Genomic DNA, 71317 nt, shown 5'->3' with positions numbered 1-71317 from the left:
TTCTTCGGGCTTGCCTCTAGCCTGTTCTTGTAACATCTATGTTTTTGTTTATCAATAAAATTGAGGTCTAAGCCTACATGGTCTCCCTCCTCGTAAGTTTTTCTTAAAAAACATTTCCCTACATAAAAAGATGGGAAGAGAATTTATTATATGTTATACAACTTTGGAAAAAATGCAATGATAATTTATAATATACCAATTAATCATTTTCTAAGATTAGATTGTTTTTTTCTTGATAAAAAGAACATTATAACTATAAGTTATGTAATTCAAGTCTATGAAGGGATGAAGAGAGGGATATAGTTAGTTAAAAATACTCTTCAATGTTCTAAAAATAGGGTCAATTATAAGTGCTCACATTTGGAAAGTCTTAAATTATTTTGCATGAGATGTTTCTCTCCCTATCTAACTTTCCATTTCACACTATTACCATTGACCCATCAAACTATTTTTATAATTAAATAGCTACTGTTTAAAGACAAAGGCATAAATGTCTTAATCAATAAAACTATACATAATAAGTTTAATAACAACAAACAATAATAATAAAAGCAAGTAAATTGATAAATAAAAATAATTAAGTGCATCTCTGGTTACCTAAATATTTAATCCCAAGTTATTACATGATATTTTTTTTAATTAGAATATTACTCAGATCATTAGTTCATCGACATGTACCCGCATAGATGTACATTTTGAAACTTTCAATTATAAAAATTGAATTCTTATGTTTTTATAAATAATAAAGGATTTCTTATAGATCTGACTAAGTAAGTTTTTTAAATTAGGTCCGTAGTTTGGAATTTTACTTTTTCAATAATAGAAAAAAAAAACCCAACACATTGGATATAAAAAAGTAAGAATATATTTGATATACCTTCTTACACTACCAATATACAATATTGATATATACTTGATACATTTCCTACACTAAAAAGTATCATACATGCAAAATAGAAAAGTAAATATCATACTCAAATTTGTCACCCATCTCAATTTTTCGATGTTAAAATTGGATCCATAAGCTTATAATGGTTATAGAAATTATTAGTTGAATTATTATATAAAAAAATAGAATATGATAATAATAATAATAATTTAGGATTGTATTTTGCAATTTAGCGTAGAAATGAAGAAAAAGGGGAGGTTTTTTATTGCAGTGGACCTGAAAAAAGTGATTTCTATGTTGAATGAGTGAGAAGTCCGATGTCCACCTATGCCTTCCCCTTCCCCTTCACCCTTTCCTACGCCTACACTCATCTTTATTCCCAACCGTCCGATCCTTACAAATTTCTTCTGAGGTTGTGGCCCCTACTCACATGCCTTCCTCCAATCCGGAGTGTTTTTTTTTTTTTTTTTTTTTTTTTTTTCTTTTCTTTTTATTTTACACTGCGGAGTCCTCTCCTCTCAGTCTGCTGCTCTTCCAAAATTGTCCTTTTCATATTTGATCTTTTTCTTTAATTAGTTTAAATTATTACCATAATATAAGATCATCTCTCAAAACCCAAATGCTAATATTAATATAATAATTATAATAATTAATAATTAAGAGAAAAGGGAAAAGAGCGTTTACAGAACATTCCATTGCGTTTTGGATTCCATATTTTTCTAACAGTTTTAACGGCAAAAAACGGTTCGAGTGAATCGAGAAAACCCAAACCGTGAACGCAAAAAGTGGCAAAAATTTAAAAGGGAAACAGAGTAGACAAAACCCTTAAAATCAGTGACTAAATTAGTGGATTAAAAGACAGAGAAATTCACATTCACAATAACAAACAAACAAACAACCCCATTTCCACTCTTTTACTGTCATTAGTCAAATTTTCCATTTCCCCAAATTTTTTGCTTCATTGGGAGTCGTGGCTTTTTCTTCTTCCTTTCTTCAGATTCAATTTCAAAGTATTATATGGCAGAGAAGCAAGTGCAGCAGCTTCATCATTTAAGCCAGAATAACAAAAAAGAAAAAGAAAAAAGAAACACTAACTACTAAGTTATATATATATATATATATATATATGTGAATTTAAAGTTGAGTAAGAAGGGAAGAAGTTAAGGCTAGAAAGACTTGTTCATCGCAAGGAATAGTGAGGCCTCTGTCATGATCGAACCCAAATTCTTCAGCGGCTTGTTGGAGCAAGATTTGGAAGGGAGGATGGTCGAGAAATTTGATGGGGACAATGTGTCTTGTTCGGTGTTGACCAACGTAGACAACAAAATGGCCTTTGGGGACGTCGAAAGGGAGACCAGGTTGGTCGTAATGGGTCTTATTTCTGCCTAAGCTGGAGCAGCGTTTCAGTAGGTGTTTCAGCACCGCCGTTTGTGGGCTTTTGGTTGTCTTTGTGATCGCCATTTTGGGTTTAGGCAAAAAGAAAAAAGAAAAAGAAAAAGGAAAGAAAGAAAGAAAGAAAGAGAGAAAGAAAGTGGAAAGTGAGGAAAGTGAGGAGCGAGAGAAGTGAGAAAGGAGGAGTGGGTGTATTTATGGTGATAAAAGAACAGAGAGAAACAGGGTTTTTGAGTGTTTGGGTTGGGTTAAGTTTAGGGTCAATATTAATATTAACAACAGACCATTTGGTGTTTTTTTTTTTCCTTTGGGAGAAGTGAATTAATTACTTGTTTTGAGCCCAAAATGACCCTTTACCCTTTTCATATTTTTCTACTCTTCTTTATCCCACAACTTGGCCCCTCCTTCCTTCCTTCTCCTCCCTCTTGTTTCTTTCCCTTTTCTCTTTTGTTTATTCCTAATTAATGTAGACCCTCCCCCTGTTTCATAATCAAAATGGTTGTAATCATAATAACATTTTATCGATGGTTTCTATTATCATATTAGAATTATGTGTCTAATCGCATCAATAATGGTAATATTAATAATAACAATAAACATTAATATCATAAGAGTAACAATATCTATAAAAGTAATAGTAATCATAACAATAGCGACTAATAGGTTTACTTAAATTTTCAACACAATCAAATTACGTCTTTTGATTACATAATTTAATGTTGAGCCCATATCTCATTACAATTACAAAACAACACAATTAAATTACGTTTTTTATTACATAATTTAACGTAGAGCTCATATCTCATTATGATTACGGAATACAAGTAAACAACAACAAATGAACCCTAATGGAACATACCTTTCATATTTCCTTTTGACTTATTACGGTAAATGGACATTAATGATAGATAACAAATATTAACCAGTAACAATGACATTTTCTTATATTTGAAAATATTTTTGATTTATTTACTTATATTTAAAAAGTAACTTTTAGAAGGTTAAAGAATAAAATTTCTAATAAATTTATGAAGATTCAGTATAAGGTGTATGTTTAATCATTAATTATGCCTTAAAGCAAAGTTTTTTTCTTTTTGTGGGGGTAAATAATTTAACTACATCAGTTTCTATTGGACTTAAATCTCGTGACCCCTATATAAACTTTTTAAAAATACAATGACTTAATTAGACAGAATTTTAAACTTTCCAAAACTATAATTTAACTTATTCTCAATATATATATATATATATATATATTTTGGCTGATTTAATTCTAGAGATTCTTAAAAAACCATATTTTATTACATTGCTTTAATATCTTTGGCCTGCCTCCTAATTGAATTACGACCATTCAAATTCTTACCTTTTCGCCTAATATCAATAGCCAAAATCGTCATCCACAAAGAGAAAAAGTCAACAAATTTCTTATTTGATTTAGAAAATTCGTTAGTGTTTGAATGCATTAAATATGTAATATTAAAATTTATATTTGACATAATTAATTATATATAATCATCTACAATATAACCCTCTTAATGTTTAGAGAAATCCACTATATAATTCTCTAATCTTAAATCTAAACATTATTATTATTTATTACATAATATTTTCTCTAATAAAATTGTTTTTATCATGGGTAATGAATCATATAAATATATATTGATCGTTTATTGTTTACTTTTTGTATAAAAACTATATTATTTATTTGTTGGAAGAAAATATAGAGTGGGTTTTGCTTTGACTTTATTTCCTCTATAAAAAAGACACTATTGAAGTCAAAGGATGACTGTACTCAGAAGTAGTGCTTGTACTTCCCAATACCAATGAATCTAAAAACAAAACACAAATATATATTACAATCTTTGTGAACTCTCAATCACAAATATCCTATATATTATTCTTTAATTATCTCATCTCATTTTTCCACCATCTGTGGCCAAAAAAACCATATCTTCTTCTTCTTCTTCTTTTTTCATACAATATTAAAAAAAAAAAAAAGACTATTATTGTTTCGTTATTATGGAATTAGATATGATTGTGATAACAGTGTTGTAGTGTTTATTATTGTTATTATTGGTATATGTTTAAGCTGTACAATTAATACGATACGGAAAAAAAAAAAAAAAAAAACTTAAATACATTATTGATTAATATAAATTAGGTTATATGCATATGTTTTTGGTTATAATTAAAATGAGGCCTCATGAATGCCATCCATTTGTTTGGTGTGAAATATTATTGAAATCTCATTCATAAGGCTTCTTCCTATAGTACCCTCCCTGTCCTCTCTTCCATTTCAACTCTACAACAACATTCAAACACTCAAACTACAACTCAAATCAACTCTCATTGAACTAAATCTAAAACTTAAATAATCATCTTCAACTTTTTTTTTAATTAAAAATTTAGATAAGAGTTGTAGTGTTTTGTTAAGAAATATGATGATATGAAATCAACAAGTAAAAAAAAAAAAAAAAAAAGTGTAACGATATATATGATTTTTCATTAAACAGAAACGTGTTAACTATGTCAAAAAATAGAGGGAGAAATAATATTGAACTTTATATAGTGTTAGTTTTTATGCTTATATGACTATAGAATTATTTGTTATGTTTTTTTTTTTTTAATTAAGGGGTGACTTGGAAGATTAAGAATCCTTATCTTATATGTGGCTATTGAATAAGCTTGGATTTTAGGAGAGAATTATTACAATTAAATTATTGAAATGTCAAAATTAAAGCATATGGTTTTTTGTTTTGTGCATGAATTAGAAAATGAGTCTCTTAAACAGCCTACATGAAATGAAGAATTTGTCTTCTCTTGTTTTAGAAAAACTTAAAACAAAACCATTCAATATTGGAAAAACCTAAGAGTTTAACAATTTGATGACACAACTGATTAATTAAATAGATGTCACCTCTCATGTCTATTTCCTACCTATAATTCCAAATTATTCAAAACTCATAATTTTCCCTACCATTAAATTATCAATTTTTTCTTATTCATGTGTTATTTTTTGTAAAACAAATCATTTGAAATCTCTCCATTTAACAAAGTAATAAAGTAAATTATAATATACTCAAAGATTTTTTCTTTTCTTGTGACATAGTTGAATTCATAATCTTAAATTTTAAGAATTAAGTCTATAAACATTTATTACACATTACTCTATAAGATTTCTTAATGGAACAAGAAATGTAGTTTTTTTCTTTTAAAATTAGTTAAAAATCAAATTCCTACTTATTCAAGAATCATTCAGATCATTATAAAAAATTGAGAGAAAATAAATTCATTTTAAAATGAAAAATTATAGTTCAAACATGAAATGGTTGTCAAATAGAATTTAAATCTCAAAAGTTACTTGTTATCCATTCTTTTTCGTTTCTCTAAATTCCTTGATCTAGATCGTGAAATCCACAAACTTAATTTTCTATTCTTTATAATCAAATAATGCCTAAATAGTTGTTTTTATGTTGATGTTTTTTCCACTACCAAAAGTGGATAGTTTCATAATGTTTGTTATAATATCAAAATCTTTTTGTACACCTGTTGGTCTAAATTGATCTAATGAATAATAATCAAGGCAATATACATTTCAAGATGTAACTATTTTTTTGCAACTACCATAGTCACATAGAAAACAAAATAAAAGATCCCATAAAAAGTAATAAAATTTTATCATCCATTTAATAATTAGATGAGATGTTCGACAAATAGATTTAAATTATAATGCAATTTGCTAAGGTTATTTTTTTAATAAAAATAGTTGACTTGGAATTAGAAAAAAGAAGATAAATGAATCCAAATTAGACGGTGGAAATGAGAAAGAAAGCGATATAATGTCAAAGAAAAAGAGATGTTACCTAAAAGTATCCATTGAAAACAAAGTATACAAATAAATTTTCATTAATAAAAAAAACGTCAAATTATTAATCAAAATATTAAAAAAAGAACTTGTAAACAGTAATAGATTTATGTAAATCTTTACGTATGATAGATTTGTATATTACTATTCTATCATAGATACACTTGACAAACTTGTATCGACATTTATCGATGACAAACTCAACTTCTATTAACGTCTATTAATAATAGATTTAAATAGTTTTTAAGGTAGAGAATTTATTTTATTTTGTTGATAATTGAATCCATTTTTTCTGTATTTAAAAAGTCGTATTTATTTTTATTTTAAAAGAAAAGAAAGGTGTTGGATCCTTCTTCTACTACTACTACTACTCCACGTTGTGTGAACCAAATTGGTTTGGCCATTTGAAGGGAACATAAAAACAGAGCAACTATGTATATGCTCCAATTATCTCACCGAAAGCCAATCACTTCCGTACCTATTTTCTATGTTTATAAACATAACAAAGTGTGACACCAATTCAATTCTCTTTGCTTTTCACATGAAATTTCACGTTACCTTTTCCCCAAAACATCTTCGACATATCATTCTCAACAATCTCATATTTTTCTTTATACAAAAGTAAGGACAACTATCTTCTAAATTTAAAAATACAATGTCCATAAATGGAGTAATGAGTTTTTTTTTTTTTTTAATTTTAGTTAGTATAACCCCACAAGGGAAAAAGGTCAGATTGTTTGTGCTGTGCATATCACACTACCTTTGTTGCTGCACTGTTGTACTTTCCGGATTGTACCTAATCCTAGTAATGCATATACCAGAAAATTGGTGCTTTTTGGTTTTGCTTAGTTTCTTTATTCAGAAAACAGGCTAAAACAGTGGCATGGATTCGCCTAATCTCTCTCTCAATTTTATGTTGTAAATTTGTTTTGGGTATATTATCAAGGGGATATGTAGTACTTTTTTCTTTGTCTGTTTTCAGAGCTTGGATTATTGACTTCAACACAGCTTGGCTAACAAAAAAAACAATCACTTTTGTTTAGTTCAAACTACAATCTAAAGATATCTACTGTTGGTTAAGTTCACTGGTTCCAAGTATTGGTGAACAGTTCTGAGCTTAATATCTATCTCATCTGTCCACTGGCCCATCACCCATCAGCTGACCCATTACTTGGAAGCAAACTTTCCAATCAAAATATGTAATGTAATCCCAGATTGTGTCCAGTCCAATACTAAGTTAAGCTTTAGGAGAATTGCACTGGGTGGCAACTCTAGTTAATGGAAATCGCAAATGTAGTTTGGGTTCTTTTGATTTTCTAGAAATACAAAAATCCTCACCCACTCCCTCCTTTCTCACTTGTTTCTCCCAATGTCACGTTATAGTTTCGATCTTTAAGTCGTCCGATCGATCGGTCAATCCACTCTCTTCTAAATGCTCGCCTTTGCGTTCAACTGCTCATTTCATGTTCTTTCATTCATCTTGATTTCCTATTCTCTCCCTCTCCCTCTCCTCTCTATGTAGCATCCCCTCTTCCCAACATAAAAGTATCTCTTATTAAAGAAAGACTTATTTATTTAATTTCAAAATCGCCACAAGTCAAATGCTCTTCAGTACTTAAAATAAGTGGTCATTTTCAACTATATATCAATGGCTATCAACAAGTATATTAATTTATAGATATAAAATTATGAAAAATTTAAATTAATAGTATTTGATTGTATCAGGTACACAAACTTACCAACTAAATTTCATTTTTGGTCATATTTACTAAATCTGTATTGGATTTACTTGCCATTTAATTTGACACTTCGCTATAACCATCATCAACTGCATATATAAATAAATAAATAAATAAAAGAGGATTCAAAATATAAGAATATCATTTCACAAGTAAAGAAAAGCTACAAATAATTCACTTTCACAAGCATATCTCTAAGACATTTGAACAAAAATAGAATCTAAAAAGCATAAAAAGCGAGAATACATATAAGATTATACACAATTGAAGTTGGCATTCTGCTCAAATCAATCCTCGGCAGCTTCCTCAATCAACTCGCATAGATTTACTACAACTCATTCCTTCTCAAATGACCACAAAATATCCTCCCTAAACTGACAATGCAGCCTGCTGTGGCGACGCCTCTTCCGCCTGCAAGCTCTCGTAATAATTGACCAACACTTTCCATCCACCAGGGCACATGAAACCGTCGGGAGGATTCTCACCTGTCCTTGCGTAAGTTCGCATCTAATACAAACCACATATAAAACTCAGTTACTATTGTCACAACAGGATTGAAATGGCATCCTGTCCAAACTCAACTTAGCTCTTACCTTTGTTCCAGAGATGAAGAGGAAATCTTTAGCACGAGAAGGGTCGAAGAACGCCATCTTCTTCGCCACAGTATCATATGCTGCTACCTGCGGTCAACTGGATGTTAAAATGAAGAAGGCGGAAAGTAGGGAAAGGAGAAGGAAAGGTCGTTGAGATACTGACCTTGAAGGGTAATATGTTTAGCTTCTCAAGGCCAGGGGCCATACTTAAGACCTTCTTGCCATGGTCTGGATCATATAAATCTCTCTTCTCTGTTGGGTGACCCATTCCAGCAGGATCTCGACCAACAATGTAAAAATTTGCACCTGCATTGATCCTTGCTTTAGCATGCCATTGTACTTCGGTTGGGCCAGCGTAATGCATGGGTGACGGGAAAATTGAGACGATGGTCGTTTCAGGGTCAAGGACTCCATCTTCTAAAACCTACAGACATAGAAAGTCTCTCTTAAATCACAGAAACTAAGTAAACAGCCCAGAAAATTGAGCACTCATATTAACTGAAGAGTAGAGATGAATCATGTCATTCAACTAACATTCTATTGACTTCCTTGCTCGAGAAAATAAAATCTTTCATTTCAAGTTATTGAATGCTGGAAAAGTTAGACAATTGTACATTTTCACTTCTAAAGAGTAAAGAGTATGAAGATGGGTATGTTTTTGAATGATAAAGAAAATAACTATTTAGAATGATGATAATGAAAAACAAACCTTGCTATGTTGCTCCATTCGAACATCCAATGGCACATCATCTGCTTTTGTAAAACCTCCCAAAGGATGAAGCAATAGAATTGGATTCTTGTAGCCCATATCTAGAAGTCGCTTTCGTGTATCATTCATTAACAAAGCATGACCATTATGTACAGGATTTCTCAATTGAAAGGCAAAAACAGCATCGGCCTGACGCCTATCGAACTCTTGCCGAAGTTGTTTTGGAGACAGCCTATAATGATCAAGTCCATCATTGTATTTGATGGGGTTTATTACTTCAAGATCTCCACCAAGAAGCCAGTTCCCAGCATTTGTAATGACCACATCAACATACGGTAACCCAGGTGCAGTTGTGCCCCAAGTTCTAGCTATCCTCTCTTCCTTATTATGCTTGAATATCTCAATGCTGCAGAATTATTCAAAATGAGGATGGAAAATCACATAATTTGGTTTCAGTTTGACTACATATTTCTGTAAATATTGGCCTCACTGTTCACAAAAAGAAAGTTTCTAGAAGATGTCCAACATTAGTTGTTTGCTTTTGTAAACCCAGAAATCTAAGATCATCACCATTGTCACCTTTGTTTGAATTTCAAATAAACATGTTATAAACGAGATTGTAGAGCATTATTAAAATATTGTTCTCCAACATAAAATATGATATGATCAACACAGTTGTTTCAAGCAAGTGGAATATTATAATTATTATAATTGAAACGGAGCATCTCTCAGGATTTAAATAATTTAACTTATGTCATATCATAAGTTAAATTCTAGGTGGCCAAACATAGGGTGGAAAAGAAAACAAACTCATATTTCATAAATCAATACTTTAAACAAAAATCCAAAAAAGCCCGTCTCCATATCTCCACATATAGAGGCTAAAAGATCGAATGAAATTAAATTAACCAACCCTTCTTCAGAAAAAAACTAACCTGCGAAGAATACCAACCAAATCTCCATTGGGACCAAGCAACCCCACATTAGACGAGGACCCAATTTGGTCCTTAACATCGTCGCCAATGGCAAGAACAATAGGAAGCGACATGTTTACCAAAGACCCATCTTTAATTTTGATGCAATTGAAATGCAAACTCTGCAAATACTCATCTTCTCTCATAAACCCCCTCAACGGGCTCGCCCATCCTTCACTGATGACATGGACCCATTCTAGATCAATTTGGGTCAATTTAACCTTCGGCAATGGCTCGGCCTCCAAAATCCTCGAGGCCCTTTCACTCTCAGGCACAACCAAGTCGACGATAACCCCACCATCGGGGTCGATCAACGAGCTCTTGATAGAGGAGCGAAGGGAACGAGGTGAATGGCCCTGCATTGTGGATTTAAACAAAACTAAAGGGTGAGAAACGTAAATGTGTTTAGATTGAATTTTGGAGTTGTAAATGGGAATGGATGTTGTTCTTTTTGTAGTTTGAAGGTTGTTGATGGTGAATTGAGGAGAAATGGCGATGTGGAGTTTAGTGAATAGAGACATATTGGGTTGAGAAAGGAAAATGGGGAAATGGGTTTTGGTATTGCCAAAATAGGAATATGGAGGTCCGATGAAAATGGAGAAATGGGTTAGATGTATCTGTAAAAATGGAGAAGATGAACATGCTTGTAAGGGAACCAAGAAATTGTGTAGTCTTTAGAGATCCACACGTTTGTTTGTGGCCTTTTGTGCTTAGAGAAGGGGAAGATGCGTTTGGTTGCGGCTAATCGGATCTCTCTCTCTCGCTTCGTTTGAGACTAAAAACACTTTTGTGGCTGTGGTTGTCAATGTGATGATGGGCTGAAACCCTTATGATTCTCCTCTGAAAGCTATGTGCACAGAGTGAGACAATAAATACCCTCCCTAGGTCGACAGACATCATGAATTTGAATCACCCATATCTTAACTAACCATATCTTAACTAAAAATCTTATAATTTATATTAATTGAATTATGCATATTGGTTTGGATTATCAAATATAAAGTTGTGGTCTAATAAAACTATGAAAGTCTATGCACGAGTTACAAAATGAGAAGTCGTAGCCTAAAGTCTTGAATTGGTATAGTCGAATTGCTCCAGAAAAGGGTAATAATTGAATCGAGCAAGAGCAAACTTGCGAAATCTTGACAACTAAACCTATCTTGCACATTATTGTACATGTCTAAGTAGATGTCAAACTTGGGATTCTAGATATAGTATCACTCTATCATCTCAAAGGATAAATAATGTCATTGTGTATTTAGTTTAACAAAACTCTACACATACCAATTTAGACAATAGAGGGTACTTGACTTAACTCTACATTAATGCAAGTTCTTTTACCAATTAGTTTGAACCAATAGTTAGAAAGAAGAAGTGATTTTACAAAATATGTATGCCTATGCACTCTCGATTTTATTTCGACTAATTCATTTATAGTCTTTACCAACAATATAAATGTATGAATGCTGAAATTTGTGAGTAAATCGAGGATGACGACGACAACTATTATAAATAAAAAGAAAAAAGCATATTGTTCATCCAAAATAAATCCCCACCATTGACTGTGGTTCGAGCATAAGTAGAAAATATCTAAACTTTTTTTTAATGGTTTATAGATGTTTGAATGTAGATGCTTTATGTCTCTATCATGTTATATAATGTTAAGATTCTGACTTGATTAGACATTAAGTGGATTAAGTTGTTATGTTAATTCTCATAATGTTTAAATAATAAAACATGTAATGTGTATATGTGTTGTGTGCTCATCTTTTGAGCTATATTTAAATGATAATGATTTTAGTGTTTTGTTTGGAATCTAATTGAGGGTTGCTTCTCATTTATCTTCTTCCTGTGAGGGCACAAGATGCTGCCTTTGATCAATTTAACTTTATGCTTACTCTTACATAGTTTAATTATATTCTAAGAGAGAAGAGAATTGTAATTATTTGGTGAAACTACAATGTAGTACCAAACCATTTAATTTAAATTATATTACATGCTCTACTCAAAATAAATATTTTTAAAAATTTAAAACCATTTGAAAAACATTGTAAAATGTGTAATTATATATTTAGTTGCACTGCATTAATTAATTTTTAGTAGGGTTATCATGGGCGAAACTTGCATGCAACCGTGGTTGTCTTAAAGCCTCTTTTCGGCTTTTAACTCTTGACCCACACATTTGATCAAATGACACACATGATCAAGTTTTTTGCACGGGATAATTGTAGCTACCTAATTTTGTTTGACTTTATTTAAAATTAATTTATTTGTTAGATTATTTTTTACGTTTGGTTAAATTAACTAAACCATTTAATTAGGATAACTAAGGTAGGTGAAGAAATCCCAGTGGTATCCTGAAATTGATTTTGTCAATAAAGGTTCCACGCCATTTTGATGTGTAAGCCAAGGATGATACTATTTCAAATTCAAAAAAAATCTCACCATTTTGAATTTTTAGTCATTTGAAGAAATAATTTTGGCTATAAATAATCCCTTATTCTTCATTTATGAGACACATCACAACATAGAGAAAAGACCACAAAAAAAAAAAAAAAAAATTTACAACTTCACATACTCTCTTCTTCGTCTAAATCCCTAGCCTCCATAGCTCCTACTTTTCTTAACCTTCATATGTTCTTTAAAAAAAGCCAACTACAACATTCATTTTATCTTCTCTTCTAGCAATCCTTAAATCTTCATCTTTCTCCCTACAATACCAAGAATCTAACAAAAAAAAAATCTAACTTAGTTGGAGGTGTATGATAGGGCTTTGATCCCAATGATCCAAACCTCAAACAACGAGTTAAGTATGTTGGAATTCCAACATTTCTTTTTTTTCCTTTCCTTCTTTTTATTTGGTTTATTTTCCTTCAAAGTTGTTTATTTTTGCTTATTCTTATTATTTCCATTATTTTATCTTTCTTCAACTTTGAAAAAAAAAAAAAAGACTAGTGGATTAAGCTCTCTACTTTTCTTTTCTCTTATAATTATTTATTTATTATCTTGTGAGTTTCTGTTTTATAGTTTTATTTATTTATTATATATTTTTTTTATATCTTGTTGTTGTTATTTATTTATTTATTATTATGTCTTTTCTTTGCTAATTTATTCTTAAGTTTTATTCTCTATATATTTTATCTTTACTTTATATATATAATTACCATTTTTGTTATTTAATTATTTTTTTATAACATTGATTGTTGCTTCATTAGTATTTTCTCATCTTGATTATTGTTTCTTTAATACTTTTCTCATTTTTTATTATTGTTTCTTTAATATGTTCTTGTCTTTTATATATTATTTAATATTTTTTCCATTCTTTTATGGTCAATTTAATATTCTATTACTAATAATAGTTTAAATTTATTAACATTTTAATTATTTTTCTTTAAAAACATCCAACGATGAAATCTATGAAATTTGAGAGTCCGATTTCTTAGAATTCTTGAGGTGAAGAAATCGATTCTTTAGAAGTCCGAATTCGATTCCAATATGTTTTTATTAAAATCTTAATATGTTATTTTATTTTTGCATAATTTATTATGGTGCTTCTTTACTCTTGTTTCTACTTATCTAGTTTTTCTATTAAGTCTCATTTTAGTTTCCTATTTAAAATTTTCAACTCTTTCTAATTAAAATTTTTAATTTTTTAAAATTCTTCTAATTTAAAATTCTCCAATTTTTAAAATCTTTCACAAAACTTATTTTTAAAACCATTTAATTTTTTTAATTAAGGTTAAAACTTTTTATGTTTTCTCAAACGTTCAAAATCTAATCTATGATTTTACAAGGTTTCCTAATCAATATTTTCTAATAACTTATACCGTTTTTCCTAAACGAAATCCTACGACAGAATTTAGGAAATTTGGGAGTCCGATTTCCTAAAATTATTGAGGTGAGGGATCATATCTTTGGAAGTCCAAGATTTAATCCCAAGAAAAAATGATTTTAATTAATGTTTTTTTTAAAAAAATCTCTTTATTAGAAGGATATTTCTATGAAGGATTTTGAGAAATTTCTTGAGGTGAGAATATTTTCTTCAATATAGTCTAAATGATGGAATGCTCTCCACTTATTTTATGAGATTATTGTTTCAAATATTGGAGTAATGAGGGGTAAAATAAAATATTAGTTTTAAAATAAATTAAAGAATATTTTCAATTCAAGATTTGAAATTTGGCCACTGTTTTCTAAACGGGTGTTGTGAGGTGCTAACACTTTTCTCATGCACAAATCACTCCCAAACTCAACTATAGTTTTTGCAGATTATTTTTTAATAATTTTATTTAAAAAGTGTTTACTATATTTCGATGTTCAATAACACCGTAAAAAGGATTGGTGGCGGCTCCTATTTTGTTTTAAAACTAAACCATTTTGAGAACATCAGCCGCTCCGCGTCGTCTCGAGCACGTGGCGACAGCTTGGCGACTCTACTGGGGACATGAGGCTCTACCTCGAGAGTTTGGCCATTTTCTCCTTTATCTTGAATTATTCTATTCTTTAATTTTTTTAAAAAAATTTATTGTGCGTAGTTATTGTGTATTTTATTATTGCACACACAATCTCAAGCCTGCTACCCAGGCTTTACCTCATAGGATTAGAATTGAGGACAAAGTAGTGTTGACCTTCAAGGAGTTTATGCTCTTGTGTAGGCACATGAAAAATTCCCATTCATATTAGTCTTTGTCATGTACGACTTTTGACCAATTTGAGGGTTTTGTTGTATAGGAGTTTAGAGGGAAACTTAACTTTGTTTGGAGTCTTCTATTTTAACATTATTTAAAAACTACTATTTTTCTTCACACACTATCACAAGCCTCCTACCCGGACTTTACCTCATAAGATTGGAATTGAGGACGGAGTAGTGTTGACCTTCGAGAAGCTTATGGTTCTGTGCAAGCTCACGAAAAATTCTCATTCGATTTGATCAATTCGTTATGTATGACTTTGATCAATTTGAAAACTTTATCGTTTAAGGCCTTTAGAATTAATCTCACTTTTAAAACTCTTATGCAATATTCTAGTGTATTACAACACGTTTATTTCAACATGCATTTACACATGTATTTATTTTTAATTTCACTTATTATTTATTTATGTTGGTTCAAATATCACAATTGCATAAAAAAATATTTAGTAAAAGCTAACCAATTTTGATTTTTCTTAATCAATTAACATCTTAGTAATTTTGTTGAAGTTTTATAAAGTTTTTTCTTATATTTCAAAAAATTGTATTTTTAAGAGAACTCAACGACTTTCAAAGAATGAGCAACCTTTTTATAAAAAAGCTTTTAAAAAACACATTTACCCAACTATTGTTTTTTTCTAAAAAGAATATATATTCAGTAATAATTAGTATCATCTAATGATTTTTTGTAATATATTAACTATTTAAATCTAGACAAAAAAATTATATCATAAATAAATAACATTAGCTTTAAAAATTAAAATTTTGAAGAATAAAAATTAAAATTTTGAGAATGATTCTTCGAAATGCTAAAAAGTATGATCAAGTATAAAATGGATTTGGTGAAAAAAAACCTATTATATGACCTTTGTTTTTGTTTCTTCAATTTATTTTTATGAAATAACATGCATATTATTTTCTTTTAAAGCTTGAATACTTTGAAAGTTATTTTAAAAGAGGAAAATATTTCAAAGTAAACAAAAAAATAATCAAGGAAAATAATAAAAAAAAGGTTTAACTTTTTCTTTTTCAATTTTGACATTTTACTTGATAGCCATCAAACAAATTTGACTAATTAATCAAAAGAGAGAAGCTTGTTCGAGTTGAAGAAATACACAGGTTAATATGGATATGCGCTCGCTCTTGTTCGAATTGAAACCTTTGGCTTAGTTTCGATCAACTTGAATAGCGTGATTTCTCTTTTGACTTGGAAATACATCAATCCTTTCGACCAATTCAAGGTTATTAGGCCTTTCATTCCCTATCAAAATCAAGAACGGCTAGAATCGAAACTGGCTCAACAGCTGCAATCGCGTAGTAGGAATCATTTCTTAACAAGATTTCTAGACCAAGTCTTTCCTTGGCATTTTAGTAGATTAATGATCTCATGGTGTGTGTCTTTCTGAGTTCAAGTATCATTAACTCTTCTTATTTCTTTCTCGAAAAAAAATCACTTTTTGTCTTTCTTTTTATTCTCTATATCAGTTAGGAAATAATAGGCTCGACATAGAGGATCAGAAGAAAGAAAGGATGGGACGCAAGGATGCATGGTACTTCTTGACCCTGTCTCCGAGGGGCAGTTGAAGGAGCGACTCAGAATGCTTATGATAGTTTTGTGGGTAGTTTTCTTATTCTGATTTCGCGTGCAAATATCTTGTTATATCTTGTTCTGATTTTGCGTGCAAATATCTGTAATTATCTAGGGTTTAAGACAGAATTTGGATTTACTGCTATGATACTTATCATTATGAACGATGAAATCGACTACAATTCCACTGGTTTCGGTACTATGGGCGAATGATTCTCAAGTCCAATGGTGACAAGGGATTAATGTTGGTATTAACAAGAATAAGGAATATCTTCAAAGCTCCTGTGGACTGAGGTGCCACCAAGCAGACAGGTACTTTTGGATCTTATCAGCATCTTGTTACTTGGTTTCTTGTTTTGTAGGTGATTTAAGCCATCGGGAGGAGACTAGTACTTCTCAAGTATGATGCTTTCTCCTTGATTTCGCAATATGCCTCCATCTAAAATGTTATTATTCTTAAAGTTTTAGTTTATGTCAAAAAGTTTCTATTTCTGATCAGTTTTGTGCCCAACGAAGTTTCATTATGCTTACGCTATAAAAGAATTTTGTATGTGTTGTGTTGGATGGTGAATGTTTTGTATTAAGTTGACTGGTGGTGTGTATATGAATGTGTTGTGTCGTGTTGTGTATGTGATGTAACTTGATAAAGTTGTGATTTGTAAAACTAGTTGTAACTTGGAATGTATGTTGCAAAAGCTCGGTTTTGTAGCATGAATTTGCTTAGCCTGTGCAGATCATAATGGGAAAAAGAATAAACACCATACCAAACAGTCTGTGGATTGAATGCCCCCATAGAGTTGTGTAGCCATGATTTTAGACCAACGTTGCCTTCTTAATGTATTGAACATTTTTCTTTCTACACACCATTTCCTTTTTAATGTATTGAACATTTGTATGTGTTGTGTTGTTGAAGTGAATGTGTTGTGTATGTGCTGTGTATGTGAATGTGTTGCAGTTAATTAAATGAATTGAATGTAAACCTTTCTTGTATTCTTATCTTGATGCGTAGAATCATGCTCTAAAATTTCATTTTGTTTTCTTACTAGGTTTTGCAAGAATCTATTGGAGCAATGAAACCATATTTGCGGCAATTAATTGATTTATAGACCTTTTTATAGGTTTGGTAGCAAAATTTTGGTTCAAATGTACTTATTTAAATAGTTTGTTGGTATCAAAATATGTATGTTCATTCTATCATTGTACAAACCCTTTACTGTACAAACCCTTTACCAATAATTGTACAGATATTACAAAGTGTATGTTAACATATATATATTAAAGTGTTCACGGTTTGTTTCCATATGAGTGTGTTGTATAGTACTTTGTACTTAAATTGGTCTGTATAATGGCAAGGTGGCAAGAAAACAGGGATTGAAAAAAATAGGGCAAGAAAAACAGGGACTGAAAAAAAATTATGACATTTGAATTTAAAAAAAAAACTATCATGGAAAAGTTATTCTTGACAGTCAATTAAAGTCATGGTAGATGAAATGGTGACAGTTAATCGTTGTCATAAAATATAAATAATGACATTTATTATCTATCATAAAATATAAATAATAACAGTTATTATCTGTCATAAAATATAAATAATGACAGTTATTATCTGTCATCAATAAGAGATTCGTGACATTTATTTTCTGTCATGAAAAACAAAAAACGCCTATCATGACAGTTTTTTCAAATTGTCATAATATACTTTCTATGACTGCAAATAACTGTCACGAAATTTAAGTATGACAGCATTTAACTGTCATCGTATGCCCTTTTTCTAGTAGTGTATATTACTTATTTATAATTTAGTGCATATTATAAGCTCAATTTTTAAATTAAAATATGTATTATAAAACATTATATATCATAGGATATTATAAAATAATTATTATACAATAAATTTAACATAAAACTGTCCATAAATTGATCAGAGATAGTTTATATTACTAGCGAATAACTATGTGATTGATTATTATAAAACATGACTTTAAAGAATCTTTAAATTAAAATTTAATTTTTGAATGTCTTGCCAAACATATTTGGAGCTTTTATGAAATCCTTGCTTATAAAATTTTATTTTTTATCAAACAAACCATTGGTCTAAGAGGATGAAGTGGGCCAAATGGAATGGCCATATTTGACCCAAACCCAAAGGGTCTGGCCCTTCAACTCAAAGTCGAGTCCTTCGTATCATGCATGCAGTAAATGATAAGACCGAATATGAGCTATGAAAGGCAAGCTGACTTTAGTGTTGTCTTAAAGAGAAATGAGACTTCTTGATTTAAACATCAGAGTGAGAATACCTTATACTACACTGGTATACAATTCTTACTCATTAACTTAAGAATACCTTACATTATGCTGGTGTACAATTCTTGCTAATTAACTTATTCCTCCAAAGATCAGATTTTACCAATAACATGTATAGTTTGATTTAGTGTAGGAAAATGACAAGATGGTAATCATATATAGTTTCACATTCACGTCGTCTTGATTATAATCGAAAAAAGTTGGCAAAAATTTAATTATAGGCTTTTCAACGAGACTTTTGCTGCATAATATTACATTATTTTTGTTAATGCCTAATCATGAAATTATATTATAAGGTTGTTAGGAGAGATTTGGACTATGTTGGCTTTAAGGGTGTTTGTTCCTATTACGCAATCTCTAAACAAACTATCCATATATACCATAGTCTAACGACCATATTATATATATATATATATAACATCAAGAGACGGGTTGGATCATGGTATATAATGTGACGAATGGTGGAAGTTTATTATAATATATATTTCTAAAAGAGAAATGAAAAGTAAATTATAAACGAATCTTCACCAAGACTTTTTTCTTAATTTCTAAGAAAAGTGTAAGAGATTCAACCTTTCATTTTGATTATTAAATGATTATATTTATATTATGTCGGTTTAACAGTAATAATTACTTTGATGATGATGATAATAATAATACTTTTTGATACATTTTATTCAATAAAAAAAAATAAAAGGACAAGAGAAGATCCAGATAAATGGTGCTTGATTGTTTTGAGTTAATTTCCATATCAGATTGGTGTTTGAGTTAAATCATTTGATCAACCGAATGTTTGACTATGGTAAATTATATTTATTTGATCATGTATGCACTGCAATATAGTCTCCCTTACTGTGAGTTTAAAAATTGATTGAAAGACTCAACAAAGAGAATTCAATATTGATTGAAGAAGGAAATGACTTTATGATGGTTTTTGAAGTTTAAAACTCAAAACAGCTTGTACTAGCTAGGTTAGTTAAATCATCAATCACTGGAAAACTTGTATATATTTAATATTATTTCCAATTTGAATAAAATGAAAGGATAAATCAAAATAATGCTGATTCCATGGGGAGGATAGGAAGTGTTGATGCCTAAATTTTGATCATGGAGAATACCCACATTCTTCGATCTTGGATGTAACAAGAACCACGATGATTCAATAATAAACCTTCCAAAAAAAGTTCAAAAATTCCCTGGAACAACAAGAGTAAATTTGTAATTGGAGAATAACATATCCCATAAATAGAAAAGTATGATTGGAAAGATCAATATATACCGTTACAAAATCACCAATTAAGCAATAAAAAAGTGTAAAGATTCACATACAGATATACATGATTCACTAACAATGTGTTAGTTATGTTCATGGGTAGAGGGAGAACAAATATTGTTAAAGAATACGATATACAACGTTAGAGAGTTAATTTATATATGCGCACTTCTCTAAACTCTATGGTCAAAATCCTACATAACGACATTAGCAAAACCTCCATACTAGATTGTTGTGCCACATAAAAAATTCAAGGAATTCCAACAAATCTCTACCTTGACTTGAATTGTCTTCCAAAAGTAATTGATGTATCAAATTGCACCAAAACAAATGTCAAATGCAACATAATGCAAACATTGTTCAGACGTACACAGACTTCTCCTTCATGCCTCAAAAGTGTCCCATAAGGGACCACTAATAATTCAAAATATTTAACAAGTCCAAACAATGTCGGAACTTGCCCTATGGAAAAAACGATTTTGTGAACATTTCAGCATGGTTATAAACAATACCAATTTTTTCTTCTTCTTAAATCTCTGTTCACTTCTATTAAGAAGTGATATCTCACAATCCTTGACTAGGCATATTGCATTCAAACTATCATAGTATACAACAGCTTGGTCATGATGTAAGCCAAGGTCTCCAACTAGCCCTTTCAGCCATATTCCCTCTTATCAAGGTCATGTACTCTTAGAAGTAGACAAAGAAACTATAGGTTATAAGGTTGTCTTCCAACGAACAACAGAACCACCCAAAGTGAATACATATCCAGTCGTAGACATCTTGCTGTCAACGTCTCTAGCATAGTCAAAATCAAAATATCCAATCACCAAACATTTTGTGCCAATCCCATAAACTAGACCAACATCAGATGTACTTCTAAGATAACGAAAAAAAATTTCTTAACTTGCCAATGCTCCTTCCTAGATTGGCCCATGAGTCTGGTAATTAACAAAAACTAATAACGAGACTTTTATACTTGATTGTTCATAGTGTTACTTAACGAATTCAAGATATTTCAATGATAACGTGGTACTGATGCTTAAGTCAGAAACTATGATTATATAGTAAGTAGGAAATTTAAATGTTAAAACAAGATGCATTTATAGTGGAATTCTGACCTAGCTATGATGTCCCTATCAAGGGTATTGACCTCGTTCTTAGTTGAGGAAATAAAGGACATATAGCAGCAGCTAATTGTACAGTAATTGTCCATCTCATATATATATATTAAACGAAATGGGGTTTGAAGAATGGATTAAAATAAAAGAAAATTTAAGGGGGCATTATTAGGGAGAGTGATGGGAGAGTGGTTATTAAAAAAGTTTTAAAATGAAGATGGAGCGGGACCGGGAAAGGAGTGGAGTGACGTCGTTTTGTGACTAAGCTTCTAAGGCTGACAATTTCAACGTGAATTTCGTTGTGGATAAATATCAATTCTCCACGAGAGGGAAGAGAGAAATTTTGTAAAGAGATGTGATATGTCGGAATCGCTTTTTTCTTTTCTTTTCTTTTCTTTTCTTTTCTTTTCTTTGTTTCTTTTTTAATTTGTTAATATTAATATTATTGTTTTGAATTTGTTATTGGAGTATAAATTCAATTGGGATTCGTCACACCACCCTAATTTGGACAGCCTCACAAATGGAAACTCATCAACTCTTTCAAACCAAAACCAACTCTAGATTTAAACGAATTTGTGTTTTCTGTGGTAGCAGCCCCGGCAAGAACCCATCCTATCAACTCGCTGCTCTTCAACTAGCTCAACAACTCGTATGTTGTTTATCCAATCTCACTTTAACCTCTTATAGTTTACCATAAATTTATTTTTATATCGAATTCTTTTTGTTCGCATTTTTTATTGGGTTTAGACTTAATTACTAGTTATTTTGTTTTGATGGGAAATACTTTTAACTGTTCCGGTTAACAAGTTATGAAGTTGTTAATTTTTCCTTTATTTTATTTTCGTTAAGAAGATATATAGAAATAGTTATAATTTTGGTTGGCACTTAACTATTGCTCCTACATTTTTTTTTTAAAAAAAAATGTTAATTGAAGATAAAGTAGTGCAGGTGGAAAGAAACATTGACTTGGTTTATGGAGGAGGGAGCATCGGCCTCATGGGTTTAGTCTCTCAAGCCGTGCATGATGGTGGTTGCCACGTATTAGGGTAACTCTTTCTCTCTTACATGCATTTTCAAGTTGAATTCATTTTCTTTTTCAACACATTATTGGTCAATCATAACCTACCAACTTTGGCAATTTTTAACAGTATATATATACTTGAATTTCTTTTCTTTTCTTTTCTTTTTTTTTTAAATTTGCAGTGTGATTCCGAAAACGCTGATGTTAAGAGAGGTAAATCATAATTAATGTTTTTCAATGATATATATATATAGTTATTAATGGGATATGAGAATGAAAATCATAAATATGTAAAGAGTTTAGGTTAAATATAATGTATTATTACTTGGAACAAGTACACAGCTCACCGGAGAAACGGTGGGAGAAGTGCGACCTGTATCCGGCATGCACCAACGTAAAGCTGAGATGGCCAAACAAGCTGACGCATTTATTGCCTTACCAGGTCTCACTCTCAATCTCCTTATTATGATATAGTATAGTAATACTCCATTTAATAATTAAATCATACATGTATATATATATATATATATATATATATATATATATATATATATATATATATATATGAGATTAATTTTGCAGGTGGGTATGGCACTCTAGAGGAGCTACTTGAAGTAATCACTTGGGCTCAACTTGGAATCCATCATAAACCCGTAAATATTATATCTCTCTCACTCACACACTTTTCTCTTCTTCTGTTTTTTTTCCCCTCTAAAATTAGTATTAATTGCACCCAATTGAGCCTCTATTTCATGCCTTTTCTTTGATTATTATTATTAAATTATTAAATCCTTATATATGTATTTATATAAAATAGATCTTTCCACAAAAGTGAGTCAAGAAAGCATATATAAAAACACAGAAACGTGAGTCAGTGTGTGTGCGTGTGTGTTGTTTTTTTATCTTTTCCTAATAATAATGGCCACTTCATCAGTAGGCCAAACCATTATCCATACACACCAAAAGTAAAGTTTATTGTTGCCTTTAATTTCATCATTGCATCTCAGAACAACATTCACTAATTATTACTTTCCCTTTTAGTAATGAAAACTTTTACGCTTCATATTCAAATTATATTTAGGTCTACGAATGAAATAATGCGACTAAAAAATGAGTCGTAAACTTTCGAAGTTTATAATGTAAAAAGTTAATAAGATATAAAATTGATAAGTTTTTGTTTAGTTAGTTGCTTACGAACTTCTAAAACACATATTTGAAAATAATAAACTATCCAATTAATTATCATATATATATATATATATATATAGTTTTTGGTTTTAGATTTCTTCTAAATTTGGTTGGTACTAAACCATAAAAGGAGTATATATAATTTATAATATATTACATATTATAGATTTTAATTTTTTTAAAATAAAATAAATACTGAATTTATAACACAGAAGTAATATATTGCACTAACAGTTTTAGTTTTTAAAAATATAATTTTACATTTTAAATATAATTTTAAAAACCTAAAAATATTATTTCAAAATTTACACGGTTTAGAAAACATAATTAAAAAAAGTTAAACGAAATTTAGGTTACTATTATATTATTTATTACTATCTTAAAGTCGATGGTTTAATTATTTGTCCAAATAATTGTTGAATTAAAAGGACGATTAGTTGTTAGTGATATGTGATGGTGCATTTGTAGGTTGGGCTGTTGAACGTTGACGGCTATTACAACGCCCTTCTCTCTTTTATAGACAAAGCAGTGGCTGAAGGTTTTATAACACCAGCTGCTCGTAACATTATTGTTTCTGCCCAAACTGCCCAAGAACTCATCTTCAAGCTTGAGGTATGCACTTTTCTATTTAACCCTAGTCAACCAATCATTTGGTTACACGTTGGAACGATTTATTCCCTGTCCCCACACATAAAGTCAAAATCATAATGGAGCAAAAGTTTGACTTTTAATGAAGGATTACAAGCCCAAGCACTGCGGAGTTGAAGGCTGGTGATATGATGTATGGGAGATGGAGATGGAGATGAAGAAACAACACAAATGGGTTTCAAATTTAAAAATTCAGATATTAATTGCCCGTTGAGTTAGTTTCATTATTGTTTTGGACTAGCATAAGAAAATAATAATAATAAAAAAAAAATAGACAATAACTTTTATGTCTGTTTTTTGGTGTTCTGAGCTTGGTGACATCATAGTTTTGTTTGTTGTTGGCTGTGTTGATCATATCAAGCGTCTTCATATAACTTGTAAATTAAATATGTCTGCTTAGATATAATAAATATGTGGCGGAACTGATTCTTATTACATTGATTGGAATCAGTTATCCTTCTTCAATGCTCCTATTGAATTTTTTTGATATATCATGAATATGCTTAACTATTGTGTTATGGGTAATTTTAGTGAAGAAGTATTGCTTTTATAAATGGGGTGGGCTTTTAAAATGAAAAAGTATTGCTTTTGAACAAAAGTACTAATTTTTTTAAAAGTGTGGTCTCAATGCACCTTTTGACAAGGGAATCTAGAAGCTATCATAATCTAATTAAAACGAAACACGGTGGGTTGCACTATGTCCAAAATTGGAGTGGACAGAAAGATTTTCCAAGTCCATCCAAAAAAAATTGTATCTTTTCAGCCTACAACTACAAAATTATTAGCCCTCCCAAGGTTTTATGGTTGTGGATAAAGAACGCATAAAAACAGAACAAGTGTGAAGCTTATGTTTTTGTTTAATTTACCTTTTTCTTTTGTGCTTCTAAGAGCCCAAGTCGGCATTGACATCTGTAAAGTTGAAGGTTCTTTACTGAAGTTGGCAAACTGAGACATCAAACATACCCTCTAATTTCTGTGCAATGTCACAGCTTCTTCCTTTTTATTAACGTGGAACAGAAGCATCGACTTTTTCTCAATTGGCCAATGGACCTTTCAAACCAACTCATCTTGTCATCAACAAGAAACTGAATAAACATGGCAACAACATATTACAACATATATATCACTCAAATAAAAGAATTACATACCATAATTGTTCAAACAATGGCTCACTTCAGATAATACATGGTTAATTTAATTTCACTGTGTGGCGGATGGGGTTTTTGTTAGAGGATTGATTGGCGAACGCTCACTCATTTGGAAGTAAACTCATCATAGCACTAATATTCTCTCGTACAAATATGGGGTAGGCCTACAAGATATAATACAATCACAAATTTGGATAATATGATATGGTTATAGGTGTGTATGGGTTGCATTAGGTGAAGGACTGGACTGCTGAGGAGGTGGTAACTAAACTCGATAGCAGGCCAACGACAAGAGCACTGTTATATGTGCTTGGTTCCCCTTGCATTGAATTGTTTCGTGAGTCTATATAGGTGTCGTTGAGGAAAGGACCGCCAACAAGAGCTCCATAAGCTATATTTGGGTTGGGTTCAGTGGAGTCGAGCCACTTGAAGCCATCTTTACACTTGGTTTTGGCATCAGCTGGGATTGATGCACCTCTGTGGTGAACATATTGTGGGAATTTGTCACCATATCCCACGAGATAGCTCATTTTCAAAGGATTGTTGCCCAACACATAATCAGCCTGGAAAGAGAAGCGTTCAACATAAAATCATTAGCACTTTCTCAAGAGAAAAGTATATATTGTAGAGCTAGACAAACTGTTTGCTAACCTGAGATTTGGCAAATTTTCGTAGGTCTGCTGGTGTGTAGGAGTCTCCATTGCAAGAAAATTTTGCAGTTCTGGAGGTAAGCATGTAATCGCTGTAAAGAGAAGCTAAGAATGCTGAAGACACAGGATGCTGCAGAGAATTCCATTCGCTGACCCATATGAGACCATCTGTCCCAAAAACATCGTTAAATAAGTTAAAGAAGTTCTAAACGACAATGCAATCTTCCTGATCGTAGAGATAACAAGAAATTCCATCTTATGTAGCTTCTGAATAGTTGAAATAAAGGTTAAAATGCAATTTTGGTCCATGTACCATCAATAAATCTTCAATGTAGTAGTCCTCCAAAGATATCCTTTTTTGTTTAAATAAAAAATGGTCAAGAACAAAAATTTTCATACAATAGATGACAATAAATCTTTTTGGAAAAAATAAACAAACTAACGGTAGGGACTAATTTTAAGAATTATTGAGAGTTAGTACATGGACTAAAATTAGATATTTGAAACTATAGTGACCAAAATGATATTTCAACCTTGAATAAACTACTTACTGTCTGTTCTGCTGCTTGTTGCTGTTGGAGACTCTGGGATTAGACCACACATGACAGCTTCAGCTGTTTTCTTGTAAACTTGAACCGACTTTGAAGCGCTTTCGGAGCCAAAGAAGTTCAAACGAGACAGTAAAACCTGCAAAGGCATTGCAGAGTTAGTGACAAGGTTAAGATGTCAATGTTGATTTGTTTATCATTTAAAATAGAAGGATTTGAAATCATTTAATCTGTAATAAGTTTGTAAAAAATTCACTTGTTTATCATTAAAAATAGGAGTCAGAAATCAAAAGTGGTTTACAACCTTTCTCTTGTGTAAAAGATTTCCCATACTAGAGTGCTTGGATTTCTAAAGATTTCAAAGCTAATCCCAGATGTAACCACATAAAATTTTAACTTCCCTTTCATGAGTTTATGATTATAGAATGCTTTCTTTATTTCATCTCAATTTTACTTTCGAAAAACATTTTATTCCATTAAGAATTAGATCATTTCTAGCTTTAAGGTAATTTTCTTGTCTTGATTCCAGAAAGAGTTACAAGGGGAAAGAAATGTTCTATTGTATATGAGATGAGTGGTATCGAGATTATATGTTTAATGCAGGAAAATGAAGTAATGCTATGTATAATCCTACAGGATATGAGTTTAGATTGAAATATTGATCCAAAGTCTAGCTCTCGTAGCATGAATTGGTTCAATCAAGACTTCAGACATTCTTATTCCCCTTTGTTACAACTCCTCACTTAGCTTCTAGATTCAATGGGAACTGATGTTCATGTAGGCTGTAGACCGTATAGAGCTACACAATGGCTTAAGGGAAAACATAACAAATGGAAAGAATGTTGAAGTAAAATGTTCTTGTTCAGCTAAAACTTCAGCTATTCTCATCGTTATATTCTTTAGCAACAGCTGACATTGATAAAATTCTACATTTTACCACATAGATAGGAATCTATCACCAAGTTAAAAGTGATACGTACTTGAGTTGCTGCATGCTTGTCATCCCAACTAAACCAGGTAGGACTTCCCCATTTTGCATACAGTTTACCATTGCTTCCAGCTACATAATCAAGATAGGTTTCATCCTGGGTTGCATGGTACAGCCAGCTAGCAGCCCATAGAAGCTCATCTCCATATCCCGATGAATTGTAGTAGGTCTGGACTTCAGGAATATTAATACTGTATATACCTCGATTCTCATCAGCAAAGGAAAACAATTCTTCAGCATGTTTAAGAAGCTTGCTTGAATAGGAGGGATCAGATTTCTTGTATACAAGAGATGCTGAAGCCATAGCTGCAGCAGTTTCTGCTGCTACATCTGTTCCTGGAACAGAGGCATTGATCTGTATGAGCGGCCTCTTCTCTGCCATGGTTTCAGGCCTATCCCAACAGGCATGATCTACTTCAGGATCTCCAACCTGCAAAGTATCACCAAAAGATTATATGAGACCTTTCTGCATAACTTACAAAACAGTTGGGACCAATTTGAATCTACAAAGAAAGGCAGTAATACCTTACTATCTGTGATATAGAATAAACCAATAGGGGTTGTTCGGCCCACCAATTTCTTAAGTAGTTGTAAACAACTTGACTTCTATAGTAAACACTATTAAACTCACATTTGTCGAGTAATTTCATTTTCTTTTATATTTTTTGCATTTATCAAGGAATTCAATCCTTTTCTCTGTCTCTACTTTCCACATTTACCAAGTAACTTCATCTTACTTTTTCAATCTACTTCTCATAACTAATTGAGAAACTCATTCTTACACTCTAAATACAAACTTACTAACTGCAACATGTTAACTCCACTCGATGGGTCAAATGTCCCCATAAAAGTGAGAGATCCAGGCTAAATGGTCTAAGCATGAGCATCCCAGAAAATAAATGTAAGCTTTTCCAGTAGTTACTCAGTATATAGCTTTAGTTTTGAAGGATTACATAACCGACATACAAAAAAAACTTCTTTTTGATTGTAGACTGACCGGTTCGACAATTCATGTTATACAGAGATGCAAGAACACAAGAACAATACTATGAGTAACGGTTACCTGAATGTACAGCACATTTTCTGAAGGATGCGCATTGATAAGATAGTCGGTAATCCACTTCAAAGAATCTTTAGCAGGATCCAATTGACCAACTGCATCCATCTGATCTCCATACTCAAGAATAGACCAAGATAAGACTGTCGCAGTAAAAGCCATTGGAAAACCAAATTTCATATGATCCCCAGCATCATACATTCCCTTAGACAGATCCAAGTTCGCTTCACTTCCATCTTTCAACCCCGAATCCCCTCTCCAAGATATTTTATTATCTACCAACTTCCCAGCTGCAAATAGACACATCTGTACATAAATTCATACAACTAACAAACAAGACATTGCATAAAAACATGTCGTAGAAACAGAAGATATTAAAATGAGAAATAAGATGGAAAAGATTACATTTCTGCACATCGAAAAACCTCAAGGCCATCTTGAGAGCATCAGAATATTTCTTCTGAATTGCACCAGGAGGTCCTGGAACTGGAGCAGGGTCATCATCAGAGTGACTCGACTTCTTCTTGACTGCAAATACTATAGCACCAGCAATCAAACCAAGAATCACCAAAACAAGAAACCATCCACAACACCCTCTAGACCTCGATTTCTCCCCCATTTTGCGCAATGTGAATCTCTATTATTGCGTAAATGCAATGCTGGGAATAAGGAAAGAACCAAGATCTAGCTCAAACTCTATACATTGCGAGAATGGGGAGCATTACAATATAGGGCTGGGCTCTACAATAGGGTAGGTGGAAATCTGGAAGTAATAGAAAAAAGGGTGTCAAATCAAGATCTGTTTCCTAAAGAGAAGTGTGATTAAGGAAATGATTGGTTGAGATTGGAAATTAATGGAACAAACCCTAATTAAAGAAATGGGGGAAGTTGGATTTGGGCCAGACGCCAAAGGGGGAAGAAAGGACTTTTGATTTATATGTATATATTTTTGGTTTGGAAGAAAAGAACTTGGCACCGACAAATTTGATTTCATTTGTGGCAATATCAAATTTCACGATGTAATATTATTTTATTTTTATATTACTATTCCTTAGTTTCTATATATATATATATATATATATATATATATATATATAGTTTTTAGTCTTTTTCATTACGACGAATGTGGGGGGAAGTGGATGGACGGTCAGATTACGGAGAGTGATTTCACGCTCCGTCGGTTATTCATTACCTAATTAAATGGTTCTCCCACGTTTAACCCCAAAATTGTTGTCTATGGCCAATTGGTGTCCCCTCCCCCCACCCCATTTATGATCGTCTTTTTATTACTTGGTTTTTTTGTTGTTCCCATCCCACTCTAATAAATGTGGAGTGTGAGAATTTGAAATTTTGGTTTTCAAATAAACATTACATTTCACTCATTATCATTGAGGTTAAGCTTTTAATATCAATTTTAATCTATTTTTCTTTATATTTATATTTTAAAGATACCGTCAAATTTTTAACACGTCCTCCTTATAATGATTGCATACTTTTTTTAACTGAGTATTCAATTTGACTTTAAGACTTATCACATTATTAAGGAGAAATTTCAACTATCACACGTTGTCACAATATTAAAAGTTATAAAATTGTCAAAAAAAAATTTAACTAATTGCAAGTTGGCTCATGTCCCATATTAAATTGAAGATAATAATTTAGTGCCTCATCCTATGTCGTTTTCACGACCGTTATATTGAATTAGTAAACGAGTTAGTTTGCTCTAATTTGGTGAAAATATTTTCGGGAATCCAATATTTAAAATAGTTCAACATTCATACATCTATTGAGTCATTGTCACTCACTCTAAAAAATTATAAGCTACAAGCTTCGGTCAAAAGCTAGTGAAATTTTAAACAATTGAAGACTTAGAAGCTTCAAAATTGGAAGACTTCAACAAACTTATCGTCTCTCCTCAACTTACAAATTGAATATTTAATCTCATTAAACTCGAGAAAAAACTCACAAAGCCAAACAACTATCCAAATCCATCAACAAGTCAAATGTCAATCTTCCAAGGAGATCAATAAACTAAAATTTATGTATTTAAAGAAAAGATTTAGAGAATAAGATTAGAGAATAAAACCCTTATACTCTAAATCAACACATTTTGGTTTATTTTTACCAATTAAATGTTGTTGTCCTACGATATTCGATTTGACTAGACACCATTTAGATTATTATGAATTTTACACAAATTTAATAAAACTAAAGGACTCTCTTTTAACGTGGAATTCTTATCATATTCAAACTCGTCGATAATTAACACCATTAATTTTGGTTTGTACGCAAATTTTAAAATTTTAATTAATTGTCCTAATGATATCTGATTACTTTAGTGTGAAATTGACATAGTTGGATTAAACTATTTGGTTACTTCAGTATTGGACGGTGTAACCTAAGGAATGCATGTATGATGTGTTTGTTGTTTGCAATAATTATCTCACATCTAGTGGATATCATTGGGGCAAATTGCATAGTTTCTTGTAAGTTCCTAATAAGTATATTCTCATATAAATAAATCGTCACACTTTCTCAAATAAATCCATGATGGAGTATCTTTGTCTATCAATTACAATGTTACCAAAATTTAAGGTGGGGTCCCATTAGTATCTAATGTTTGTTGATGGTTAACAATTCAAATTATTCTTTCAAAATATTGTTCAATGTTAATTGGTTGCAAGCAAGAAAGTTAATTTAATAGACCTGCATATTATAAACTCTAATGATTCAACTCAATTAACAAGATAAACATTATAAAATCATAGTTATATTCTTATGCACCGAATAACATGTTGCCCTTCATGAATATAATCAGTAAGTTGATCCTTTGAAAAGTTATTCGTAATAGTAACTAGGTCAACTGTCTGGGTTACCTTTGCAATTACCTCTGTATCCTTTGGTACTATTGTTTCTCTTGTCAATAGTTTGTTTTTACGATTAAAATTGAGTTACATATAATTAGTGCCGTAAAATATTAATCTTTTCAATTAACGAAGTTATTAAGAGAGATCGGTTTTTTCATGGTATAGTCTTATACAACTCTTTGTATAAGATACCTCACTCACATGTTTTCATATGAATGAATTTGATTACATTGTTTGTAATCAAGTAAGTCGTATGTATTTATGATGATTGATAAGGTATCTAACTTTATTTATATAACATAAACCTTTTAGATTATCACGTGAAGATGATTCAAATGTCAACTACATACATTTCAACTCTCATGCAAACAATTTTAGATTTTGCTTGGACATAATTATGTAAATTTAAGATACATAATACAACAAAAGAATATTTTATTAATAATTTATTTTTACTTACAAACCACGAGTTTAACGCATAAAACTCAATACTATCAATATCACCAATAGCCTACCATAGTATTTCTCTAGCTACTAGTGTCAATCCAAATAAGTATTGTATTTGATTTACTTAATTTTTCTACTAGAATTGGATTTCAAAAAATTAAAAGAAACAAAGTTTGATAGATTTTGTTTGCTAAAATTAGCATTTAGCATCTTTCTTGATAAATGGTTTAAACATCTTTCTCAGTCTATCTCGGACAAGATATACCACCGGATTTCTCTAAAATATTAAAATTTTACGAGTTATCTTTTGGATTTATTATAGTTAAGTTCAAGATTACAGTAGAAATTCTATTTACAAACTTTATATAAAATTTGGCAATATTATAATATAAAATCTGACCATTTCCTTAGGATTTCCCGCTCGCCCCCGCATTGCCGTCGCAGCCCCATTTTCCGGTATGTTCCCGTGCTAATTTCAGCATTTAGTTATTCAAGTCAGTGATGGTTCATTAATAACTGCAATCGATTGCATTATTATCTGTGTTTTTTTCTGTATTCGAAGAGATTCGATTTCATCTGCTACTCAACGAATGTAAGCCATGAAGAACAAGCAATCTTCATTCTGCTTTTTTAATTGTTCATGCTTTTATCGGATTGTGTTCAGACAGAGGCCATTTTGCTTTATTCCATGATGGTTATACCGATTCTTTCACCTAAGCTGCGCAGGAAAGGCCCAAAGCCAATCCCAGGGAACAGTGAAGCTTCATAGGGTCTTTCTGTCCAGGTGCAGGTAGTCCGCATCTTCCCAATCATGTCTATTTCACCGAGCCTCTCTCCGAGACAGTACCCAGATCTTTTCGCCTTTCGTCGAAACTTATCCGAGAAGGAATTTCGCTACCTTAGGACCGTTATAGTACGGCCGCGCTTTTAATTTGCTTTTATCGAAGCATTCGTGATTCTAAAAACACCGAACAGTAGAACCATTTGTTACGAACTGGATGGCTGTTTAGGGCTAAATTCTACGCCAATTTCGCTCTTGTCAGCATTAGTTCCATGGCGTTACTTTGCACTTGCGCTTCGTATCTATAATCATTCACCGTCTGTTGGGAATCCCACACTTGAAAAATCAAAGACTCGTGATAGATGACTGCTCCATTCATTGTTAATTGGTTTTGAGATGCAACCCATATTTCTAATGGCTTATTGGAACTCAAGAACGTTTTGAAGCTCAAAACGAACTTAATCAAGCTATTAGAGTTACTTACTTTTATTGTAATTTTCTGTTACTTATAGTTCTTTCATTATTTTACTGAACTCTTGTAAAAGCTTCTACAGATACTGAGCTAAGTTTATTCAAGATTCTCCTCTCAATTTCTTGTAAACCAAGCAAATCTACAATTGACTAAAAATTTTCTTAACCCCCACTAGACTGTCCTCTCTTCTTCATACTTAATATTTTTCACTTCCCTCGGCCACCCTTGAACGACCTTTTCTGACTACCTTTGATTTTCTTGTCGTTGGCATTTCTTTGTTTTCGTCACAAGATAAAATTTAACAGCTATTGATCTTGCTTGAACACTATCTTCTTTCTAACTTGTTTTCCTATATTTTCTGCCATGGAGCCTACTTTTAGTTTTTATTTTTTTTCTCTTGTCGTTTTATTAGTTTTATTAGTTCTTGGCTGTTGTTTGTTCTTGTTTCTTGGTCTTGCTAGTATTTGAGGAATAATGTTTGAAAATTTGTTTTGCTTGGAATTTGGATACTACTTTCTCGTACTTGTTGGGCAGATGTGTTTAGTACATTGTCGTCCCCTGAATTTCTAGTTTGGTCATTATATTGCCGATTGACTGCCTTTGATAAATCTAAGTTGCCATCTTTCTGCGTAAAGCTAAAAACATGGTATTGGATGTCAAAAGGCCTGTGAATAGTAAAGGCAAGACACTATTACGCGCTGCAAAGGCCATGTTTGTTTCTGGTTAATCTGTCTACGCTGCTTTGAGTGTTTCTTTTTTATATTCTCTGGAGGTTTCAGTATGTGTAATTCTACAGTTAGTTCTGTTTGGTTTTCTTCCCTTATAACAAAAAGAAGCCTTGTTAATTCTTGTTTCATTTATAGAACTGCTATTACAGCCCGTTTCTCTGAATTAATGTTTTCTTGTTAAACGGTGACTAGCCTTTTAAATTATTATTAATAAAAGAGCCTTAAGCTCAAAGTACAAAAGTTAATACTAAGAGCAAGAGAAAAGAGAAAATTTAGTCTACCTCTACAACAAAAGCTACAAAACAAATTCCAAATAGAAGAGATCAAGCTAAACAAAACCATATCCGAAGAAATCTAATTACAACATAATGCAAAATCCTTTCATAAAAAACTAAGTTGAAACTAAAAAATTTTAAGAAGATGCAACCAGCCGCCTCGATACAGCTAACCAAATTAATCCATAATCTAGAGGAAGCTCTGGAAGTCATCCACTATTCATCATCATTCAACATCGGCGTAAAGGATTTACTTAACACCCATATGAAGGGAAATCCAAGAATGACCGATGTTAGTCTTACATTGAGGATACATTATTTTGTTGAAGAACCAAATTAGAATAATTCCACTATCAGCTACTATTGATTTTAAATGATCTGGTATTTTGCAAGATCGGCGACAAGAACGAGTAGCAGGCGGTTGCATTGTGGATCCTGGCTCTTCCTTGCATTGAAACAAGGCATTGAGATCGGTTTCTAGAGGCTCAAAATGTTTATGAATTTCAAGTTTGATTAACCATGCCAAATGCTCCAATTTCTCACCACTAATGTTGAAAGGAGAGTTGAGAAAAGGCCCACCCTTCTTGTTAGATTGATTGAAAGGGGTTTTGCTTTGAGAGCCCTTCAGAAATTTTACCTTGGAGTAAACTGGGAAGAGTGGGGATGATGAGAAAATGACTTGGCAGAACGGGCTGGGGCTTGAATTTGGGTGCAACTGACTTCCAATAAATCAGGATTAGCCTCAACAAACAGCTTTGAATCGCTGAAAAAAGCTGATGAAAGAGAATGGGCAGTATTTTTCTCAAGCAAAATGGGTACTTGGTAATCTAAAATCTGGGTTTTTAAGGACCATTTTGCCATAGTATGGATCACGCACAAAATGAAGATAGAAGCCATCTGTTTGACATTTTAGTCTATCAATGATCTTCATTAGCTTGGTGTTTTTCATTTAGATAAAATATTATTCAGTCACGACCTTTGAGGAACTAGATCAAAGATGGCTCTGAAGGCTATAAATACTTCGCTGTTTGATTAACATTGGTATCTTCAGCATGTGCTCATGTATAATATCGTCCTGTATGTGTTCGAAAGACGAGTTCCTCGGTTGATGGACCTTTACTGGCGTGCTGTTTAAATTCCACTGTTTTACTTCAGTTGCCGCATTGTTAAAATGAATGTTTGGTACAGACTAATTTGAAATTCTTTTTTAAAATGTTGGTGTACTTCATACTGTTTTGGGCTTACTTGCAGTTGCAGTTGGCACGATAACGTCTACATGATTGCTCGTGTAGAATTAAATTTTATAAAAAGAAATTAATTCAAGGATAATTATTTTACAGGAGAAAGTACGGGGCATATGAATTTTATGTACATTGGCTCTGATTTATGTAAATGTAGATAGAAATTATATGTAACCTTCAGATTCTGTTGATTTATATTTTACTTTGGTGAAATACTTTACAATGTTTACATAAATTATTTATAAAACTAAGTTGGTTGTCTCACGCTTTTGCAGCTTGTTTATTTATTATTTTAATATCTGTTTTCTTCTGTAATATTGCTGATGCTGATGTAGCTGCTATCCTCAATACCTTAGTTTATCACTTTTGTGGCATATCTGTACCTAGTGATATAAAAGTAACAGCCTTCTCATAAACGAAAAAATCTGATTTTGTTTGGGTTTGGACTCTTCGTTTCTTAGAACGATATCAATTCATGGTGGATGACTTTTTTACTTCACGGTCACAGTCCTGTCATTTGGTGTTACCTATCAGAGAGACGATTAAGCTAGCCATAATTCATGATGTTTTATCTTGTTTTTTAATGTTTAAAAGTGTATTTTCATTATCTTCATTGTAGATGGATAGCAATGCCAATGTGAAACTCAAACAAGAACGTTCAAGGACAAAGTGGACAGCATCTCCGGCAAGATATTTGCAGATCTGGTCGTCAGGCACATTCAACAGAGAGACAAAACAACGTGCTTGACAAGAAAACATGAATTCACATTCGTGATGAACTCAATAAGCAAACTGATTTCAACTTCCAATAACAATTGACCTCACAATTGATGATTCATGTAGTACTGGATTTGATTTGGGGGAAGATCTTGGGCTACATTTCTTTCCTTCGAAAGCTTACCTAGTTTTGCCTTACAGGTTTACCTTAATTTTCTGACTGATTCTTTCCATAGGTCCAGAATCGGTTTGAATACTCAAATTCGAAGATTGTCCCATCATATATGAGCAGTTGTGCACAATGTTCACCGAATCAGGTGCTGGTGAGAAGTATGCAGAATCCAGCCACGAAGAATAGCTGGACAGATCTGCTGGAACAAATAGATTAGTCATAAATTCATGTCCTGATGGGTGGAACCATGTATCCTGAAAACCTATAACCAAAACTAAGCATGGAAATTAGTTATTTTCTGGAAAAATGACGAAGGCCGTGGTAGAGTGAGAAAAAGCGACAATTAGATGCACATCCTTCCATAGGTCAAAGCATCACCGAACAAGAAACCCATCTGATAATGGCATAAGCATTGTTAAGACTTGTTAGAAGTAAAACCTTCCAATAACAGCTGAAGAATGCCTACTGATCGAAGACCTAGATTCAGTATAACTAATTGAATAGGTGCCCTGGATGACATTGAAGGCAATGATAACCGGCTATATTTTGCTTCTTTGGATCTCTTTGATACCCCAAATTTTAGGGAGTTTTTTATTTTACTTAAACGGAACAAGATACGTTTAAGGTGGTTAGAAGAAAACTGTCGTAAATGTAAAACTACCCCATATTAACCTGGATGGCTTTTGTGCTGCGATATTCAAAGTGTAAATGTAGGTTTATTTGCCTCTGTACCCAACTCCAATGAGCTATTTTTTGCTCAGAATCAAGCATGCTTTCTTTTGGTTTTCAGCTTGCATTGTTTCTCTTTATTATTTTGATGATGGGGCCTAAGGAATAGCAAATGTTTTGGTAGCAGCGCATTAGGATTCTTCATGGTGCTGTCACCGGCATGGTTTCCAGGGAAATATGCCTCCAAATTCATTGTGTTTTTAGATGCCCATAATGCAGTGCCTTGAAACTCGTCTACTTGAAATGCCTTATAACAAATGTTGCTGATCATTTGATTGGCTTATTACGGGAATGATCTCCTCCTTGCCTGTGATTTAGTTGCCTCTGCATGTTTGGCTAGCATCTGAATTCACGGAGTTCACGATTAATTATATGGACTTTTCTTAGTGACCCTCCCAGTTCCAAATGGCTGATATGGTTGCAAAATTTTTAACCATGTATGATTTGGTAATTGAGTTGTCTTCTGCTTGTGCCTAAAAGATGAGATCCACCTGCACCTGCTGCTGCTACTATTAGGTAGTGATATCAGATTGAGTTCAATCCCTCATTTTACTGACAGTGAATAGAGATGAATTCATAATCTTGGCTTGGTACAGTTAAATTCTTCTCTCCTCTTACAATTTTGTTTGTATTATTAGCCATATATATTCTTAGACATTAGAAGAATGCACGGAAAAAGTACCAAAAAGAAGTGCTTTTGATTATCAGATTGCGTTTGATCCCCCATTTCTGATTTCACTGACAGTGAATAGAGATGAATTCATAATCTCGGGATAGTACAGTTAATTCTTCTCTCCTTTTACAATGTTGTTTGTATTATTAACCACAGATATACATTAGAAGAATGCAAGTTACCAAAAAGAATTGCTAGGTAGAAGTTACCAAGCTCTTCGATTCAATGGAACTAACAAGGTTCAAGCCAATTTCAAGCCATCAAATTAAACACAAAATCGGAATCGGTGATGTTGCCGGGTTTGGTTCTGCAGGGCTTCAATCATCATCTTTAAATTCTCTGTTCAAAGGAAATGTAAACACTCGTCAACTTCTTGGTCTCCACAGCTAGATTTTCGGGCGAGTTTCAACTACCAGAGAGAAAAATGAAGCAAAAGATCCATAAAATAAAACATACCTGCGGTCTAGGTATCGAGGTTGAATTCCAGAGCCCTGACATGTAGTACATGTCAATGTGCCAACACCGTCACAGTTAATACACCGGGAGACTTCTTTTTCATCTCCACCAAGTTCTACAGTCACATTGCCAGTTCCCATGCAAAATCTGCATCTCTCTGTGGACGAATTATTCATTTCCGACCTAGGGTTTGTAAGTTCACAATACAACCCACTCGCCATTCATTTGTTTCTAAATAGTAAATATGAATATGCATTTTGTCCTAGGAAGAGCTCCTTTCTAGATAATCACATTTCATATTTTATTTACTACATTTCGAGGGTTTAAGTTTACATAATTTGGAGTTGAAAAGCTCCCGTTCAATCTATGTGGCATTATTTAAAATTTTACAGATTAAGCAACGGATCAGTTTATGTAGTGAGGCCAACAAACTCAAAATTTCATGCGAATAACTGTATATATCAAATGTGACTACTTGACCATTCTAAGTTATACAATCTCATCCTTGTAATGTGTTATGAAAAAAGTAGTTTTTGTTTTGCAACACCAAAGGATATAATACTATTGGAGAAGGACGAGAGAATTCCCCGTGCTACAATTTAGAACGATGGAGAACTATATCCTCAAATCATTTCATGAAACAAAGATATACTCTGAAACACCGAAATTAACTTACGTGCTCCTGAACCACTACAGGGAAAGCAGGGCTGAGTATTTTCACGCTTTGCCTACAACACAAACACATGGATTATGAGCTGGAAATGAACGAAAACCCAAGTTACTGGGCATAGACTTGAAGAACAGGTGAAGAACTCTTACAGCATTATCAATTTGGGTTTCGTAGAAGACGGGAATACCTATTCCAACTGCAACACTCACCAGCCCAACTGAAAGTGCCACCACCTGGAACAAAAGGTACTTCTTTCTTCATTTTCAATTGGGGAAAGAATAAGTTAGCCAGAATACTATTTGAATGAAAAATCACGAGATTAGACAAATAAGGAACCGTGTTTTGGTCAAGATCTATTGCTCTGATGCGTGGATATGATGGTGGCGATCGTTGATTTCCAGAGAATGTGACTGATAAAGAGGTAGATGAAGTTGGCTTGAGAGGACAATACAGAAATGGAGAATGGAGGCGGGAAAGCGAAGGTGCTACTGTCATTTCTGAATTCCTTGGACTCGATTCCTTTGCTTGTGAGAGCTCCGAATCAGAAAGAAAAAGAAAGTCAGTCTCAGTCCCAATTCCTAAAGAAAACACTTGAAGCTGTGGTTTGTTTCAAAGCTACAAAGCTTCACCACGCATTCCAGGATTTTGGATATCCGTTACTGGCTGCCTCTGCTCTACTACAGACCCACCACTCATCCAACTGCCTGTCGTCATCATCATCAGAAAAAAACAAAAAAAAGCTGCTTTGGGCCTTCCTTCCTCAGCCCATGTAGCCCAAAAGCCCAGTCAGGATTCCGATGGCCCAAGTTCTATAAGTCCAAGATATGTGGGGGTACTCATGACTATAGAAATTGAAAGAGGGATTGCAATGAGCATAGCATTTTTAGGACTATTAATTAAGTGTATAACTACACTTTAAGAATTGCAAATACAACAACATTTATTAGTAAAGGACTCGATTGTTAATAGACTCCTATTAGTGTACTCTTAAATTTTCTCATATTAGCAATATAGTCTAAAGCTTATCTAAATTTTGTTATATTTGAAAATTCTTTTCAAATACTTTGAGTTTTATTATTATATTTGCAGCTGTCCTAAAATGAAAATGACAAAGCAACGACCAAAAGATGATATAATTAGATGCACATGTGTGAGAAGAGAAGAACTTGTTGCCCACTGCAAAGCTTCATAAAAACGTAAAATTCAAGTCTCATGGAGCCCTATCCACCACCACTTTTAACACATCCTATCCTCAAAGGTAAGGCCCCCACTCCTTTTTTTTCTTTCCCCTTTTCCAATTGCACCACACTCTTCTTTCATTACCCTTTATCTTTCTTATGAATTACACAAACACACAATTCTAAAGCTAAATGCCATTTCTAGACAGAAAATACAGAAGCAATCTCCAGACTCCAACTATATGTAATGTAAGTATGTTTCTTAAATGAAAGCTTTGAATGCAAGTTTAAGTTTTGAGAGTTGCTGCTTCCTTTAATTCCATTGGGCCCAGACATTACTCTGTGATAATTTCATATCAAAGTTTAGTTATTTGATCGTACCTAGCTCATTAATAGACACCACACTGTTATATGTGACAGTAGAAGAATAAAGTATACAAATGTCCCTTAAAATTTCCTGGGATTCTGAATTTTATTCAATGAAAGTGTTTGTGACTAATTGGAAAAGAGAGCAAAGGCTGAGGTCATGTTTATTATGGCCCAATTTGAAGAGAGTAAGGCCCTACAAAATCCTACGTAGAAAAAGAAAAATATGGGCCCATAAGAAAAGCCTCCTTGTCACGTGCCCTCTTCTAAGCATCGGATCTTGGGAAGATGGTTAGATTCTTTTTTTTTTTTTTTTTTTTTTTTTTTTGTTTCAAGTCATGGGACATACAATATTTTCCCATAGCTCTCTGTAGTTTGGAGCAACGGAAAAGTTGAAAAAAGTATTGTCTTTTTCCTGGGTCCCTAAAATGTTAATTATTTAAAATTAGAGGGGTCGGGACTTGGAAGTATTATTTTATTTGGATTCCTTTATTAATATTGACCTTCTCTGGGGACGTTGAGTGATATTATTAAAACATTCTATCTCTCCATTGCGTTACGTTATCCATATCATATCTGCATATACTTTTTTTCTTAACACTCAATAATTCGCTAATCCGATTCTTCATTTTGCTCAGATGCAGTGATTCCTTCACCCTACAGTGACGCTTGTCGGTCACATTCACAATGTCGGTGAAAACAGTGTTCTATTATTTCACTATTTCTTACCAATTTACGTAATAAAATCCCGTTTAGGATATATTTGTGAAAACGGCGTCCCAACGGTAAGGTTTTTATTGAGGTTGATGCTTGCTACATCACCAGCGGGTGAGAGGATAGTTATCATACCAAATCGTTTTCCATAAAGTAAAGAGGGAAAATTAAATAAATAATAATAATAATAATAAAAAAAAGAAATAGAAAAAGGAACATACGCTCCGGTTCCGTGATAGTAGAGAAGGAGTATTAAGAGAGCCGTTTGATTCGAATTGGACGGTGATTAAGAGATGAAGTGTATACCATTATTGTCCTTGATTTCACAGATTCCAAGGTGTCCGTCTATTTTAATACGGATTGTTATGGAACTCAAAAAACGGGGTTCCAACCCAAATCCTCAATTGGTTTAAGGATTTCAAACGCCTTCATTTTGACTGCACACGCTCTCTCTCTCTCTCTTTCGTCTCTCCATCTTTATCTCCATCTTCCTCTGCTTCTCCAACGGTCCGCCGAGGCATTTTGGCGGCGCCGATCGCCGATTTGTCTCTCCACCCTCGATCTTCTACTCTTAGTTTACGATTCTCCTCTTTCGGCTGCTTCCGACCCAACTTTTCCGACTTTTGATTTTCCTTCTCTTGGTTGATTCCTTGATTTTGTCTCAAGGTAATAATTATTAGGTGCTTATATTTGTTTCTCGCATTTCCTTTCTTGAACCTAATGTTTTTTTTTATGTTTTTCTTCATTTCTGGCATTCAGTGGTGTTTAGTCTTCAGATTGCTCGGTTGAGATGCTTCATGTTTTGTGCATTAGATCTCTCTGGTTATCTTGTTCTTGTTTTTCTTGGTCTTGCTGGACTTAGACTGATAATGTTTGGAGATTTTACTTTATTCTTTGGAATTTGGATACGGTTTCTTTGTGGTTGTTTGGCAGATGCTCGCGCCGTTTTGTTATTCCCTAAATTTGAAGTTGTTTCGAGTACTTTTCTCTTAGAGTTTTTTGTTCGATCGCCGTTGATGAAATTAAGTTGCGATTTCATTGTGTGGAAGCCTAGAATCGCTGCATTTGGTTTGTAATGGCCTGATAATGGCGAAGGAATACAGCATTTTACGCATTGTATTGGCCAATTTATCTTCTCGTTTTTTATTTATAGTTTGTTTTGATTGCTTGTTCACATTTTAGCCGGTTTCTGTGATACGAGAAATGTGGTTAAAAACTGTGTGGCGCAGTAACGTGTCTGGTATTGTTACGAATTTCTGATTAAGGAAAGTTGTGGTACTGTCCATCCTTTTTTATTTTTTTGTGCTATCTCTTGCAATTTGGTTAAGTTGATTGATTAGAAGAGGAAGAACATACATCAACTGTTCCTTTTGCATCAAACAGCAGTTATTTATGTAACTCTTCAATTTTTTTATTCCTTGTCACTCGTTGTGATTTCCTACTTATTATAAGATTAGACGATCTTCTCATTGTTAGCTTCTTTGATATCTATTTATGATGTTTTTAATTTAACCGTAACTGATGTCTAAATTTTGTTAGGCATTCAAGATGATTGGCTCCTTTCTTACCAGAGGACTTGTGTAAGTCCACTTGATAATTTGCTTGTGTAATTATAATATAGAAACTATCCCTGCGTGTTAATGTATATTTTTTCAATCTGTTGACAGGATGATTTTTGGCTATGCTTATCCTGCTTATGAGTGCTATAAAACTGTTGAAATGAACAAGCCAGAGATAGAGCAACTTCGCTTTTGGTGCCAATACTGGTACATGATAGAATTTCTTTTGCACCAATTGTCTACTCTTTAAACTTGAGCATCTAGGTTTATTGGCTTTCCTTTTGGTTTCAGGATATTAGTGGCTGTTTTGACAGTTTGTGAGAGGATTGGAGATGCATTCATTTCATGGTAGGGGGTTGATGTAGATGATGTTGTTAGGATGCCTTTGTTTTTTCCTTTTTAAAACGTTTTGTCTCGAATTCAGTTTATTCCTTATAGTTAGGTTAGCTGCCCTTTACTTGTGAATTGTGAATTGTTAATATTATTATTATTCTTCATTTGTGCAGGGTTCCTATGTATAGTGAAGCTAAACTGGCATTCTTTATATATCTCTGGTACCCTAAAACAAAGGTATGGAATCAGAATCTTGAATACTGGGTTTTCTCTTTCTTCCCCTCCCTACTGGACTACCTTCTTTCTAAAACCACCCATTTTCTCTCTAATAACTTTTCATTTGTCAGGGAACAACATATGTGTATGATTCCTTTTTCAGACCATATGTAGCAAAGCATGAGACAGACATTGACCGAAATTTGTTGGAACTAAGGACGAGAGCTGGTGATATTGCTGTTATCTACTGGCAGAGAGCTGCAAGCTATGGTCAAACGAGGATATATGAGATCTTGCAGTACGTTGCTGCACAATCAACAGCAAGGCCCCGCCAGTCTCAGGTATTTATTAAAGTCTTGTAGATAAGTTCAGTTGAGTCGGGATTGTCGTAATGTTCTTTATCTTTTGGTTTTGAAATGGTATCACATCAAGTGGCGTGGAAAAAGTTGTAGCAATGCTGTTGTGTGTTATTTTAACCATTGCTGTTGTATGCATTAGAAGTTTCACGACGTGTAATGATTTCTCTCATTTTGTTCTCAGATTTCGAAATGTGCGAATGATTTTTCAGCAATTCATGCCTTTGACTTGATATTTTTCTTTTAATTCGGAATCTAGTGGAGAAGCAGTTCATTTTTTTAAAGCATCACTTTCGTTACATGCATATCTGACATTTGTTTATTCAGTGCATGTGGCTGATTTTTTAAAATACATCATAAACTGATCGTGGCATTTATGGCACTTATCTCCGACTTATTTCTCTAAAACTGCAGCGACAGCAAGGGTCAAGAGTTCCAACAGACAACGTTGCACCAAAACGCCCGGCAAGCACTGCAAATCAAGTGCGAATTGAACCGCCTTCATCTCCCTCTTCAAGCCAACAACAAAAAGATGTAGCTGAAGAGACGGGTGCATCACAAGTTTCAAAACTAAAATCCACATTTGAAGTTCCCAATACTCAGAAAGTGCTGAAACCACCAACCGCAGTCGAGGTTCCTAATATTCCAAAAGGTCTGAAACCATCAACTTCACTCGAACCTCCTAATACTCCGAAAGGGTTAAAACCATCAACCTCAATGGAAGTTTCGAATGCTCAAAAAGCAGTTGCTGCAGCATCTGAACAAGCCAGCAGCAGCCACACTTCACCATCCGAAGTAGAGCCAATGGCCATCGAATCAGTGCCACCACCTCCAGTGATTGAGAATGAAACCCCAAAAGACACCATCATGGAAGAACCCACAAAAGTAACTCGAAGATTGAGAAAAACTCGTTCGGGCGCTGCTGCTAACCGTTGAAAAGACGTGCAGTGTTCCTAAATCTCAATTCCCTTCTTTAGCCCTTAGAACAACAGGTAGTAGATGGAACAATGATCAGTACTGAATTGCTGATCCTAGCATCGCATTCATGTAAATTTGTTGTTTCTATTTCAAGTTTATTTTTTGGAACGTAGCCGATGGTCGGGTGGTACATCTTGAAGTTGTCAAAATCGCATATCATTACAATGTTCATTTAAATGTATACTTGTATCTATCGGTTGGATAAATTTTTGATATAGCTTTTTTGCACAAAAGATGGTTTGGTTCAAATCTTTGCTTAGAAGTGAGATCTTCAAGAACTCTGTTCAACCATTTAATTGAATTCTAAGACGATGTTTGGGGGAAAAGATGAATCGGTATGTTTTACCCTACTTTTAAATAAATAATAGTAATAAACAAAGAAACTTAACCAAATAATCAATAAGTTGTTGGGCAATGGTCCATTAGAGAGTGGGATATCTTATTCTTATCTTATAAAAGGAAACAAGTGGGACAACTTGACAAAACCCTTTTGGGATTAATACAACTTTCCTAATCGCATCCCTTGGTCACTTTTGCCAAAAATTTGGACTTTGTTGCTGCTGAGATTTTATTTATAATTAACCTTTTAATTTTTAGTTGGAAAAATTAGGGGTTTGAAGGTTAGGTGAGGTTTAATATAGACTTTCCAGCCAACTGCCTCGTAATTAATCATTGACGAATGACCGTTAATCAATTGATCGTTGATTTAAAATTATTGAACATAGTTTAAGTAACCTAGTTAAAACTATCTTAACGTAAGTTGAATGTTTAACAGATGTTTAGGACAAGAAGTGAGTCATTATAGTTCGAGGTTATTGTAGTTTGATTAGAATAGTTTGTGTTTAGGGTATAGATCGTATAGATTATTTTAGTTTGGGTTATAATAGTATGTGTTATCTTAATTTAATAAGTAAATAGTAAACACTGTAACAAAAAATTAAAAAAAAAAAATAATGATTGTCAAATAGTAAATATAGTAGTAAATTGGAAATTTTAAAATAATGTTTATTGCAGCTAATTAGAGACTTTTAAATAGCATTTACTAGTAAAAACTAATTATCGTAGTCATAGATAATCTTTATTCCATAGGGTCTCTAAATCTCTGTCAAGTTGTTTGAGTTAGAAAAATTACTAACTACAATCTCGAGACTAATAAAAGAAATTGTTAAAAATTACTTACTTTTTAAGTTTTAAAATTTTGCTTGATTTTTAGACTGCCAAGTACATAATAAAGATAAAAATAGTATTTATAATCTTACGTTCAAAGACTAAAAATCTATGGTCTCATTTCGTAGGTATTTGGTTTTTTGTTTTTGCTTTTCAAAATTAAGTCTATAAATACTACTCACACCTTCAAATTCCTTTCATTGTTATCTACTTTTTACGGATAATTTTAAAAACCAAGTCACATTTTAAAAACTAAAAAAATAAAGTAGTTTTTAAAATTTGTTTTTAGTTTTGGAATTTGGTTTGAATTCAACCATTGTGCTTAAAAAAATACAAATTATTGTAAACAAAATTAAAAAGAGAGACTTAATTTTTAGGGCGTGTTTGGGGTGGGGTTTTAGAGGGAAAAGGATTAGGAAATTGGGCCAAACCGTGTTTGGCCCAAGGAATATGATAAATAATTCTAATCCCTAAATAACCCTATCTTATCCTATTTTTACTTTCTTACAACCCTACCTAAATAACCCAATCTAAATTCTATTATTATTTTTTAAATTACTATAATCATAATCCTTCCCCCAAACACATATTACTATAACACTACTATCATAATCTCTCCCCCAAACACATACTATTATAATACTACCTTTTATATTCTTTCCCCCAAACACATATTATCACAACACTAGGATTATCATAATTCTAGGATTATTATAATCCTTTTCCCCCATAACTCTTTCCCTCCCCCAAACGCACCCTTAAAAACTAAAACTGAAAAAGAAAAAGAGAGAGAGAAAGAGAGAGATAGTTAAACATAGCCTAAGTAGTTGTTAAATAAAGCTTGGATGCTTATGTTTAGTTGATGTGAAATATTTATAGGGTTATGGTCTTTTATACCTTAATCGTAGTGATGTAAAAGGATGTGATCTTCAAACTATGTTTACAAATTGGTGCAGTCTTTAGAAAAGAAAGCACTTTTCCTCTCCTATGTTTTGAAGAATATGTATATTTGTTCTTTAAATTTGAAAAAAAAGTATATTTTTAAGTTATACATACGTAAGAATAGACTTATTTGATGTGCGCTTTCAAAATATATATTTTTAATTCTTAAATTTTATAAAATAGGTTTAAAAAACCTTTTACTTTTATTTTAAATAATTATATGACAGTTCATTTTTCTAAAAATCACAATCCTTTCTAAAATTATTTTTTTAATTAATATTATATAATTATTTTAAAAAAAACAAACAAATATATATTTCAAGGACTTTTTAAACCAATTTTTAAGAACTCAATGACAAAAAAGTACCTCTTGAAAACTTAAACCAAAAAGACTTATTTTTATAAATTTAGAACTAAAAAGATACATTTTTAGAAACTTAGAGACCAAACCTTAATATTCTTTAAAACTTGAAGATTAAAAAGGTAATAATTTCGACAAATAATCATACCCATTGTTTATTTCGTAGGAAAAACCAAAAGTAAGCGAAACTTAGATGAGTTCTATAATGCCTTTTTTTTTTATAATTCTAATTAATTAAAACATGGTAACTAAACAAAAAGATAAACAAGGAAATTTATTTATAAAAGATGCTTTGTCTTCAACATAATTGAGTAACCCTCTCCTCAACGATTGAATTATGTTCGTCGGTCTTAGATATTTCATGATAGTTATAAAACACGAGTAAATAATAACAAACATAAAAAGAGAGAGAAGGAAATTCATTTTCTAAATTATCATTGATAAATTACGATTGGACAAAAAACATGGCTTAAACACAAGAAAGCTTGAAAGGAGGGGAAGGAATAATGTCCATTCAATTTATTATTATTGGTATTATTAAAAGTTGTCACAATTTGAAATTGTTGAATTTCATTTTCAATTTCACTTGTAATTCCCTTTAAAATAATTATTATATAATACTTTTTTCGTTTTAATTATATTCTTTCGCAGTATTAGACAGTAAAAGTGTTGTTTTTCATTGTTTTTAAACAATATTGCAATTTACACTTTAGAGTTGTTTTTCATTCAAGAAATCATTCCAAATAATTTTTTCATGATATCCAGTGAATTATAAAAGCATATATTTGACATATAATTCATAGGATTTAAAGAAATATGATATTAGCATTAATCCTTTAATTAAAATTTGTAAGTTTTAATTAGTGATAATTAGATTAATCACACACCATCATTCTACATAACTTTTATTTGTGAAATTAGCTTACAATATTTGTATTCACTAACATCACAATATTCAAATTAATTAACGAGAGTTTAAAACAAAAATAGATCACACAAACCACATCCAGAGAAAAAGAAAGAAAGAATATTTTCCCTACCATTTTCTCTAGTGATTTTGTAGTTGTATATTCAAATTATACGAAAACATATCAAACTTAAATTTCAACTAAACAAATAATAATAATTAGAGCAAACGGGTATTGGTTTTGAAAATGAACTCGACTTTTGGATGTATCATGCCCATTCCTATCTTATACGGGTACAATGTACCCCTTGAAATTTTCCTTTCACCGTTTGGTTTTTTTTTTTTTTTGTTACGAAAATGTATTTTTTTAATTCCTATTCAAATCCTAAAATCAAATAAAAGATAAATAATTTGAAAAAAAAAAAGTTGTAAATGCGGAATGTTTCAAACCCATTTTTAATTACCGGAAAATTAATAGTGTAGAAGAATAAGGTAAGAAATCGGTGGCTGACGATATTTTCTTTAATTAGCAAATGATAATTTAGGGATAAGAAATCCAAAAAATGAAAAGAAAAGAAAAATAACATAAAAAATCGTGGGAGAAGAAATAGGAGGAATTTTGAGGACGAGTCTTTTGAAAATATAATAAAATGACAAAATATTTACATTTAACAATTTCAAAAACGAAAAAAGTACAGAAGTCCAATATATAAAATACAAAAAATGTCTCGTCGACCACTCCGCCTTTACGATCGTCTAGGTTATTGTTTGGTACGCGATCTACAATTGTTTAATCTGGTTACGTTTAAATTTTGTTACATTTAAATTTAGATTTGTTAATAAACCATTATTTTTTCAAAATTTGGTACACGATTTTTTTAATTCTTTTAGTACACAATCGTTCTCTAAACGATAATTTGTTAAAAAAAAAAAAAGAGAAAAAGAATAAAGACGATAGAAAGAAAAAAAATAGTTTGGTGTTTTATTAAATTTATGAAAGTTTCCCATTTAAGAATAATTTAATATTTAAACCATTTTTAATTTTAAATTATTTACCAACCAATCAAATGATTTTGCCCGATAGTTAAATGAGGTCCCATCTATGTCAATATTAACATTCTAGTCAACATTTTATTAGTTAAAAATTAATTCACAAATCATTTACGACTATTATGCAAACATGAAGACTAAAAGTGCACCTTTTAAAACTAAATAAGCATCGACTTTAAATTTTATGGACCAAAAAGTACATCTTACCATAATAATAATATTAATGTTAAAATTATCATATTTTGGTCTTTATACTTTGTATCTCGTTCTATTTTGGTTCATAAACTTTTAAAAACGTTTGTTTTAGTTTCTAACTTTCGAAAAAAAACTTACTTTAATCATGTACTATAAGAATTTTGTTAACACTTTAGCGAAATGATAATGTGATTCTATATTTATATGATTAGAATCTAAACTCGTCATATTATTTAAGTTGATAAATAACCGAGAAATCTTGTTAATAATTTATTCTATAAATCTTTTTATGCCAACATAGGAACATTATCAACACACTTGAATCAAATAAAATCTAAACTTTTTTCTCTCCAAAACTTAAATCTCTCACATCCCCCCTCCCGACTTCACACTTTTTTTTGTTTCAAATTGAAATCTTGAAGCAAATTAGGAGGAGGACATTGAGTAGAATTAAAAAATAAAATAGGACTGACATATTGATATTAACATCAATGGCAAGTTCAAATAAAACAATTATAACGCAGGTATAAAATGAACTCTATAAAATTACAAAAAAATATTTACATAATGGATCACAAAACCCTGAAAAGAAAGAAAGAGAAAAAGAATTAGGAGGAAAGAAAAAAAATAGCTTAATGAATCACAAATTATGTCAAACTTGAGGCACTGAAAATATTAATATATGTGGATGAAATGCATGTACCATATAAGTGGAGAAAAGTTCCAAAACATTAGTGATCAAAATTTTGAAAACCACTTTTGAATTCTTCAATAAATTAGCAATTTATCATCTAACCTTTAATTAAAAATTAAAACTCTAAATTATTAAAATTGATTATCTTATTTGACAACATAGTAATCCAAATATAGAAATTACTCATTGTTCTTTTGGTTCCAGAGTTAACCAAATCTTAACAATAAAGATTAAAATATGTTTTTTTTTAGTTCAAAGACTAAAACAAACGTTTTGAAAGTTGAGAATCCAAAATAGAATAATATAAAAAATTTTAAAACTAACATAGAGATTTAAACCTCCTACTATGGCTAAGAATAATAACAACAACAAGTGAATCGAAGTAATGCATCAAAAGTGAATATGGGCATGATTAAAAAATATTTAGAGAAAACAAATACTTTATACATGATTTTACACAAATGTCTCAAATTTTCATTTATTTTCTTAATTTAGATTTCATGATTTTAATGATCATTTTATCATTCACATCAATTATGAATAATATTTATTTTCGAAAAAATATATAATACAATACCATTTTTATATGATATCATTTTTATTATCTATTTTATAACTTACCTGATTAATGTAATAAATAATCTAGATTTTTACTTTTATTTAATAATAGGATATCATTTAATATAGATCCAAATTTAATATGGTAGAAAATTGAGTCAAATATGGTAATAATATATTAAATAATTTCTACAAAATGAATGAATTTATCTTTATTTAATTTCATCTGGCATCCTAATTTCACCTTCTTCTTCCATCTTTTTGACGTCTTTCATCGATTGGCTTAGCCATCCTATCTTTCCAATCTATCTCTCTATCTTATTTTTCTTATTTTGCTCATATTCTTCAAGTATACTCGGTGAGTACATATTTCTTTATTTCAAGTTTCTTTCTCCTTCATGTTCATGTAAATTTTGCCCTACATAGTTCTGGTTTGATTTTTCGTTAAAGTTTTCGATAAATAAAAAGTACAGTGGATGCATATTCCGGTCATTCCTTCGACTAATTTTTTCATGTTATTAATTTTGCTTTTTAAATTGTGAAGTATAGTATACAGTATATAATCAACGAATTTTCTCTTCCTTATTTAAATAGTACTGTGTAGTTATTATTATACACCACTGCAAATCTATTATAATTACGTGCCTTGATCAATATGAATATTACATTAGCACCGACACGTATATTTATATTATTTATTATCGTGTATGGACAAAATTGCAGTATATTTTGATTGTATTTTCAACGATTCCTTCAAATGCATATTTGTTTTATTATTATTATATACCACCATATATTTAAAATAGTTATGTGTTGTGGTCTATATATACACTTGTATATTTAAAATAATACGTAAGCAATAACACATGTAGTTATATTATATATTTCTTGTCAGGTATGGTCGATAATTGTTGTATATTAAGAATGGACGGAGACAGAGATTGGAAAGTAGGAGAGATCGGATGGAGGAATTATTTTTTTTTGAACAGAAAAATAATTAAGGAATAATTTTGATTAATAATATTATCAAAATAGAATTAATCATATACCATCCATATTGACGTATGATGTCTAATAAATACAAATCTCAATTACATGCAATGGTTAACTTTCCTTATTTCATCTTTGTACAAAATTTGAGAGCATTAAATCCAACTTATAATAAGATAAAGAGAAAAGTAGTTAAAACCCGTGTGAATAATGTAATCAGAGGCCCAAAGATTGTTGGATATATGTTTGGTCATCATCTGCTTCCTAAACAACCCAAAACCACTTCTGACTTTTCTCAATTATCATCTCACTTTCTTTTACCCCTTCTTAAATAACCATCCTAGTTTTTACGCTTAAACATATATCAATGTATATTTCTATTAATGTTTATTAATAATATTGATGGATAGACATGTATAAGTTAATAATATCAATATATTAGATACATTATATAAAATTTTATTATATTTATAAATATTTTAAGTACGTTTTTTTTTTTTTTTATATTTATTTATATTTTAAAATAAATTTACCTCACAAAAAGATGATCTTAATTACTAATCAAGAAATATATTATTTTCCTTACAGCCCTCAGTTTAAATTCACCTTTTTAAATTTAATTATCTCTTCTTAATTAAAAAGTCTCGAATACAATTCTATAAAAGCACTTTTGTTTTTGCATATATATTTTTTCAAACACTAGATTTTTTTTACTTTCACAAGTGCATATTATAGAAAAAGTCATATTATTTTAAACTTACTATTTAAATATTAAAAAAAAAAAAGTTGTCTCAATTTCACCACCATTAGTTTTTGTTGGAGTTGGATTAGATCTAAATATTTGCATAGTTATGAATTAGATATAATATTATATGTTATGCTAATGGGTTGCACATTTTCGAATTATATATATCTATATGGCTAAAAGTAAAAATATAGTTCTATACGTGTCTTCATCTAATTTAATTGCATGTGACATGCATATATATAATACAACAATCTTCAAAATTTGAAACTCCTTCAAATTTTAAAATTACTTTGGTTTAATTAATTTTTTTTTTTAAATTTCATTTGTGTGGTTTGAATAACACAAATCAGTTTATTAATTAGTCCTATTTTTTTTTTAAAAAAAAAAACATACCATTAAATCCTCAACATTTATAACACATTTCAATTCAGTACATTTTAAATCTTTCAAGTACTGTACTAAAATTGGAACCTTAATAAGATATCAAATGATTCAAATCATAAATTTTAAAAAAAAAATTAATAAAGAACAATGGTTAGATGTAATTTTGACTACATTGTACAGATTACTATTGAAATTTTACTAAAAGAAAGAAAGAAAATTCACTTCCAAATTGCATTTCATAAAAAGGAGAAAATATCCTCTAAATTTGTTTAAAGAATCTATACATTATATGTATTGGTATTGCTACTTGAAATAAATGACACTCATTAAATACGATAACTATAATGTGATATGATAAAGATGTACCGTACTAATTAATAGATAAATAATTGTTTGATGGGGGGACAAAGAAATAATGATTTGTTAAGTCATAAACAATATATATTAGTAAATATAAAAAGGTTTGTTGGATGAATAAATATAAATTATACCCATTAACATGATGTCGAATGTGGAGATTATTGTTTAGGTTTTAGTTTGATTTAATTAATGGTGTGGAGTAGATTAATGTCTGGTCTCCAAGGTTGAAGAAGACAATGCAGAACACCATACCTTTTAACATTATATAAATAATTTGGTTGCCCAAATCCATGGCTCCTCTCTAACCACTCCTCAAATACAAAACTTTACTATTATAATCAATTAAACAACCCCTAATCGTCTCTTTCATTATTTTATTTTCCCACAAATATGAGTTGGATGACTTCTTTCTCTTTTTCTTTTTCTTTTTCTTTTTCTTTTTCTTTTTCTTTTTCTTTTCTTAGATGTGTTTTAGTTCACAATTTGTTAAAAATTTGAAAGTTTGGATTTATTATAAATTATAACTAATGAGAAGTAATATATATTGACTTAACATGTTATTGGTGATTAAAATAACTTGGGGAAATTATAAGTTTGAATTCTCTTCACATATATACATATTATAATGTTTATAAAGTAAAACCAATAATAAAAATTGAGTGGTAGAATATTTCAAAATCCAAGGTCTATGTATGGTTTATGAAATCAATAAATTTAGGCTTGGAGTAACAAATTTAGCATATTTATGTGGGTTGGACTAGCGAGAGGCCGTGTGGATCTCGAGTCTCTTATAATTAAGACAACTTCTTCTTCAAATGACCTTTTTTCCTAATTAAAAAAAAAAAAAAAAAAAGTAACTTCTTCCATGGACTTTTTAATTTGATGAAAGAAGAAAAAAAAAGTCATACCTTCGTAGGCTTGTTTATCTAGTAGAGTTTAACATCAATCAGTTATAGTTAACATCAATCAGTTAGAATTGATTTCATGATCAAATTGTCAGTTTAATAAGTGTTCAAACTAATCTTGATCACTTACGAGGAGTAAAAGTCGGTCAATCAGTTTAACTTTTTTGAAATTTTCTCAAATTGATACCTATTGACCCCTTTTGTTTTCCAACTAACCGACTTCAGTTTGGTCAGCTGGCTTGGTTTTTTAGTCTATCATATTTACCTCTACACTATCCGTTACTATTTATTTAATTTAGAAAAATACTTAATCGCACAATCTCTACTAAAATTTATTTGCATGTCCTAAGCAACTCTAACCACAATTCACATTGTCACGTGACATAATTTTTTTTTTTATTTTTTTAAAAATATTTGAAACAAAATTTTCACTATTATTAAGATAGATTAAGAAAAACGTAGGCGAGTTCAAAACGTAGTCAAGTATTGCTTTTAAATTTATATGTTAGGTTGGCTATAGTTGACACATTTAATTTGGGTAAGGGAAGCATGTATATAGTGTCTTGGATGCTAAGTGATATAATGAGATTAATTTAAGATGAGAGGGTGTGACATCTAATTTTAATTGGAAGTTTGACTATATTTATATTCAAACAAATTCCTTCTTCAATTATTTAATGATCTAAATTAAATAGGAATAGTAAATCTAGTAGCTGACTTACTCCATTTAAGTTTGTCCTCACCATGGAATATTTATGGTTAAGTTTTAGAATAATAGACCCCCTTCAAATATCTACTAGGAAATATATATAAAATTGCATAAGTTAAATATTTTAAATCTTTAACCTGATCATAGAGGGAGGTTAAAAAATGTAATTTAGAGTTTCACTAGTCCCTAATCATGTGAGTTAATTACCAATCTTAAAGTCAAAAAAAAAAAAAAAAAAAAAAAAAGGATTTCACCTTTGTAAGTGCTTTTAAAAATGAGAAAAGGCCATTTATCTCAAATATAAATGGAATGGAAAAGATTGAAAGTAGAAACTTTTAAACAAAAAGAATATGAGTTTGGAATTAATAAAATTTGTTTTATTTTGGTTCTTACTTTATTAAATCTCAATTTTAGTTTAAATATTAGTTCATGGTTGATGTTTAAAAAAATCTCTTTATTATCTATAAAATATGAAAAATGTATTATATTTTTTTTTTTAAATGACAATATGATTATTATTTAACAAATTTCAAAATTAAATTTGAAGATAAGAAAGACAAGTAAAAATATAAACTTTATAATCAAACATATTTCAAAACATTATATCAAAATATTATTTTAAAGGTAGACAATTTTATTTTAATATAAAGTTGTGCTCTTTCTAATATAATAAAATAAATCAAAATAATTTTAAAAATTGTATATAGTAAAATATCAGAATTTATTTATAATGTGTATAACATAATAGACAAATATAATAGATTAACTAACAGTATTATTTTACTATATCTATAAGTATTTGGAGAAGATTTTTTTCCTTTTTGCAAAGGAAGGGTTTGTAAATGGGATTTGAGAAAGAAAGGAAAAGTAAGATTGAAAAAGAGATGCATGGTTGAGCGTGGAAATTGAATGAGTACCAAAGCTGCACCAACTTTGATTTCAGCAGAGGAAGAGTCGTCCACATAACCAAAAGGAAAAGGGTAAGAGAAAAGAGAGCATTATATTATATTAACATATTATAGTATATCATAGCAATTGAGTATATGAAGAATTTTGAATAAAACCAAAGTGCATGGCGACAATATTTGGCTCTTCCTTTCATGACCCTTCCCAACCCATCTGGTCGGACCCAACCATTTATAGAACAACACAACCTCCCTCATAACCCCACTTCCCCCTCTCCAAAACATTATTATTCTTTACCAATCATATGAATAATACACTTCCCTAACTATAACAATTGTATTTGTTACTATACGTGGGACTATCAACTATGTTCTGTGTTAGTAAGAGCCAAGTACGTACATCTACATTTCGCTCATGTTGATCATGTTTCACACAGTTAATAAAAGTTAATTTAGTACTTTAAGATTTTTTCCTTTGTGTTCTATCTCTAATTTAACTTGTATCAAATATCTTGATCTAGTTAACATGCTTGCACATCATCAAATGAATTCACTAAGGCCATGGATTTACCAATTTATAATTAAGATCGATGTAACCGTAAGGAGATTTTATTAATTAACAAATCAATCGTAATCCTCTCAACCACAAATATAGTAGGATAGATTACTTTTTTTTTATTAAGTAATTTACTTAGAATTACAAATTTTCACATATTACTATTTGACTTTTAAGGAAGACAAATCAATGATAACAGTAAAAATAACAATAAATATGACATATTCACAATTTTACATTATTATTGTAGAAGTATATGACAATAAGCATGGTAGTCTCACGTAATTTAAAAAAATAATAGTACTCTTTATTTCTCTGTCGAATTTGTGTATTTTGATTACAAATTAAAAATCATTCCTCATAATTCATTTTGATGCATAATACAAGTAAACACTAACAAACAAAACTAAAGAGATAAAACTTTTCATATGATCATCGATGTTTACATAAGTGCAACTCAAAATTATTAGAAACAAAAATAAATTCATGTGGGAGTTTGAGGTATATAGTTGTTGTTTTCTTTTTTTTTTTAATTTCTCCTTTCTTAGCCAGCCACTTCTTTATCACACTCCACTGTCTATTTGTAGAATATTAGAATAATGTTTAAGAACCCAAAAACAGAGCAAAATGTTTTTTCTTTTTGTTATGTCTTTGGCCTCATTCACTTCAGCTTTTACTACTCCTTGGAATCTGCAAACCATCTCCATCTCTATACCCCTCAATTTATATTTTATATATCAATACATTATTTGACCTTTTTGGTTTGTTCGCTTAACACCCAATTAACCTAATTTCATTTGCCCATACCCCCTCTTTAGTCTTTACATGCTATTTTTCTTTTTAATCATATTCTATATTTTCATATTAGGGTAACTTTTTCAATACTGTGATGGGAATGGATGATAGAGATATTGATTTAGATATTATATTAGATGTGAAAATGAAATGAAATGAAATTTAATATCAATGGTTCTCCATGTAGATGAATTTAATTTTTCCAATTCCACTAAATTGTTTATAACTATGACGTCAGAGTAAAGGTGCAATCTCCAAGGGAATTTATTGAATCTGAGTGTAGTGTTAGTAAAGTTGTATATTTAACCCTCCATCATACTGTCCCTTTAGTTACCCCATAATATACTTTAACTTAATTTATCTTAGTTTTTATATTAAAGAAGTTTCTAATAAATATTTAAATTTTGAACTTTTAAGTTTTCATAAAGTTTTCTTATTTCAACATATTTTTTTTATATATATATAAAACTAGTATCTCGTATTTAGAAGAAAGATGTACACCTTTCAACATTTGAATATTGAACCAATTATCGAGATATTTATTTATTAAAAAGTAATACATGGAGATGTATCTATTTTTATTTTGTGCATTTTCTTTTTGTCATTCATCACCAAACAAGTAATTAAAATATTCATAAAAGAAGTAAGATAAAATTTGTTACATAAAAAAAAAATTGATCGAACCTAATTTAGTGGGATGCATGAAAATAGGTGATGTTGGAGATGTACTAATTAAGTATTTTTTTTTACCAAATAAAAAATAATTAAGATTTGTCTAATATAACATCTTCAAACAATAGAAAAGAACCTGACTTTATTGGTTTTACATGTAACAAGAGATGAGTGATAGAGACTAGCCTCTAAATAGCCTATTTGACAACACCCACATGTGAAGAGTAAGTAATTTTGGAAGGAAAGACAATGAGCTTCTTCTTGTATATTTAGTTAAAATAATATATTTAATATACTATTTTGGGCATTAGAGTCACAAACTAATTAAACACCATAACTGGAAGAGGAAGATCTCTCGAAATAATTCGTGATCAAATATAAAGAAAAGCAAACGAAGGTCCACAACGTCATCCAACTAAAACGAGATTCAAACAATGAGATACACATTCCATAGATTTAACATTTATACAAGTGGTAAGTCAATATTTCACCACAAAATATATGTATTTATTTATTAAAGTAAATATATATATAAAAAAGTTTTCACATTTAAAAGAATACCCATCACATAATCAATACAATTTTTAATCTAAATCTTAGGGAAAAGAAAAAAAAAAGGACAAATAGCAAAGGAGAGGACAGTATCCAAAAGTGGGGAAGAAAGAGAAGTAGTAGTAGTAATAATAATAATAATATGTTGAAAAAAGATAAAACAAAATGAAAACAAAAGAAATATTAAAAAGAAAAAAGAAAAAGGCCCACAAAACCACTCCTCTTTAAGCTTCTCCTCATTACATATCTTGGATCCCTCTCCATTTCCTTTCAACTATGTTTCTCTCTGTCTGAGAAAATACAAAAACAGAGCAACTTCCATTTGTTTTCATGGCACTCTTAACAAATTCCTTCCAAGATCACAAGAAACCCCTCCCCAATAAACGCCGGAAAAAACATCCAAACCCAACTCCCTCGCCTTCCACCGCCCAATCCTCATGGGACCATATCAAGAACCTCATCACCTGCAAACAGGTACTCTGTCTCTCCCTCAATTTTATTTCATTTTACTCAATTTCTTTTTCCTCAACCACGTTCTTTATTTCCAGGTTGAGGTTTCTAGAGTTCAAGAGCAGGGAAAACGGTCGCCGGCCTACTCGAAGTTGGGATCTTCTTGTAGCTCTATATGTAGCTTTAGAGATGTGGTTCATGGCAATGCTAAAGTGGTTCATAGGGCCGATAACTCCCCGGAAAGCAGCTCCGTCGGACAGGAAACTAGGTTACTTAGTAGGAAATCTGCAAACGGTTCTTCTTCTCGTTCTTTAACGGCGCCGGCTCCGGCCAGAACTAAAAACGGTGGTTCGGGTTCTGCTTCCTACAATTCGTCGTGTTCTAGAGGAATACAATTACGAAAGCTTTCTGGGTGTTATGAATGTCACACCATCGTCGATCCTAGCAGGCATTTTCTCTCATTCTACTTATCATTTAATTATGCTTTTTTTAATCTTTTTTCCCCCAATAATATTATGTGATTAAGTGATCCAATCCCAATTTATAATACAAGTTTATGTTGCTTATATTGCTCAAAATTGTTTGGGATTAAAGTCTTCACATTAAAGAAACTAAAAATTATATATACTAAAGAAAACATTTTGAAAATTGGAAATTGAAATTCAGGTTTCCAATTCCAAGGAGTTCTATATGTTCATGTCCTCAGTGTGGAGAGGTTTTCCCCAAGATCGAAAGCTTAGAGCTTCATCAATTAGTTCGTCACGCTGGTAAACTTTCCTTTTTTTTTTTTTTTTTTTTTTCACTTTTACCTATTGATCTTTTACCACTATATATATTTTTTTCTTACATGTTCTAAAAAAGGGTCCCTTTTTTCTTTTTGTTGGTAAAGAATTTAATAGTAAAGAAGAGAGAAAAAAAAATTTCTATTATTGAATCGGTCCCAAAATATTGTGATTTAATTCGTTCCATCAAAATGAAGGAAGCACTTTATTGGTATAGTTGAAAAAAAAAGAGTAATTTGATAATAGCATAAATCGCTTTCATGACCATGGGGACTCTGCCTTTACTGATACACCATTGCTCTCAAGGTTTCAATGCTCATTAACATTTATATTTACAGCTGTGTTTCTATGTTATGACGTGTCATGCTTTTTAAAATTTTTACCTTATGGTAAAAAAGAGAAAGAAAGGAAGAAAAATCGAGCAGGACCCGTTGACCCAACCGACAGAAAGATATGTCAAAATTAAATCCATTAATTTTGCTTTTAATTATTTTTATTTTTATTTTATTTCATTATAGTATCGGAATTGGGTCCTGAGGATTCTGGTCGAAACATCGTGGAGATTATTTTTAAATCAAGCTGGCTAAAAAAGGACCGTCCAATTTGCAAGATCGAACGTATATTAAAGGTCCACAATACCCAACGCACAATCCAACGGTTTGAGGATTGTCGTGACGCAGTGAAGACACGTGCACTTGGAAGCTCCAGAAAAAACCCGCGATGTGCGGCCGACGGTAATGAGTTGCTGCGCTTCCACTGCAGCGCCTTGTTGTGCGACCTTGGCTCACGTGGCTCCACCGGCTTGTGTGGCTCGATTCCCGGCTGCGGTGTCTGCACTGTCATCCGTCATGGATTCCAGTGTAAACCCGGTGGCCCTCCTGGTGTACGCACCACTGCTAGTAGTGGAAGGGCCCACGATTCGTTTGAGTGCGGCGACGGACGTCGACGGGCGATGTTGGTGTGCCGTGTCATCGCCGGCAGAGTGAAGCGTATCTCGGAGGATGCTGGGACGGGGACGACGACAACGGCTACGGATCAGGAGGAGAATGTGGTGACGGCGGCGGCGGTGGCTGCCTCATACGACTCTGTTTCACGGCACTCCGGGATGTACTCGAATCTGGAGGAGTTGGTTATTTTCAATCCAAAGGCTATCCTTCCTTGTTTCGTTGTGATCTACGAAGCGCTCCAAAACTAATTAACGACGTGGTTTTGAAGAAATATATGGTTGGTTTAATTTAGTTGTATTTCTTCTCTTCATTTAACTTTTCTAGCTTTTTCTTTTATATTTTTCAATTATACTATTACCCTTTTTTGTGGATGTTAAATGTGAGCAATAATAAGAATATCTAAATATTTAATGAGTTCAAACCAATTTAGATAAGAAATTAAGTCACACTCGGAGAAGAAAACTGAAATTATTTCTCTCTAATGTGGTTTAATTTTTACTCTAAATTTTTTGTCAACTCATTGAGTCCAAGCTTATTGTTGACTACATTTAATATTTACTTATATAGAAATAGTATAATTGTAAAATTTTAAAGCAAGAAGTTAAATTTAAAATTTTAAAACAATAATAGAGACTTTGATTGAAAATTAGCTAACTTTACCTATGTGTACATATATATATATATATATATTTTTTTTCTTTGATCTATATTTTGTCAAAACTAAAAAACTTAGTTGAATTGTAATAGACTCGAAACTTTTCTTTAGAAATAGCTATTTCCTTTTATAATTATGTCAATGGTAGATTTTTGTCTTTCGGCGATTTTATTTTATTGTTATTTATTAATTTTGGTAGATAATGATTGAAAGTAATTTGATTTTTATGGAGTAAGTTATGATGAAGGAGGAAGAAGAAGAAAAAGAGAAATAAAATGATGAGGGTCCACGTGAGAGATTCTTGGGAAACATTTGAAGGAAGAAGGGGTGGTAGGGTCTTGGAAGTCTTAGGGCTTAGCTTTTTTGACCCGAAATTTAGACAGCTATCCATGGTTTCATTTCATATATATTATCAAAATAAGAAGGCATATGCCATGTTGAATTATTAAGCATTGGAAAATGATATATTCTTCTATCACTAACATTATTTGATTTATATTGACATTATATGCCCACTTCTCTTGCCCTTTCATTTCTTATCAATTTTAATTTTCAAGGACAGCATTTCCTATACCTACCTAACATTTATGTACCTAAATATTATTTCTCAATAAATAATACCTTTTTTATACTCACAATGTGTACCTATCTAGCCTACCATTATCTCATATTGGTTTGAATTATAAAGGAGTTTCCATATGTAAAAACATCAGATATATGATATTTTCATGCAAAGGAATAGATTTTTTGATGTGGGGATCCATCAATAAACTCGGCGCTATGAATGTACCGTAATTAAGGGTTAGATGTGATATGTGTTGAATGAGTTATAGGAGGCTATTTCTTTGAAGGACAAAACGATATATTAGGGTAACTTGACCAATGAGTTGAATCAACTATAAACTATAGACTATTACTTTAAAGGTCGTTGGTCAGTTATAGGTGATTTTAAACCAAAAGACATAATAACCGACATCTAACGAAAAACGCAAAATTAAATGGCAAAGTAAGTAAGATATATAGCATGATTCAGGCCGAAAGTGATAAACTTAAGACCAAATTGGTCCTAGGAAAAAAAGCTAGGCCTGAACCTTATGCTCGACCTTGACCTCGAGTTGATGCTGAGTCTCATAAAATGCATAATGGGGCATGACTCGACTCAAGGGTCCATCTTGGACCCGAAATAATGTAGATAAAAGAAGGTGTTGGACTTCGACTTTGGCTGAGGCTGATCCTAGAAAAATACAAAACAGAGCATAACCCAACCTAGTGAAGCAAAGAATATCTCAATGCAACTTCAAAATCGACCATAAGGGGGAAAAGTATAGATTAACAATATGTACCTATAAATATATCATGATAGTTCCAGGGGAAGTAAGTCTATCATGATACTCGAATTCCTTATTTGATATACAATTACATTTTCTGACTTAAGCATCAAAATCTATATGGCAAACATCATAGCATTATGTAGATTTTTTTCATCTTGCATATCATGTTTTTCTCCAAACTAATATAGATTTACCATTGTTGTCACACAAACATATATTAGACACATTTTCTTCTATCTAAACTTTGAGATCAACTGCCACCGCAACAAAAAAGAATTCAGTATTTAAAAAAATCAACATCATCATGCACTCAGATCGTTCAACTAATCAATCTAATTTGATTTGTTTATCTATTGTTACATATCATTTCATTACATGTGATGAATTCAATTAGGTTCCCACCAATCCAACATCTTTTAATAATTAGAAAAACATATTTTGTGATGACATGCAAGTAAGATTTGCAAACAAATGCTCTCATCCCAATAAAGGAAATGATCAGGATGAGATGCATGAATCTTTGTGTTTTTAATTGTTCTTTTTCCATTATTGATCCATTAAACTTAGAAGAAGAAACCTCCGAGCAATGTTTTTATTGAACTTTATCTTTTAAAAAAATAGACAAAATTAGAATATATCAGATTCAAAATTGGAAGTTCCATGGGTTTCTGTTTCTCAGTTGTTACGTTGATTTATCCTATTATCTTTCTGTAAATACTATCAAACCAAAATCACTTTAACAAGATGAAACGCAAATTACATGAAGTGAATTGAAATTTTTAAAACTGTGACAAAAACAAATATTGTAGATCATTCAAATTTGTTTGAAACGTAGGGTGAGACAAGAAGGAATTTATGAGCAAATGGATATTAATTGAGTGGGTAGTATTTCTTAAAGTGAATGCTTCCAGGGCAAGTATCCTCCATTAACTATTATTTAATTTTGTGCCACATCTGTTTCCCGAGCAGTACGTCAATGGGGTGTATTCAATGCAATTTAATTTCAATCTTCTTTGATGGAAGTGTTGTTTGGTGTATATGTCCGATTGATAGCGGTTGGATTATGAAAAATGGTGTTATCTCAAAATTCGATAATAGATGGCATATCCGATGGAGATGAATCTCGTTTTTGTTGGTGGGATCGATCGTTTTCCTAATTTATGCAAATTTATGTAAATTATATATGTTCATTTTGCATTATATATAATTTTATTTTTATTATAAATGTAAGAAGTTGGTTTCAATTAATCAAACATAATCGCTCGTGGCAAGCCACTAGGAACCATTGTATGCATTGCTTCTTCAACCACAAAATGGCTCGACAAACACTATGAAGTATGAGTAATTATATAGTAAAAGAGATCCAAAATTACATTCTCTTGTTTTTTAGATTATTTATATCCATTCAACCCTTAAACTTATCCAAATTTTAGAATTGAACCATCAAACTTACATAGTTGTAATGATTATAGAAATGTGGGGATTCAATTTTAACACTTTTAAGAACCTAATTATTATTATTGAAAGTTTAAAAATGTTATTACAACCTTAAGTAATTCTTGTAATTTATCCTTTCCATATATATATATATATATATAAAACGATGTAACCTTAAAAACATGGCTTTCTAATTATTTTTTAAACAAACTAATTTTATTTATATTTTCCCAACGTTTTAACTTCTAAAATTAGAGTAACATCAATTTGTGTTTTGATCAATATCCAAAATGTTTCACTGTACATGCGAGTTTGGGCTTTGCCGGCCCATGTAATGCCTTGTTAATCACAGGGAGACATATCCCAACTAAAAAACATAGATTATAACAATAATTTTAAAAATCGTAAATATAATAAAGTATATCAACTATAGATTTCTATTAATGATAAAATCTTATAGTTTATTATCGATAGACTAATATTTATAACATGATTTATTAATGATAAACTTCTATCATTGATAAATTTTGACAAATTGTACTACATAGATTAATGTTTCAAACCTAATTGTTATATTTGCAACTATCCCAATTATATATTATATTAGTTAGGCTAATGTTTTAACTCTAAACAAAAACTATTTTAATATTTTCTATATTAACCATGTAAAATAACTATATTATATTATTTATTACTTGCCAACTTGAAATTAGCTTCTATTTTTTAGAGAGAGAAATTAATTGAGACCAACTTATTAATTAAGAAATTAAATGTTCTATACTCTCTCCAATTTCATACATTATTGAACTATAAGAAAACTTTCTCTATTTTAACTAGGTAGGTATCTTTATAGCATCATCGTACCGATCCTATTATGATACAAGAAAAACAATCAAACTAATACGAGAAAATAAAAGTAAACAAAGGTATTGAGGGCGTAGAGACAAGCTCCACAGCAGAAGAAAGAGACAAATATAGATTACAGAAATGTGATTAAATAAAGTGAAATAGTTCTGGTAGAGTTGGGCAAATAGATTACACAAATCTGATTAAAGAGTTTTGATCAATAATACGACCAGCAAGCTGACAGAAAACGTATATATTTCCATAAACTGATAACAATATTTGAAGTGTTGTTGAAGGGTATGATTTGTTTCTTTCCAAGAAAGAGCAATGAACGAAATGAAGATGATGTTGTTCTTTTGGGTAGATAAGCTCAAACAAGTACACGTTTTTGTAGAGAGTGGTGTTGTGCCATGATTATATTGAGGAATTCATCCCCTAATCAATTTTGGATCCTTCTCGAGTAGTTACTGGCCATAATTAAATGAACAAAAAGATGATTCATTGATACATATGTTTCATTTTGAAACTTGAAAGTGATACAGATTTTTTTCATTACTCCATATAATTCAATCATTGTAACATTTTTCATACGCACTTGATGTATCAATATATAAGTTCTTTTTCTTAATTTTTTCATATATATATATATATAGAAAAATCTTAAATTATTTATAGAAAAGGAAGAAAAAAAAAAAAAAAGATACTATCAATGATGATAGATTTCTATTAATTGATTGACATTTTATCCACTTCTATCAATGATAGTATTCTATTAATTTCTATCCCTAACAAAAATTGATAAATCCCTATCTGATATGATTATATGATTAGACTTAGTAATTTCTATTATTGATGGATTAGTGTCCATTTAGACGATGAAAAATTAAAAAAAAAAATTGTGTAACTTGTAAATAGTTTTGTCCAATTTTTTATATTAAAGAAGCTCAAATCTATATATTATTCTAATCCTCAATAATTTTGAAAAAAAATATTTCTAATTTTTGGAAAGAGTGATAATTTAACACATATTTTATAACCCATAAAGTTTGAAAACTGTTCCAAATTAATTGCTATACTTTCAAGAATGTTTAATTGTAGAGAATTTCGATCCTATAAGTAATAGAATAATTTTTTTTTAAAGAAAAAAAGCCTAAACTTCTTCCAATAAATTTAAGACCATCATAAGTTGTGTATTCCCAAAGGGCATGTGAGATCATCTACTAATTTTAGTTTTTATATGAATTGATTTTGAAAATTGAAATGCTATACACTATTAAATTATTATTTCCTTTTTTTTTTTTTTAAAGAACAAACAATATATATATATATATATATATATATATATATATATATATATATATATATATATATATATATATATATATAATTTCTTCCAATCTGCTACGGATTTCAGCAACAGATGAGATTTAAAAAAGAAAAAAAGAGTGAAGTTGTGATGTCATTATTATGAAAAGAATTTAAAAATAAGAAAGGGGAAGTACAAGACATAATTATAGCGTTTTACAGAAATGATTGTATCAAGTCCCTAAGCTTGAATTAATTAATTAAATAAATATCCTCATGCCTCATCTTATAATTTGTCATTTTACAAAAAGGGGTATTTTAGTACACAATTATTGGTTAAAAATGAGGGTCAATTATAGGGCATTTCAGTCCAATTGGACCACTTTGACCCTTCTCTCTATCATCAATATCATCACTCCTTTACTAATTAATTTACCCCCCCCCCCCCCCCCCTCCATCACTAATTTTATACTACTATCTAACTTTATCATTCTAATCTCTTTCTTTTATTTAAATCATAATATCATTTTGGGGTCCACGAAAGGTTTTGAACATCAAAGCATTGCTCCCTAAAGCTAAAGCTGCCCTTTCTAATACTTGTTTTTATCAACTAATGGGCCACGACCTCATCATTCTTACCATCTTTCTTTTTGCCTATTTAAACCCTTGGAGGAATATTCCGTTTTTATAATCTTTAGTAGTTCGTCATGCCAACATTTATCTATATATATATATGTGTGTGTATTTACGAGATTAGAAGAAGAAGAATCATGATATGATACGTAAGTGGTGATTTCGAAATTGGGTGTTATTGATTGTGAGTTTATGATTCTTCAAGAGAAATTTTGAATGAATGTCTTACACAAGGTTTAGAGATCTAGAGAGTAGAGAGTTTTAAGGATATGTTTTAGAGTCCCTCAAATGTCACAAACTCTCTTAATTATATAGAAACGTGTTTTGCGATGGTATTGACGGTTGTTAATAGTTGGATTTAGTGGCCCAAGCATACGCAAAAGTACAAAACTTAGACATAATCTCTATTTTCTTATAGTTAGTTTCCTTAAGCTTTATGGCCGTCTCAATAGTTTGACCTCCACACTTAGACGTTATGGCTTTATGACCAATCCTATAGATCAATCTTTGTACTTAAGCCAAATAAATTCACGATTCAATGACATACTCTATGGGTCGGTCTCCATACTTAACTAAATAAACTTATGGCTTGAAGATCAACGTACTTTATGGGCCAGTCTCAAATATTCTTAAATAAATAAGTATTTACTTTTTCACCAACAACAAGTATTGATAACAAAATCGTCACACACTATATGATGTTTTGCAACGTACACATAATGCTTCAGTTCGTTTTCAACACAAGGCCTAGATCAAAATTTTAAGGAAGGATATGAAATCATGCTCTATATATATATATATATATAAAAGAGAACAAATAAAAAATAAGTTGGCCTAGTATGATAATCTAAATTTATCTTATTTCCTAATATTCCATTTTGACTCTTGAGCTAATTAAAAACTAATTTAAGTATTACAATATTTGTTACAAACATCACACAAATAAATGATTTTGATTGTACAAGTGCAATAGCTCTTTTCTAAAATACAAATTTTCCATGGATGATATGAAAATAAATTTCATCAATAATAAGTAAAGAACATATTAAATAATATGAAGTCCATTAGATATTCATGCCATTATAAAACACATAGACAAGACGTCAAGCACACTTTGATAATATGATTGTAACTTATACATTTTGGGGTATAAGTTAGTGTAATAAATTTGGAAGCAAAAGAACAGATCAATAGACTTTATTATTATAACAATTTTGTTTGTTTGCGTGAGTTGGAATTCTTCATTGAATCAAACCCAAATGAATACTCATTCTACATTCTCAAATACCATAATTAATGATGGAAAACAAAATAATATCTCCTTTAAAACTCGTTTTCATTGGGACTACATGAGAATTTGTTTTTAAAGGGAAATGATTTGAGCACATGGAGAGTTGGACACAATCTTTTAATATATATATATATATATATATATATATATATATATATATATATATATATATATATATATATATATATATATATATATATAAATGTATATATTAAAATTAATCTCCCTCTGACTGACTATATGCTCTTCAAATCTTGGCACATAGAAAAAACCACACACATAAATTACAAATTCCTATATATATAAATCACAAAAAACCACACACATTATAGCCATTCCCATTTCCCCAAAAGAATTTTTACACAAATATGCAAAGGCCCAAAACTAGCACTGCAGCCATTATCACTGCTGTTTCTTCTTCTTCTTCTTCTAACTCTCTAAACTTCTCTTCCATGAAGCTCTTTCAACGAATCCGAAAGATGCTCGTACGGTTCGTCTTTTCTATCCCATCTCGAGTGTCATCATCGTCGAGACGAAGAACAAGCTATGACAAGTCGTTTGATCCACCAAAAACTTCGTGTAGCTCTTATTACTCTTCCCATTCCCACTACGATGAGGCCATTGCCGATTGTATTGAGTTTTTCAACAAGTCGTCGCAAGAGAGGGTTTTTGAAGCTCAAAAACCAATCGCTAATTTGGTATGATATATACTGAGAGTACACCAACAAATTAAAATGTCATCCCATTGTGTACAATATATCAAACCATGGTATAAATATGAAGAAAAGTTTGTTATCTCTCGAATATCGATCGAGAAAATTTGGTTTGTCCTTCAATTTCTATGTGTCGTTTATTCTTGTATTTATCTCTACACTTTTTATTCATGGACTCATAATGAATTCTAAGCGTGTTGTATCACTTATTTGTGTGTTCTTTTATTCTTCTATGTTACTTCTTGGTATTCGTTGTCATTAAAATTACAATATAATCAAACATTTTTTTGATTGAAAAAAAAAGGAAGAAGTTTATATATATGCATGGAATTTATTATTACATGACCAATCTCATAATCCATTTCCCGTCAAACAGTTTGAATTCTTATTTTGTTTAAGAAAAAAACTAGTGAGAGTGTGTCTCTAATTTCCTTTTTTCTTGGAGAACATGCTGGAAATGAGTGGGATTAATGTCTTCTTGATCTTATTCTTCTCTCTCCTAATAGATGTGAGCCTGTCCAACTTCTCGACAGCGGCGGGAGGAGGCGGGACGGTGAGGTGAGGGACGGCGGTGGGAGGGTTTGCAAAAGTGACATAACGTTTTTTTTGGAATTCCATAGAATCAGGCTGATCTACAAGAAGTTTAACATCTTCGGGTTGATGGTCTAACAATAATGAAGATAGTTCTCTTTCCTTCAAGAGTTGAAGCTCTTTTTTGGTTTTCTCAAGCTCTTCTTGAAGAGATGAAAGACAATGAGCCATTACCATGCTTTCTTCTTTGGCTTTTGAAAGGCTTTGCTTTGTTTCTTCTAACTCAGCTGCAACATTTCCCAGCTTCAATTGCCTTTCCCCATTCATCCTCTCTTTATTCTCCTCATCTCTCCCATGCATCTAATTCAAAACCCGACCTTTATATCATCAATTTCTTGTTTTTATATCATCCTTTAATTAATTAACACGATTCAATCTAATTCGAATAACATAAATTCGGGTTCTCTTGATCGAAAAATCAAAAATTCGACTATCTTACCTTTGTATTATAGAATCCTATTTCAGATATACACTCTAATGTTTTTCTTTGGAATAAATAGATAAATTGTTAAAAAAATTTAATGGGTGAGCAATATGAAATTTTAGTGATTATTATTCTTTAGATCTTGACTTGATAATTATTTTCTTTTAATTGATTTTGCTAATTTGTTAAACATTATTTATTTTGACTCTTAAAAAAAGTCAATTAAACTTTTAAGCTTTCAAAATTGTATACTTGATACTAATGTTTTATATTGAAAAATGGGAAGAGAGAGAGAAATAATGTTCATTTTAGTTGATATACTTTCAACCTTATTTCATTTTCGTCTACTTTCAAAATGTCGTTCATTTTGTTCCTTAAATTTTCAAAAAGTAACCATTTTTGTCCATTCATTTTCTATTTTAAGGAATTAAAATTGATCTTTTTGAAAGTTCAAAAACAAATAAACTAAAATTGAAATATTTTGAAAATACAGAAACCAAAAAGATCTAACACAACATAGTAAAATCATAGAAACTAAGACAAGCATTTTAAAATTGTAGGGACCAAAATGAACGAAATCAAAAGTATACAAACCATCGTAGTATTTAAATAATCTCATACTTTCATTCCATTACTCATAGATACGTATAACTATCTAGATGATAATATTTTGTTATATATCTATAAATATTTTTAGCAATTAATTTTATCATTTTTCGACCCTAAAATATAAATCATAAGGGATGAAATTGAAACAACCTAAGACTACCTAGTATAATAATTTCACATTTTTCCATTGATTATAGATATATATATATATATATATATATATATAGATAACTTTTCTTGTCTAGTACAATTCATTGATTTTGTTTTTGTCCAATTTAACCTAACAAAATTAAACAATATGAAACTTGTATATTGTAACATATTTTATTTGATGATTCTGCTACGATATCTTACTTCAACTCAAAGCAAAGAACACAATTAGATTCCAAATTAAAGTTTTTTTTGCTGATCTCAGTAAACAGGCCTAATGCATATCTGTTCATTATCAATTCATACCTATAAGTTTTGGGTTCTCTCTATCAAAACTTCCAAACAATAATAGTGTCAATTTAATTATGCATATTTCCTAATTTTTACACATATACTTTAAAAAAAAAATTAGTAATTTTGCTATATAAAATAATTCCTTAAATATTTTAATCTAAAATAGAGAGAAAAATGTAAAGACCAGATAGACGATAATAGTTCTTCATTGAATTTGAAGTCATCAATTTGTATCTACTTAATTAGAAAGAATTAGTATAAGAATTTATTAGTGAAAAATAATTTAATTTTCAAATCTTAGAAATATAAATTGATATTTGTCTATCATTTCCAAATTCGAATTTCATATTTGATTGTTAAAAAAATTCCAAAAATATATTTTTAATAACTCAAAATCACTACTTTAAACTCGTTAACAAACACATTAATGGTATTAAAATTGATTTTAAGTGACTTAATTAGAACAATTTTTGATTGATATATATTGAAAATTACAAAGAATATATATAATTTGAGCAGTAAAAAGGAAGAAGAAGAAGATAAGAAGAAGAAGACCTGTTTAATTCTGTTGCTATAAAGTTCTCCGGCCAAAACTTTGTCACCGAACAACGTAACTGCTTCTTTTACTGAACGAAATGGCTTTCTTGTATCAATCTCTGCTCTTTTAAATCTCACACTTCCATTTTCCATCTTTATCGATTTGAACTAACAAACAACAAATATCCCACCAAGTTTTTTTTTTTTATAAAAAAAAGCTTACTTTGGTTGGGTTACTGATCTACAAATTTGTAACAAAGATAGAGTTGGACCAACTAAATTTTCGATTTTGTTCCAACATTCAAACAGAGAGAAAGAAAGAAGAATGTTAATATATTAGAGGCCAATATGAAAGTAGCATAGCTTCGTTTCTTGGCTTCCAAGTTAATGGAATTCTGTTAGTTCTTTTAGGCAAAAAAAATAAAAGAGTGACAGTTGAAATTTATGCTTGTAATGGAAGTCTGTGGCTTTGGGTCTATTTTCTTCCCCCTTTTTCACTTAGTTAAAGATATACTATGTACTTACTTTAATCAAACATATACTTAGCACACTTATTAAG

The 71317-nt window shown here is 31.0% G+C and overlaps 8 protein-coding genes and 1 long non-coding RNA gene across 11 annotated transcripts; 4 read left to right on the top strand and 5 right to left on the bottom strand.

Moving 5' to 3' along the window:
• Positions 1 to 1702: 1702 nt before the first annotated feature.
• LOC103503888 (protein SMALL AUXIN UP-REGULATED RNA 12) lies at positions 1703 to 2432 on the bottom strand. Its single transcript, XM_008468274.3, has one exon. The coding sequence runs from the start codon at positions 2348 to 2350 to the stop codon at positions 2024 to 2026; it is 327 nt and encodes a 108-aa protein (XP_008466496.1). The 5' UTR covers positions 2351 to 2432; the 3' UTR covers positions 1703 to 2023.
• A 5574-nt stretch (positions 2433 to 8006) lies between these two features.
• Positions 8007 to 10987, bottom strand: LOC103503887 (ATP sulfurylase 2). Its single transcript, XM_008468273.3, has 5 exons — positions 10123 to 10987; positions 9188 to 9593; positions 8642 to 8902; positions 8479 to 8565; positions 8007 to 8392 (listed from the first exon to the last, which is right to left on the bottom strand). Exons 1-5 carry the CDS (start codon positions 10680 to 10682, stop codon positions 8255 to 8257), a joined length of 1452 nt encoding a protein of 483 aa, XP_008466495.2. The 5' UTR covers positions 10683 to 10987; the 3' UTR covers positions 8007 to 8254.
• Positions 10988 to 21586: 10599 nt separating this feature from the next.
• LOC103503886 (cytokinin riboside 5'-monophosphate phosphoribohydrolase LOG7-like) lies at positions 21587 to 24459 on the top strand. 2 transcript variants are annotated; one of them, XM_051083691.1, is made up of 7 exons: positions 21587 to 21786; positions 22086 to 22183; positions 22341 to 22371; positions 22501 to 22600; positions 22741 to 22811; positions 23815 to 23958; positions 24066 to 24459. In XM_051083691.1, exons 1-7 carry the CDS (start codon positions 21658 to 21660, stop codon positions 24075 to 24077), a joined length of 585 nt encoding a protein of 194 aa, XP_050939648.1. In that variant the 5' UTR covers positions 21587 to 21657; the 3' UTR covers positions 24078 to 24459. The 2 variants fall into 2 exon arrangements, with proteins under 2 accessions (XP_050939648.1, XP_008466494.1); XM_008468272.3 differs by having other exon boundaries at positions 21593 to 21786; positions 24083 to 24459.
• Positions 24460 to 25084: 625 nt separating this feature from the next.
• Positions 25085 to 29374, bottom strand: LOC103503885 (endoglucanase 10). The gene is made up of 6 exons (XM_008468271.3): positions 28791 to 29374; positions 28392 to 28675; positions 27321 to 27758; positions 26344 to 26479; positions 25794 to 25960; positions 25085 to 25705 (listed from the first exon to the last, which is right to left on the bottom strand). The coding sequence occupies exons 1-6, from the start codon at positions 29002 to 29004 to the stop codon at positions 25373 to 25375; spliced, it is 1572 nt and encodes a 523-aa protein (XP_008466493.1). The 5' UTR covers positions 29005 to 29374; the 3' UTR covers positions 25085 to 25372.
• Positions 29375 to 32067: 2693 nt separating this feature from the next.
• LOC107992233 (uncharacterized) lies at positions 32068 to 36874 on the top strand. The gene is made up of 2 exons (XR_001764754.2): positions 32068 to 32155; positions 35816 to 36874. It is a non-coding gene; the product is annotated as an uncharacterized LOC107992233 (long non-coding RNA).
• Positions 36875 to 37493: 619 nt separating this feature from the next.
• LOC103503884 (protein SPA, chloroplastic) lies at positions 37494 to 39293 on the bottom strand. Of its 2 annotated transcripts, XM_008468270.3 has the most exons (5): positions 38950 to 39293; positions 38763 to 38846; positions 38620 to 38671; positions 37944 to 38100; positions 37494 to 37826 (listed from the first exon to the last, which is right to left on the bottom strand). In XM_008468270.3, exons 1-5 carry the CDS (start codon positions 39106 to 39108, stop codon positions 37805 to 37807), a joined length of 474 nt encoding a protein of 157 aa, XP_008466492.1. In that variant the 5' UTR covers positions 39109 to 39293; the 3' UTR covers positions 37494 to 37804. The 2 variants fall into 2 exon arrangements, with proteins under 2 accessions (XP_008466492.1, XP_050939646.1); XM_051083689.1 differs by having other exon boundaries at positions 37494 to 38100; positions 38950 to 39279.
• Positions 39294 to 41171: 1878 nt separating this feature from the next.
• LOC103503883 (HVA22-like protein i) lies at positions 41172 to 44546 on the top strand. The gene is made up of 7 exons (XM_008468268.3): positions 41172 to 41537; positions 42411 to 42451; positions 42539 to 42637; positions 42722 to 42778; positions 42937 to 43000; positions 43111 to 43320; positions 43750 to 44546. Exons 2-7 carry the CDS (start codon positions 42420 to 42422, stop codon positions 44269 to 44271), a joined length of 984 nt encoding a protein of 327 aa, XP_008466490.1. The 5' UTR covers positions 41172 to 41537; positions 42411 to 42419; the 3' UTR covers positions 44272 to 44546.
• A 13451-nt stretch (positions 44547 to 57997) lies between these two features.
• Positions 57998 to 60363, top strand: LOC103503882 (uncharacterized). Its single transcript, XM_008468267.3, has 4 exons — positions 57998 to 58237; positions 58312 to 58661; positions 58880 to 58980; positions 59514 to 60363. The coding sequence occupies exons 1-4, from the start codon at positions 58094 to 58096 to the stop codon at positions 60188 to 60190; spliced, it is 1272 nt and encodes a 423-aa protein (XP_008466489.2). The 5' UTR covers positions 57998 to 58093; the 3' UTR covers positions 60191 to 60363.
• Positions 60364 to 68373: 8010 nt separating this feature from the next.
• Positions 68374 to 71068, bottom strand: LOC103503881 (WEB family protein At1g75720). Its single transcript, XM_008468266.3, has 2 exons — positions 70777 to 71068; positions 68374 to 69044 (listed from the first exon to the last, which is right to left on the bottom strand). Exons 1-2 carry the CDS (start codon positions 70909 to 70911, stop codon positions 68577 to 68579), a joined length of 603 nt encoding a protein of 200 aa, XP_008466488.1. The 5' UTR covers positions 70912 to 71068; the 3' UTR covers positions 68374 to 68576.
• Positions 71069 to 71317: the final 249 nt, after the last annotated feature.

Source organism: Cucumis melo, chromosome 4 (assembly GCF_025177605.1).
Source record: "Cucumis melo cultivar AY chromosome 4, USDA_Cmelo_AY_1.0, whole genome shotgun sequence".
Classification (NCBI taxonomy): Eukaryota; Viridiplantae; Streptophyta; class Magnoliopsida; order Cucurbitales; family Cucurbitaceae; genus Cucumis; species Cucumis melo.
The sequence above is the reverse complement of the archived record's forward strand: the minus strand, read 5'-3'. Positions and strand labels throughout refer to the sequence as shown.

Coding starts and splice junctions, on each gene's coding strand:
- LOC103503888 (XM_008468274.3), bottom strand. CDS start 2,350: ATGGCGATCACAAAGACAACCAAAAGCCCACAAACGGCGGTGCTGAAA.
- LOC103503887 (XM_008468273.3), bottom strand. CDS start 10,682: ATGTCTCTATTCACTAAACTCCACATCGCCATTTCTCCTCAATTCACC. Junction 8,903..9,187: donor GAATGGAGCAACATAGCAAG/GTTTGTTTTTCA, acceptor CTATGTCTGTAG/GTTTTAGAAGATGGAGTCCT. Junction 8,566..8,641: donor TAAACATATTACCCTTCAAG/GTCAGTATCTCA, acceptor AGTTGACCGCAG/GTAGCAGCATATGATACTGT.
- LOC103503886 (XM_008468272.3), top strand. CDS start 21,658: ATGGAAACTCATCAACTCTTTCAAACCAAAACCAACTCTAGATTTAAA. Junction 22,812..23,814: donor TTGGAATCCATCATAAACCC/GTAAATATTATA, acceptor GTGCATTTGTAG/GTTGGGCTGTTGAACGTTGA. Junction 23,959..24,082: donor AACTCATCTTCAAGCTTGAG/GTATGCACTTTT, acceptor CTTTTAATGAAG/GATTACAAGCCCAAGCACTG.
- LOC103503885 (XM_008468271.3), bottom strand. CDS start 29,004: ATGGGGGAGAAATCGAGGTCTAGAGGGTGTTGTGGATGGTTTCTTGTT. Junction 27,759..28,391: donor AAAATGTGCTGTACATTCAG/GTAACCGTTACT, acceptor GATACTTTGCAG/GTTGGAGATCCTGAAGTAGA. Junction 25,961..26,343: donor AACAAGCAGCAGAACAGACA/GTAAGTAGTTTA, acceptor TTTTTGGGACAG/ATGGTCTCATATGGGTCAGC.
- LOC103503884 (XM_051083689.1), bottom strand. CDS start 39,108: ATGACAGTAGCACCTTCGCTTTCCCGCCTCCATTCTCCATTTCTGTAT. Junction 38,847..38,949: donor TAGATCTTGACCAAAACACG/GTTCCTTATTTG, acceptor CTTTTGTTCCAG/GTGGTGGCACTTTCAGTTGG. Junction 38,672..38,762: donor AAACCCAAATTGATAATGCT/GTAAGAGTTCTT, acceptor TTTGTGTTGTAG/GCAAAGCGTGAAAATACTCA.
- LOC103503883 (XM_008468268.3), top strand. CDS start 42,420: ATGATTGGCTCCTTTCTTACCAGAGGACTTGT. Junction 42,638..42,721: donor CGCTTTTGGTGCCAATACTG/GTACATGATAGA, acceptor TTTTGGTTTCAG/GATATTAGTGGCTGTTTTGA. Junction 43,001..43,110: donor TCTGGTACCCTAAAACAAAG/GTATGGAATCAG, acceptor TTCATTTGTCAG/GGAACAACATATGTGTATGA.
- LOC103503882 (XM_008468267.3), top strand. CDS start 58,094: ATGGCACTCTTAACAAATTCCTTCCAAGATCACAAGAAACCCCTCCCC. Junction 58,238..58,311: donor ACCTCATCACCTGCAAACAG/GTACTCTGTCTC, acceptor CTTTATTTCCAG/GTTGAGGTTTCTAGAGTTCA. Junction 58,662..58,879: donor ACCATCGTCGATCCTAGCAG/GCATTTTCTCTC, acceptor ATTGAAATTCAG/GTTTCCAATTCCAAGGAGTT.
- LOC103503881 (XM_008468266.3), bottom strand. CDS start 70,911: ATGGAAAATGGAAGTGTGAGATTTAAAAGAGCAGAGATTGATACAAGA. Junction 69,045..70,776: donor ATAGCAACAGAATTAAACAG/GTCTTCTTCTTC, acceptor GTTTTGAATTAG/ATGCATGGGAGAGATGAGGA.